At 44.8% G+C, this 72,089-nt stretch overlaps 1 protein-coding gene across 1 annotated transcript; it reads right to left on the reverse strand.

Annotated features, from left to right (window-relative positions):
• Positions 1-41,308: 41,308 nt before the first annotated feature.
• Positions 41,309-56,936, reverse strand: MINAR1 (membrane integral NOTCH2 associated receptor 1). The gene is made up of 3 exons (XM_004452715.4): positions 54,631-56,936; positions 50,274-50,528; positions 41,309-45,264 (listed from the first exon to the last, which is right to left on the reverse strand). Exons 1-3 carry the CDS (start codon positions 56,893-56,895, stop codon positions 45,067-45,069), a joined length of 2,718 nt encoding a protein of 905 aa, XP_004452772.2. The 5' UTR covers positions 56,896-56,936; the 3' UTR covers positions 41,309-45,066.
• Positions 56,937-72,089: the final 15,153 nt, after the last annotated feature.

Consider the following 72,089-nt stretch of genomic DNA (forward strand, 5'->3'; position numbering starts at 1 on the left):
AAATTTTAAAAATTTAAAAAAGAAACAAGAAAAAGAAACAAACAAAAACAAAAACAAAAAAAACCACTGGGATTCATATTCTCTCCAGATGGGGGTACAGAGAGGATTCATGACTTTTGTGTTCAAGGTACACCACTGGTAAGAGAGAGAATTGATACTAGAACCCAAATTTACTAAAAGTCTTCCATCTTATTCGTGTCAACACTATGTTACTTCATCTCAAAACAATGTACAGGGAAGCGGACTTGGCCCAGTGGTTAGGGCGTCCGCCTACCACATGTGAGGTCCGCAGTTCAAACCCCGGGCCTCCTTGACCTGTGTGGAGCTGGCCCATGCGCAGTGCTGATGCGCGCAAGGAGTGCCGTGCCACGCAGGGGTGTCCCCCGTGTAGGTGAGCCACGCGTGCAAGGAGTGCATCCTGCAAGGAGACCGCCCAATGCAAAATAAAGTGCAGCCTGCCCAAGAATGGCGCCACACACAGAGAGAGCTGACACAGAAAGATGACGCAACAAAAAGAAACACGGATTCCCAGTGCCACTGATAAGGATAGAAACGGTCACAGAAGAACACACAGTGAATGGTCACAGAGAGCAGACAACTCGGGGGGGGGGGGGGAAGAGAAATAAATAAAAAATAAATCTTTAAAAAAAACAAAAACAATATACATAGTCAGGGCTGGCTGCTTAGCATGTGACCCGTGCACTCACATTTCAAGAAGTCATGCAACCATGCTTGGTTCGATGCTCTGCTACTGCCCTATTGAAAGTCTTAATGATTTTTGAATAAGGGATCCCACAATTTCATTTTGCACAGGGCTTCACAAATTATGTAACCAGTCCTCTAACTAAGAGCTTGTGTACAAGAAAACGTTTTACCTTTGACTAAAATTTTCTTGAACACTTTCTACATTCATGCCTGCCAAACATTGCATTCCTTTATCGGTGGATCTGTATACTGATACACTATGTAGATGCAGGCACACATTCACGGGCACAGAAGAGACAAAACAATCTAGGAGAGTCCATTTCTAAGTCAACCCAGAATAAGAAAATGAGCAAGAAATTCCCTGCTGGCAGGCTTGTGTGGGCTCTTTTCCAGTCCAGATGGGTCCTACCGGCCATTCTAGCAAAACAGTTATAGTCCATAAACATCAATTATTTAAAATACGTTATTGCATAAATATTAAGAGACTTTACAGTAAAGAATTCACGTGAGTAATTGCTTTCTGTCCTGTTTCCTTTCCACTCCACGTCCAGATGCATAAAAGAATTATATGTATTTGTAATCAGGGCATATCAGCAATGTTATATAGCCTTCTGACTTTTTTCCTTCCCCTGTACCTGGAAGGCAAACCCTCACCCACACTGCTATATTGTGTTCATAGTTGTTATTTTTAATGACAACATTCACTCCCATCAAGATGATCTTACATAGTTAATTTAAAACTTATCCATTTGTGGACATTTATTCTTTTAACAGGCTTTAAAGTGCCCACTCTGTGCCATGCCTTACGTAGATTATGTCAGAGACACAAAGACAAATAAAGCATGTGCTTGGCTCTCACAATTATTCAGTATAAATTAGGACTCAGTGAACATCTTTATTTCTCCTTCTTTTAGTTTAGGTCCTTAAGAGAAATTCCTTGAAGTGAGATTGCTGGATCAAAAAGCTAAACCCTTTAGTGGTTTTACATGCATATTGCCAAATCACCTCCCAATTTATAGTTCCTCTAGCAATGACCAAATGTACCTGTTACACTGAAACCTTGCAAAATTGGGTATTACTATTTGAAAAAAAAACTCTCCCTGATTTAGTAGGTGTAAAATGGTACAAAACTGTTTTAATTTTCATGCAAATTATTTTAAAGCCTTCCCCTCAAGTCTCACTAATTTCTTATTTTATCCCTAACTTTATCTCCACAAGCCTCCATTTTTTACCTCTGTAATGGGGTTAGAAGTCAACACCCTTACCTTTCATAGAAACTATCATGTGTGATCTAATGAAATTTTTATATGTAAAAACATTCCCTTAGAGAGGAGTTTGCACCCCTAAAACCTGAATCTTCCCCAAGTACTAGTTCCTTCTTGACCCTGTCGTGATGTGGGTGAGACCATTCTGACCAGAATCTACTGCTCGAACCGCCGTCAACCTTCAAGGTATTGTAAGTCAGAGCCACTTTGTGACAAACTCTACTGCATATCTAAACTGAGGCCAGGTGGACATTGTGTGTCCTCCCATGGCCCACAGGGTGGCCTGGGGGAGAGTGTAAACTTAAATGTGGACCATTGACCATGTGGTGCAGCAGTGTTCAGAGATGTGTTCGCCCAGTGCAGTGAGTGTCCCATGACGTTGGAGGATGTTGTTGTTGTGGGAGGAATGGGGTGAGGGGGTGGGGGGGGTGTATGGGGACCTCATTTTTTTAATATAACATTAAAAAATAAATAAATAAACTGAGGCCAGGTGTGAGCAGTATGTGCTTCAATTTCTTCCTCTTCAGTCACAAATACCCCCAGTGACCACCTCAGAGCTTCGCCACTTCTGTAGCAACAGAGCCCCACCCGTCCTCTCAGGGACAGGTGCATGGTCCAAGCTGAGCCAACCACATCCCCCTCTCCTTGGACAGAATGATGGTCCAATGGACGGGCCAATCACATCCTCCTCTGAATTTTTCACATTTGAGATGGAAGAAGGAAAGTCCCTTTTCTTCAGTAGCCTGGATCTGTTGGCATGTAAATACAGAGATTCCAGCTGCCAGGCTCTTCTCCTTGTTCCCATTCCCACTGTAACCCATTGGTCAGCAGGAGAGAGAGCCAGGCCAAAAGCGGAGAGAAAAGCAGAGAGGAGGAGCCAACGGATGGTTTCCGACCACACTCCCATAGCTGGTTCAGTGATCCCCCAGGACAACCCTGGCCCCATTCCCATCCCCACCCCCTTCTTATGTTTTAACTATATGATTTCTTAAATCTTTATTTTGTTTTCTTTGCTAATTATAGTTAGTTTTCTTCACTTGCAATCAAGTAGTGACATCTATTCACAGTTATGCGGACTTTGCCCACGCCCTGTGGGAAGGTTGATCTCAGACAATGTGGATATACTATGATAATGATAAAAACTCAAGTTGAATGGCTCAGGGCACAAAGTCATTCATTCAACATGTATTATGTGCCTCCCACATGCAAGACAAGTTCCATTCACAACTCCTGGACATGGAAACTCATGTTCCCAGTGAGGTCTTCAACCACAAAATGGCTTCTTAGATTGATGAAGGGTAGACCTGGAAGAGAGTGTTAAGCTTCATTTTATGCCCTCAACCTGTCATTTTACCAACTAAGTAAGTCAGGCATGATTAGTTAGTGGTGGAGCGGGGCCTGGAACAACGAGCTACTTCTGCAACGTGATGCTGAAAATTGAGATGCTGCTAGATGGAAAACATCTGGGCCAGTAGCCTGTGTGAAAGACAGATGTAAAATAGCGTTATTATCTACTCGGCTCTTGTATCAGGAATGAGCATTTGGTGCTGGGGAGATATTCTTAGCTGAGGTGTCAGGGTTCACATAAATAGTCTTCGTCAAAGGCCTCACTTCCCAGGCCTCTGGAGTCATCTGCCACAGTGTCTACACTCCCGCCTTCACACGTTATTCAGAATGTAAATAAAAAACAACAGCTGCCAGGTTGAAACAGCATCTCTCTTCCTCCAAGACAATGGGGGGGGGGCTTTGCTTCCCCCTCCTATGGGGGGAGCACCTGGCTGCACCCTGCTTCTACAAGAGTCAGGTGAGGAGGCAATGCCCAGGGGCGAGGTTTCCACATAGAACGACTGAGCAAGGAGGAAAAAACTATTCTTGGAAAGCAGAGTGCCTTAAGAGCAACAATCAGCCCCTTCTCAAAGCTGGACCTGACTCTCCATGTACCCAGGGGCTGGGGGATGGGACTGACCAGGGGGTGCTTTGTCTGCACGGACTTGACTTCCAGGCTGAGTTTCTGGAAGAGGGAGTCAGCTCCAGCCTCAGCTGCCCAGACAGCTCCCGGAAACAGCTCCGAGGACCCCGTGGCAATGCCAGGACCTTTGCTTCCTTCACAAGTTGCTCTTTGATTGCCCCTTGTTCCTCGAGGAAATGCTTGACATGAGAGGGGCCTGGGGCTTGCTTTGGAGGATGGCAAACAACAGCGGTTCAGGGAGGACCTCATTCCATCCCCAGGAAGGCTCTCCACCTTCGGAGGGTCCAGCAACAGGGAAATGGTTAAGCCTTGGCACATCCGCCTGCGGCAACAGGCAGAGTACTGGCTAGTGCTAAGGAAAAAGTCAGGCTATAATTTGCATGGAAACTTTGTAAAAGCACATGCTTATGAAAAAAGTCGAGAAAGGAAGGATGATAAACTGTTGTAGCTTACAGTGTCTTCACTTCATTTTGTTTATTCTATATCTTCCACACTATTTCCCTTTCTGTTTCCCAACCTTGGTAGGAGACTGCATGGCTTTTTTCACTGCCCAAAATGTTTGTCCCCCAGTGGGCTGTGCAGCTAGCTTCCCTAATCACCCCTGACCACCAACCAACATTAAATACTCTGCCTCTGTTTCCCACTTTAAATAGTCACAGAAAATTTGACTAAAATTAATTTTCAAATAGACTTTTAGGAGAGGAAGAATTCACTTTCAGATGGAGGCATCAGGAACACATGAGCCTACATCCAGCATTGGAACACAGGGTAAGCGTCAGGGCATTTATCCTTGGATTTTTTGTTTGTTTGTTTGCTTGCTTGCTTTTTTCCAAGTAGTGATCATTGTTAGGCTAAGGTGGTAAAAGGAGAGTGGATGTTAATTTTAGGTATGATTGAAATAAAACATTAAGATTCTGTAACATAAGGTGATTAATTATTGCCCAGATAATTGATTTGTTCTCATAATTTCACAACCTGTCATTGGTTTGGGCTAATTTATTTACCTATGTCATAACGGGAACTAGGAAACGAACCTGGCTTTCCATATGGCTGAAGCAAAGATGGGGACAAACAATAAGTTGTTCATAGACCGAATTCATTCATTCAGTAAATAATTATTGAATGTTTATCTTGAGTAAACATTATTGATCAGAGGGGAAATCTACTGTACTGGAAGAAAGGAAAGTGTACAGGTTAGTTAATAGAAAACTAAGATAGTAATTTTAGAAAAAAAATGTAGAGATTGATGGGATCCTAGAGAGAACACCAGTAGAACTAAAGAAAGGTTTTGTTCCCTGGATAACAGAGTAAGGGCACAGAATGGAGTGAAGGTTTCAGTAAAGGCTGAAATACGCACATCTTACTCCTGGTTGCCCTGGCAAAGGATCGCCCTTCCCGTGATGATAAGGAAAACGTGTAAATTAATTAATGAGTAATGTATGGTGGATTAACAGGTGGCCTATTTAACTCTGCCTCAAATGGGAAGACAGATTCCTACAGACTGGGAATTTTGGAGCACCCCAGTAAGTCAAGTACTTCACCTCTGTGTTGTCTTGCCTGTTCTAGTTGTTGGAATCACTGAGTGGAGAGAGCTTCACAGCAGAGCCCATTCTCCTGGTGGATAAACTGTAGCAGCCTATTGTTTGGATTGCTCTTCCCTTTACTTGCCATTACCCCAAAGGCTCAATTCTCCCCAGGGAAGAAGGAAGGGACTCCAACAGGAAGTCAACATTTACCATATGCAAGGTACTGGGGATTCATTGGTGAGTATAGTCCCTGCTAACTGGAAGTTTTAGCCCAGTAGGGAATACAGAGGAGAAAATGGCCAACTTCAGTACATTGTGATAAGTGGCTCATTCGAGTAGGTAGAGGAAAATGGAGCATCTCACAGGAAGCCCTCCACACACTCTGAAGTAGTAGGGAAAGCTTCACAAAAAGGTGTCATTTTGGCTAAGTCCAAAAGGACAGGTATGATTTGGGGGTGGAGAGGAATAGGATACTCCAGGGAAAGGGATTAACATTGGCAAAAGTCCAGATTTAAGACAAATATATGTGCTTTGGAGACTCTGATTTACATAGCTTAAGTGTGTTGTATAAGGAGAGAGTGAAGAAATGAGCCAGGATAATTGGGCAAAAGCCAGACAATAGAGGGAGTTATGTTATGTTATCCACATAACTGATGGGAAGGAACTGGTGGAGAGAGAGATTGGAATTATAAAAGAGTTAGAGGAGATAACAGAGCAAGGTCCATGAGGACGAGGTACAGAGGAACAGAGGTGCAGGGTTCAACCTTACTCAAGGAGAAAAAGTTCCCCATTGTGACAACAAAGAAGAGTAGGATGGGCCTGGAAAGGGGGCAGTACAGGAGAGATGATGGTGTAGCTGACACCTTACTCTATGAAGCTGAAAGCAACATGCTCCACTGAAAGCAAGGTTCTGAAGCAGATAGGAAGCTCTAGGAGAAACTGACGATGTGGCTAAGAATGGGAATCAGATCTCTTATGGAGTATGAATAAGGATTTCTGAGCAATTCTGAGACTCAGTTGTGGATCAAAATAACATAACTACAGGGGCACTGATCTGGGTGATGAAGGGTGCTCTCCAGCAGTAAAGGATAGCAGGAGTTAGGAAGGAAATGATTTAGGGTTGGTATTTTGATGGGCACATTCCATGGAATGTCAGAAGAAAGAATTTTGCATAAAGAGGCCCTCTTGAAGACATACATTTACTCTTTCTTCCTTGTGGGAAAAAAAAATTTTTTTTTAAAGTTAAAACCAAACAAAGAAAGGATATCCACAATAAAATTCTGAACACTGAAAATCAGATGAAAAGAGGATAACTGATTAAGCCCTTTATTGTTCCAGCAGAAGAGTAGGGGATTATTTTAAGACAATTGATCAGTGAAAATCATACCAATCTCCTAAATCAATTTAAAGAATTGAAAGAAAATATGACTAAAGAGATAAAGGATATTAAGAAGACAATGGGTGACCATAAAGAACAATTTGAAATTCTGCAAAGAAAAGTAACAGACTTTATGGAAATGAAAGATATGATGATTTTAAACATACATTAGAGGTACATAAGAGCAGATTTGGATTGCTTGAAGACAGAATTAGTGATTTTGAACACAGAACATCTGAACAGGAAAATACATGAGAAAAGAAAGAGAAGAGAATGGAAAAAGTGGAACAGGGTCTCAGGGTATTGAATGATAATGTGAACTGCACAAACATACACATTATCAGTATCCCAGAAGGAGAAGAGGATGGAAAAGGGGCAGAAAGAGTATTTGATGAAATAATACCAAAAACTTCCTAACCCTTATAAAAGATATAAATATCAATATCCAAGAAGGACAATGCATCCCAAATCAGAATAAATTTGAATAGCCCTACCTCAAGACATTTACTATCCAGAGGTAAAGAGAGGACTCTGAAAGCAGTAAGAGAAAAGCAAAGCATCACATACAAGGGAACATCAATAAGATTAAGTGCCAACATCTCATCAGAAACCATGGAGGAGAGAAAAAAGTGGTATGATCTATTAAAGGTATTGAAAGAGAAAAACTGCCATCCATGAATTCTCTATCCAGGAAAGCTGTTCTTCACAAATGAGGGTGAGTTCAAAGTCTTTACAGATAAACAAAAACTGAAAGCATATGTTACCAAAAGACCAGAATTACAAGAGCTACTAAGGGGAGTGCTGCAGCCTGAAAGGAAAAGACAAGGGTGAGAGACTGGGAGAAGATTATAGAAATGAAGATTATTAGGAAGGATAAATTAAAAGGTAAAAAGGCAGAAAATAGTACGGTGTGACAACAGAAAGCCAAAGGCCAAATGGATAAAGTAAGTAATGCCTTCACAGTAATAACATTGAATGTTAATGGCTTGAACTCCCCAATCAAAAGGCATAGACTGACAGAATGGATAAAAAATATGACCCATCTATATGCTGTCTGCAAGAGACTCACTTCAGATGTAAGGACACAACCAGGTTAAAAGTGAAAAGTTGAAAAAAGATATTCCATGCAAATACTAATAAAAAAAAAAGGCTGGAGTAATGATGCTAATATCAGACAAAATAGATTTTAAATGCAAAACTGTTATAAGAGATAAAGAAGGTCATTATATTTAATAAAAGGAGGAAATCAGCAAGAAAAAATAACTATACTAAATATGTATGCACCTAACCTCAGTGCCCTTAGATACACAAGACACACACTGGCAAAGCTGAAGGGAGAAATAGATGTTTCTACAATAATAGTAGGAGAATTCAGTATACCACTCTCAGTATTGGATAGAAATCTGGACAGAAGATAAATAAAGAAACAGAGAGCTTGAATAATAGGATAAATGGTGTAGACCTAACAGACATTGATAGAGCTTTGCACCCCAAAACAGCAGGTTAAACATTCTTTTCAAGTGCTCATGGATCCTTCTTGAAGATAGCTCATATGTTGGGTCACAGGAAAAGTCTCAATAAATTTAAAAAAGATTGAAATTATGCAATACACTTTCTCTGATCATAAAGGAGTAAAACTGGAAATCAATAATGAATGGAAAGAGAAAAAATTCTTAAGTATATGGAGATTAAACAATATACTCTTAAATTATCAGGGGGTCAAAGAAGAAATTGCAAGAGAATTCAGCAAATATCTTGAAATAAATGAAAATGAAAACACAACATATTAAAACCTATGGGACATTGCAAAGGCAGTGCTGAGAGGAAAATTTATAGCCCTCAATGCTTACACTAATAAAGAAGAAAGAGCTAAAATCAAAGATCTAACTGCAGACCTGGAGGAATTAGAAAAAGAGCAGCAAATTATCCCAAATGAAGCCAAAGGAAAGAAATAGAAATCAGAGCAGAAATAATGAAATCAAAAACAAAAAACAATAGAGAGAATCAACAAAACCAAAATTTGTTTCTTGGAGAAGATAAACAAAATCGACAAACCCTTAGCTAGACTGACACAGAAAAAAAGAAAGAAGATGCAAATAAATAAAATCAGAAAATAGAGGAGGGGCATTACCACTGACCCCACAGAAATAACAGACCATAAGAGGATACTGTGAACAACACTATGCCAAAATACTAGACAATGTAGACAAGAAGGACAAATTCCTAGAAACACATGAACTACCTACACCGACCCTAGAAGTCGCAAGTGAAGAGATTGAAAGGGTCATCAAAAACCTCCCAAAGTTGAAAAGCCCTGGACCAGATGCCTTCACTGGTGAATTCTACCAACCATTCAAAGACAACCTAATACCAATCTTCCTCAAGCTCTTCCAAAAAATTTAACAGAGAAGAAGCCTATCAAACTCATCATATGGAGCCAACATCACCCTAATACCAAAACCGGGTAAAGATACTACAGAAAAAAGGAAAGTTACAGACCAATATCTCTAATTAATATAGATGCAAAAATCCTCAACAAAATACTTGCAAACAGAATCCAAAAGCACATTAAAAGAATTATACACCATGATAAAGTGGGTTTTATCCAAGGTATACAAGGGTGGTAAAACACAAGAAAATCAGTTAGTGTAACAAACCATATTGATAAATGAAGAAAGTCATATGATCCTCTCAATTGATGCAGAAAAGCATTTGACCAAATACAGCACCTTTTCTTAATAAAAACATGCCATGAGATAGGAATAGAAGGAAGTTTGGTCAATATGGTAAAGTGCGTATATGAAAAACCTAAAACTAGCATTGTACTCAATGATGAAAGACTGAAATCCTTCCCACTGAGATCAGGAAAAAGACAAGGATGCCCACTGTCACCATTATTGTTCAATATTGTGCTCAAAGTCCTAGCTAGAGCAAGTACACTAGATAAAGAAATAAAAGGCATCCAAATATGAAAGAAAGAAGTATAACTTTCACCATTTACTGATAATATGATCCTATATCTAGAAAATCCTGAAAAATGTACAACAAAACTACTAGAATTAATAGAGGAGTTCTTCGAAGTGCCAGGATACAAGATTAATAAACAAAAATCAATAGTGTTTCTATACATTACTGATGTGCAATTAGAGGAGGAAATCAGAAAAAAAATTCCACTTACAATAGTGGCTAAAACAATCAAATATTTAGGAATAAATTTAACCAAGGACACAGAGGACCTGTATTCAGAAAACTACAAAACTTTGCTAATAGAAACCAAAGAAGACTTAAATAAATAGAAGGACATTCCATGTCCACAGATTGGAAGAATAAATATCATTAAGATGTCAGTTCTACCTAAACTGATTTACAGTCACTGTGGAGGACTATTTGGCAGTCCTAAGGAAGTCAAATGTAGACTTACCATGGGACCGAGCAATACCATGACCCAGCTAGGTATATACCCAGAGGAACTGAGAGCAGAGACATGAATAGACATCTGCACACTGATGTTCATAGCGGCACTATTTTTGCAATAGCCAAAAGTTTAGAACAACCTAGGTGTCCATTAACTGATGAATGAATAAACAAATTGTGGTTTTTATACACACTGTCGGAGTCGCTGGCCCGAAGGGTATCGGGAATGAAAGACAAAGAGAGATTGGGATCAGGGGATCTGAAAGCATAGAAGCCTCAAGCTCATCAGACAACTTTATTGATTACAAGGGGCTCTTCATATACCCCAGTGTACGGGCCTTCAAGCAGGACCACTGTAGCCTATGTGCCACTACGCACAAACACTAGCCTACGTGCCATTAAGGAGCAACATGTATTAACTATCAGCATTACCTATAGTCTAAGGAATTTTTAAAAAATCTTATCTCAAGGTACAAAGTCTAAGTGTTCTATACATAACAAAAGGTATGTGCTCATCTTTTCTTTCACCTTTAACAGTTTTATCCCATTTGCCTGGGAACTCCCAATCACTGCATTCCTTAGGTTGCAAGCGTAGTCATGGAGACAGCACCAGCATGGAGACAGCACGTCTCTCCTTGAGAGGCCACTGTGCCTCAGTTTCCAACAACACACAATGGAATATTATGCAGTGGTAAGAAGAAATGAAGTCATAAAGCATATGACAACATAGATGGACCTGGAGGATATTATGTTAAATGAAGCAAGCTAGACACAAAAGGACAAATACCATATGGTTGCACTATTATGAACTAAATATAGTATGTAAACTCATGGAATTAATAAATTAGAATACAGAAAATAGAATGAGTGTAGAGAATGGAAAGCTGATGGTTAATCTGTACAGAAATGGTTAAAAGCTTCTTTGTAAATCTTTGGAAATAAATAGAAATGATGAAAGTGAATCATGCTGTTTGTGATTAGCAGAGCTATTGTGTGGGTATGACAGGGGTTGAAAGGGAAAGTCTAAGGCCATTTACATTACAAGAAGGAAAGCTAAAAAATGTAACATGGATCTGCATAGTATAGTGAAACCTCATGTAAAATACAAATATGGGTGCTATTACATATATAGTTTACAAAATATATTTACAAATGTACTAGAGAGAAGGAAACAGAATAGCAGCTATGTACGGCAGGGGAAGCATAGAGAGATAGAAGGGTGACAAGTTTTGTCTGTTTGGTTGGTTTTTGTTTTTTAGTGTTATAATTATTATTACTGACATAATGAAAATGCTCTAAAAATGATTGAAGTGATGAGTGCAAAACTATCTGATTATACCAAATACCATAGATTGTACACTTTGGATGAATTTATGCTTTATTAATATGCATCAAAAAAATTGATTTTTTTAAAAAGGATCAGACTCATCAACAATGACAAAGGATGATAGAAGAATAGAGAAAGGCCTTCAAAATTCTAACAGAAAATTAACATTTAAATGAGAGGTAGATTACAGATGTAAGATAGCAAACTTTTATTTCCCATGTACATTTTTTCAGGAATCTACTTGTGGATGTGCACCTCTGCAGGAAATGAGAATACCAAGAAACAGTTCATGAACTTCAGGAGTTACATCGTGAAAATAAATAAAGGGATTCCTAAGATGATTTCACCATCCCATGACAATAGCTATACTCCAATGAGGAAGACAACCAAGGCTGAGACAAGATAGTAACAGATTTTTTTTTCAAGAACTTGAAATTGATAGACCTGAAATATCTGAATGCATTGAAAATTTTAAACAATTGGAATTGTTTTAGTGATAAATACTTAAAACTAAGCTAAGAAAAAGTCAACTTTGAAAAATTAAGAGCAAATAAGTATATTATTTAGAGACACAGAAATAAATACTGAAAGAATAAAGTATAGATTCAAAGTGTTTGCTCCAGGGAGTGGGAAATTGTGATAGACGGGCCCGGGACTTATGTTTTCATTACAAGTCATGCAACAATTGGAGTCTTCAACCTATTGCATATATAAGTAGAACAAAGCAACTAAAGAAAAAGACAAGAAAGACAAAAGAACATTGAACTATAAGTACTGGTAAGAGAGGGGTCAGAGTGACAGATGGTGGAGTCTAGGCAGAATGGAGGTGTTCAATAATATGAAAGAAGGAAGGAGCAGGGGAAAATCCTAGAGGAGAGAAAGAGCAATGACTCATGCCCATCCTCTCATTCCCCACTTCTCTTAGTTTGCCAGAGTTGCTGTTGACAAATACCGCACATTGGGTTGGCTTAAACAATAAGAATTTATTGTTTCACAGTCTCAGGAGCTACAAGTCCAACATCAAGGTCTCAACGGGCCATGCTTTCTCCCCAAAGTCTGGAGCATTCTGCTACTGGCTCGTCAAATCCTTGAGGTCCCTTGATTTGCATCTCTGCCTCCCATCACATGGTGATCTTCCTCTCCCTTGTGTTGGCTTTCCCAGTTTCCACTGACTTCTGGCTCTTTCCCTTGGTTTTCCCTGGCTTCTGGCTACTCACTTGAAGGCCTCCTGTGACAAGAATTAAGGCCCACCTTGATTTGGGTTGCCCACATCTAAATAGCACCTTAGAAGCTCCTAGTCGCAAAGGAGTCCACACCCTCACTGATGATGCATCTTCAAAGGGCCCTATTTACAGACGGGTTCACACCCACAGCAACACCGATTAAGACTGGGGGGTACATGGTGCAATCTACCATACCCCCCAATACCAGTATCATCCCTGTATTAACAGAAGAGGGCCCTCTCTCTCTTTTTCAACCTGGCTGCCTAAAATAGAGATAGAAATTCCTCTTCCTTTCGTTTTTCCTTTTTTAAGCTTTACTTTTAAAGAAATTTTAGATTACAGAAAAGTTACATTGAAAATGTAGGCAATTCCCATATACCCTGCCTCCTCCCCCTCCCACAATTTCCCCCTATTAGCAATGTCTTTCTTTAGTGTGGTACATTTGTTACAATTGAAGAACACATGTTGAAGTACTGCTACTAAGCATGGTCTATATTTTACATTATGGTTTATACATTGTACTGTACAATATCACAGGCTTTGACAAAATGCATAATGGCCCATATCTGTCACTGCAATGTCATGCAGGACACGTCCAGTGCCCAGAAGAGGATCTCTTGAACTAGGAATACTATCCACAAAATGTCTAGTAGTACAGAAAAAGATCTTATCAACTGTATACAAAGATACTGTAAGAAGAAAACATTTTTTTAAAATATGAATAATAATAATTTAGTTTGTTCTTCTCAAAAAACCATTAAAAAGTAAAACTATAACACAGTTCTCTAAACTGAATCAAGTATTCTCAAAGTAGCATTTGGAAAGATTAAAAAACACATAGATATAGAAACTTGAAGACTAAGAGGAGAAATGAAAGAAAGAAGGAAGAGAGGGAGAGAAGGAGAAAGAAAAAGAAAGAAGGGAGGAAGGAAGGGAGGGAGGGGGGAAGAAGGAATAAAGAGAGAGAAAAGCAATGAGAACTCAGGTAACGAACTGAATTTTTTAAAATCTCAGAAATAAAAAATAAATTATAAGATGCCTAAGGGGCTAGATTCAAATGAAATTTTCTAAGGGCACATGTGAAGAAAGTCAAGAAAACAGCCAAGAGAATGAAACTGAGTTAAAGAATGTAGTTGAAAGGAGTCAGAGGGAAAGTGGTTGAAATAGAAATCTGAACAATATACATATGAATTAAGGTCCTGAAGAAGAAAAATAAAACAATGAAACAGTGCTAATATTAGAAATATAATCCAAGAAAACTTTGTGGATATAAGAGAAAAGTTATACCTACACACCAAAAGGAACTATTGTACAGCTTGGAAAATTCACCTGGAATTTTGAACTACAAGACATGTATCTGTAAAACCATTAGACTTTAGTGACAAAGAAAAACACCCTTAGCATTTCAAGACAAAAGGAATAATTTTAAAGGGTAAGAAAATCAGGCTGGCAACAGTCTTCTCAAGGCAGATATCAAGAAAACAATAGTAGAGAAGTTCAAGAAACTCAAGGAAATACAGTTTGAGCCAAAGATTTTAAATCTAGCCAATCTGCCTTCCAAGTGCCAAGGCTGTAAGAAACAGTTTCGAATGTTCAAGATTCAGGGAATGCTGTACACCTAAGTCCTTCCTGAGGCATCTCTATCGAATCAAACATAACTGGGGAAATTTCAGCAAAAGGACTGATGAGTAGGGAATTCAAAAACAATATAAAACTGAGTGCAAATATAAAAAAGATGAATTCATTTGCATTTCAAGTGAGTAGAATAACCACACTGGGTGGGGGCATTGCTGTGGCTGTATGTCTTCAGTCTAGGGAAACAAAAGAATTGCAAACAAGTCCTGAACTCTTCTTAGTAGATTTTTTATACACAGCAGTATGGGTATAGCAATTCTGAAACCATTTTATGCCTATTGAGGCATTGAACAAATGAATCAATGTGTTGACTTTGTGGGGTTCTCTGAAAGAAGGGAGATAAGGGAAGGAGAAAGATAAAAATGAACCTGTTGGAAGAAGAGATATTATGTGGGGGCATTTTCAGGACTTGGAGTTGTCCTGGGTGGTGCTACAGGGACAGATGCTGGACATTATGTGTCCTGCCATGGCCCACTGGGTGGACTGGGGGAGAGTGTAAACTATAATGTAGACCACTGTCCATGTGGTGCAGCAGTGCTCCAAAATGTATTCACCAGGTGCAGTGAATGTGCCACCATGATGGAAGAGGTTGTTGATGTGGGAGGAGTGGCATAGGGGGTGGGGGGTATTTGGGGACCTCATATTTTTTTAATGTAACATTTATAAGAAAATAAAGAAAAGAAAATTTTTTTAATGAACCTGTTGGATCTGAATGGTATATATATATATATATATATATATATATATATATATATATATTTTTCCCCTCTAATTCTGTCCACTGAAGGGAGCCAGAGATAATGATACCCCAGCAACAGCGAACACGCCTAGAGTCTAGACCTTGACCTCTAAATATTATTCTCACTCTTAAAGAAATGACTGATGTATGGCCTAGGGAAGAGAAAGGACAAGATGAACGTTAAATAACCTGTTGTATCAGAAAGTAACAAAGTGGTCAAAATAAATAAACAAACAAATAAATGAAGGAGGTATATTAAAAGGACAAAGGAACAAGCTTTGAAGGGACTCCAACTAATCAAATCTGGGATAATTAGAGCATAGAAATCAACAAGGACAGTGAGGTAGGCTGAATAATGGCCCCCAAAAATGGCCAGGTCCCAATCTCCGTAACCTGTGAAAATTAACTTCTATGGCAAAGAGGACTTTGAAATTTGATTAAAGATTTTGAAAGGGAGAGATTATCCTGGATTATGCCACTGGCCCTAAATCTCAAATGTCTTCATAAGAGCAAAGCAGTGGAAGACTTGACACAGGAGAAGAAGACAATGTGACAACTGAAGCAAGATGCCACACCGCTGGCTTTGAAGATGGAGGAAGAAATGCAAGGAATGAAGCTCTAGAAGCCGGAAAAGGCAAGAAAACAGATTATCCTCCTGGGCTTCTGGAGGGAGCATAGCCCTGCCAATACCTTGATTTTGGTCTGACGAAACTGACTTCAGACTTGGAACCTCAAGAATAAATGTGTACTGTTTTTAGCCACCAAGTTTGTGGTAAGTTATTACAGCAGCCACAGGAAGATAATACATAAAGCCACCAAATAGAAAAGAAAACCACAAATTCATTTTAATAGTAGAAGATAGATAGATAGGTAGACAGACAGACAGACAGACAGATAGGTAATTGATGGATAGGTAGTATGGTAGATTGAATCGTGTGCCCCAAGGGAAGACGTATTTCATCTTAATCTGCCTTCCTGTAGGTGTGGACTCATCTGTCCTTTGAAGATGTGTTATCAGTTAAGGTGTGGACTCCTTTGTGAATAGGATCTTCTAGGATCTTATTTAGGTGTGGCCAAATGGGATCAGGTTGGTTCTTACCTGCGTACCTGGAGATCTCATAAAGAGAGAGCCACAGGAAGAAGCCAGAAGAGCAGATGTTAGGAGAGAGAGATCTCCATGTGACAAGAGGCAGCAATGCAAGCCAAGGAGCCCCAAGGATTGTGGCAAGTCGCACCAGGACACTGTAGATTTTGGGGAGAAAGTTGGCCTATAGAGACCTTGATGTTGGGATGCCAGCCTTCCAAAGCATGAGATAGTAAATGCTTGTTTAAGCCAATCCATTGTGTGGAATTTGTCATAGCACCTCAGGAAAGTGAATACCGATCATAAACAATCAATGTCAGGTGGCGGAGAAGGAAGGCTCTTCCTTATGGTAGAAAGCTAAAGAAGGGAGTGGTAGAAAATGACCATTTTGTAGCCATCATGGTGAAGATTGGTTTAGGCAAGAATCATCGATGGATGTTAAATCTGGTGGGGATAGTTTGATGTGAATCAGGGTTAAATAGTAACTACACTGTCTAATAATACCTTGACCAAGTCATCAAAATTAATATCAACATCAAGGGCAGATACACGTTGTATACTTCCAGAGGGGACACATGAGAAGAACACGGCATCACTTTTATAGTACTCTGCCTGGGTGTGCAAACCTGCAACTAATTGTGAGGAAACATCAGACAAAACCAACTAGGGGAACATTTTATAAAATAACTGACTTGAATTCTTCAAAAAAGCCAAAAGGACAACAGAAGGCTATAGAACTATTGCATATTAAAGGAGACTAAACAGAAATAATAAGTAAATGCAGTATGTAATTCTGGACTGGATCCTGTACTGGAGAGTTATTAGTAATATGAAATTCTATTAAGAATATTATTGGGAGAAGCAAGAATCGGAATATTGATGGCAGGTTAAGTAAAGTTATTGCATTAATATTAAATTTCCTGAGTTTAATATCTGTACTGTGGTTACATAAAAGAATATCCTTATTCATAGGAAACACACACTGAAGTATTAAAGAGTAAAGGGGCACAGTGTCTACCACCTGGAAGAAAGCATTTTGGACAAACAGAAAAAATTTAGTAATTCTAAAAAATCAGTGAGAAAAAACCACTCAATAGAAAAAGAATCATATGATATGCACCATAAGTAGAAAAATATAAATATATACAAAAACAAACTCAACTCCCTATTACTTAGAGAAATACAGATCAAACAATTAGATACCCATAGGCTGGCAAAACTGAAAGAGCTTGGCGATATAAAATGTTGGCAATTAAATGGTAAATGGTGGTACTATAAAATAATGTAGCCACCTTTGAGGAACTCATCTATGACACATGTGCACAGAGTCATGTCCAAGTATGTTCACTGCAGTAAAGTTTACATGGAAAACCTAGAAGCAGCATAAATATATGTAGCAATATGGATGGAAGCTCAAGCCATTTTGCTGAGTGAAAAAAACAGTTGTAGAACATTATATATGTACAGGTCAATAACAATAAATATACTACTAGATAATATAATAATTTATGGATCTATCATTCTGTACCTAAAGTTATGTAAAAGCACAGGAAGGGGACTTAAAGGACGCATATCTTTAGGAACTCAGGCTGGGGAGAGGATGAGGATTGCTCAGAAGTAACTTTAGCCTCATCTGTAGTTGTCTTAATTTTTGAAAGGGAAATTGCTGGTGTACTTAAGGACTACTTGTGTAATTAGGGATTTCATATTATAATTAAACATTAATTTTTAAATGTAGGCAGTAGTCTTGACCTCCCCAAGATCATTTATAAATCAATTATCTTTCCTGTCTGGTGAATCAACTGCTGTTCATATTGTGGATGAGAGCTACCCGCTGGACAATTGTCCCCTGCCACGCTGGCTTCTATCTTCACTCTTCCCTGGCTCCTCTGGGCATTTGATTTAAATCTATAATATCATAATTCGGACATTAAATCCACATGAGGATGAAGAAAGCTCTGAATTTAAGGAGGTTGGGTATATACCTTTTCAAGTGTGTACGCAAGAACTTCTTCTGTCTTACTATCTGTGCTTCTAAACATATTAGAGGAAATTGGCAAGAAACAAAATCAGTGCATCAGTGGTGGAGTTTGTATAATTACACACTTTGGCAACTGTTCCTAGGGACTCTGAAAAATTATAATATTTCTTTTCCTAAGCCTGATGATTAGAAAATCTGAGTTTCATAAGACCACACAGCTCCTTAAGAATGTGTGTGATGCCCCTTATATTACTAATTCTTCAGGGCCTTAAAGTGTCCCCAGAAATTCTATCCATCCTGGAAATGAGAACTCAAAGGGAACATGCTGATTCTCAGGTCAAATCCCCGTGAGATGTGTGTTTGTTTCCAGTGGAGAAACACATGTGAGCACACCTGAGGGCAGGGACCAAGCTCTTTTTATTCCCTTCCACAGGACTTCGGGCTTGTGTGGTTTTATGTTTGTGCGCTCACTCTGCCAATCAGGTGATGGAGCGAGTGGAGAAGGGAGAAGTTCCCAGCTCTGGTATAGCGGCCTGTGCAGGCCTCCCCACGGCAGCACAGCCTAGCGCAGTGGGCACAGCCCCGGACATTGCTGCTTAGGAAAATGCAGGCCAAGGCAGGGGCTAGAAGGCCAGTACTGGAGACGGGTATCAGCGTGACCAAATGGCCGGTGGCCCTCGTGAAAATGGCCAGGACAGAGCATCGCCTTCATTGTCAAGAATAAAAAAAAATTGTTTTGAGCTCTCCTGGTCATCGATTACTTCCACAATTCTCCTAAGCCATTGGGAAGCGTGTCCCTCCCCTTCGCCAGTGGGCAGGGGGAGCACGAAGGGGAGGAACTAATTCTATTCAGCATGAACGAGCTCATGCTGCACTGCCCTTCTGCTCATTCTGAATGACAGCAGTGTGTGTCAATGACAAAACTGTAACACCTGGGCTAAGTCCAATGTGTTGACTCTCACGAAACAAAGAAAATGGAAAGCCCTACATCCACGACCAAACAGTCACTGTCCAGGAATAGGTGTGGAGAAGTGCCACTGAGAGCAGGAGCTGCGAGCTGGCGCCGAGCACAGCTGGCACCTCTGGGTGGGGTCCATTCTCCAGGAGCGCAGAAAATGTGACGTGTAGGTCAGCTCCTGTTGCAACAAAACCATGACAATGAGAATCTTTGCCTGATGAAATGAGTGTCGAGCTTCCAGTTGTCACTAATTCCATACCCTAGACATCTCAGCAAGTACAAATAAAAGGACTGGGTCAGTTTATTGAAATTCACTGTGATCCTATTTGTCTCAGAATTAAAACTACATTAATTGGGTGTGTGTGACAATTCATTCTGGTTCCTTTGCACTGGCTTTCCATGCAAATTGGTAGTGGAAAATACTTAATACAAGTGGGAAATACTTAATCTAACAACATGAGTATATTCAAGCAATTTCTGGGTTCTTTTCAAACTGCTTTGTCAGCTGTGTTCTTGTGGGCAAGCAGTGAACCTGCAGATTACAAATAATTTCATCAGTGCTTTAAAACACTTGCCAGTTCTTACAGCACAACTGCTCGATATCCTATCTCCAATAGCAGAATCGTGACAATCAGTTATGTGAGATGGTTCCATTTTTACAGCTCTCTCCTGTTTTCTCCCTACCTCCAGGCAGGGGGAACGTGGGAGGCCCTGCAGCCTGTGGCCTCGGCCTCGGGGCGGCTGGATGGGGCCTCAGCAGCACAAGAGCGCGCATTTTAAAAGGCTTGCAGGCTGAAAGGAACCACGACGTTCCCACTCACAGGGACAAAGCCAAATGGCAGGGATTACGGCTGGGGGGTTCAGAGGCCACCGAAACATTTCCATGCCTTTGAGAACGCACACCTGGTGAGAGCGTGGGCCAGATCTACAGGAACTGGTTATCCTGTCACCCAGGATGCAGAACACTCACGGCGAAGCCCCCGATGACCGTGACACCCTGGGCTACAGACCCGCCTTGCTGCACCCCGTAAGATCACCTGGGAAAAGGAAGAAACCCCATCGCCTGCGGTCACCCCTCGGGCTGAAGTGTGGTTTGCTGGCCTGGCAGGGGAGCGGCCGCGGTAGGCCTAATTCCTAGCCGCTGCCCCCATAATAGGGTGGCTGGTCGGACTCACCGCCACCCCTGAAGGAAGCTCGGCATGGGCGCAGAGTGCCCTCGGGTCTCCCCTTCTCGGCAGCCGTGCTTCCGCGGCCGCCCCTCCTCCCGGATGGCGCCACCCGATGCCTTGTGGGGCGGCACCCTTCTTCTTCCTTCTCCCTGCGCAGGCGCAGGGCAGAAAATTCCAGTCTGCCCTTTTCCCCTCCCCCGACAGCAGCAACAGCCAGGCGTGGGCGGAAAAATCCAGTCTGCCCTTTTCCCCTCCCCCGACAGCAGCAACAGCCAGGCGTGGGCAGAAAAATCCAGTCTGCCCTCCACCCCAGCAACAGCAGCCACCAATCCCTAAACCCTGCCCCTTCCCCCAGCAACAGTGACAGCCAATCCCTAACCACCACCCCTCCCCCCATCCAGTACCGCCCACTGACCTTTCGCCAGCAACCAATCAGAACAGGGCGTGGCTTCGACCAATCAGCCTTCCCCAGCCCCTATAAAACTGTCGCCTCTCCCTCAGTAAAGTGGACTTGCGTGTTTACCTTGTCTCCGCGGTAGTTCTTCTGCCGTGCGCCCTCCAGTCCTGAGAGCCCCCGACAAGGGCCTGGCCTCCCTTGTCCCCAGTTCGTCGCCTGCTTCTCCGGGCGACCCCTTCGTCGCCTGCTTCTCCAGGCGACCCCTTCGTCGCCGGCTTTGCCGGGCGACCCCGTCAGCCGAACCGCGCAACCCCTTGTGAGACCGATCCCTCGTCTGCTGCCGGACCGACCCCTCGTCCCAAGTGGGACCGACCCTTCGTCCCAAGTGGGACTGACCCCTCGTCCAGAGCTGGACCGACCCCTCGTCCGCAGCCAGACCCCACCTCTACCTACCGAGCAAACCGTCGCAATCGCCCACACAGGGCTGTGAGCGAAGCTGCGCTAAGGCACCCCGAGTCACCCGCTTAGCTCACGACCGGGAGGTGCCTGGGAAAGGCGAGTCTCCTCCCGCCGAGGAGCAGCTGGGGATGCGCGTGTGCCCACGTGCGTGAGCACGAACCAGCAGTGCATTCCAGGACCCAGGAGACTCTAGAAGAGCCAGAGGAGGGACTGCTGGGCTCCCACCACCACCGTTCACCAGGAGGGAAGGTGTCACTGTGACAAATCGCCCAGCTTTCATTTCTGTCTCTGCAGGAACACATTTGCCAGCACAGGAGGAAGAGAGGAAAAGGAAACAAAAGAAGTTCTAGCGTCAAAGAGGACCTGGTACGCTGAGGTTCTGCACGCCATTCCCTTAAGAACGGGAAAAGAAGGTTCTGAATAAGACCGTGTGGGGACAGCGCCTCCCGGAGGCAGGAGAGCGGCCAGGCTGACCCAGGGGGCCACCCCAGGTGGCCTCCGGCCAGCCCGCAGGTTCTGTACTCTAACTTCCTTTCTTAAAGCAGGGGTGGCCAGTAGAGGAGAGAGGAGGGAAGGAATAATGAAAGCAATATTTCATTCTTTTGGCAATGACTTGAGGATGTGATAGTTAAAACTTGGGCTTCAGAGTTGGAGAGACCTGAGTTCAAATCCTGCTAACTGTGGAACCATACGTGTAGTTATTAATCTCTCTGAGCCTCAGTGTGTGCACCCCGAAAATGGGACTAACTACACCTACTCCTTGAAGATGGGGTGAGCGTCAAGTGAGACCAGTGCCACTGAGCCCTGCCTGATGTCACGTCGTTCATTCCTTGGTTCCTTTCTTTATCACGCGTCTCCCACCTTAACTGTAATTAGGATAGGAATATTGTGTGTTTTGTTCACACAGTCTTCTCAGTTCTAGAACTCTGTCTGGCAAAGGGCTGACACTCTATAAAAATTGGCTGAGAGGACGAATGCCTAAATGAGATGCACGAACGGCTTAGCACAGAGCCGGCACGTGGTAAGGTCTCAGGGTCTGAGCGTGTTCATACACCCACTGCAGGGGCGAAGGGGCCCTTGTTCCGCGGTCTGGGAAGCCGGGTTAGACTTTGCTTGGAAAGGCAGCACAGCAGAGTGGACACCTCTGCTGCCAGAGCACCTGGGTTTCATTCCCAGACCTGCCACCACATGACCTTGGGTAGAACGACCCTCTGCGCCTCTGTTTCCTCCACTGGGAAGTGGGGCTGGCGAGAGCGGGAGTCCCCGGTTCACGGAGAGCTAGTCATTAAATAACTGCAGTGCGATGCAGAGAGCAGCGCTGACGCTTTCTCAGGGCTGTTTGGTATTTAGTATTTGGTTATGGAGGGGGTGGGTTTGGCTTGAGGGGGGCACCTAACAGCTGAAATAATCAAACTCCAGGGGAGTAGAATGAAAGCCGAAGATCGCTGCCGGCCAGCTGGAGCTGTAAGAGCTGCGGCCTGCGGGTCCCACCCTGGAGCGGAGGCTCGCTGGAGCGCCACTCCTGCGTGGGGGGTGGCAGGCAGGTAAGGCCGCTCCCTGCGGGCCTGCCCCCCTAGACGCACAGTCTCTCACGGGGCTGGGTGCTGTGCAGAGCACAGAGGTGGCTCTCGCCCCCGGAAGGATTCTTCCTGGAAAGGGCCTTGTCGCCTGCATCACCGCCCCCAGCCAGGACCACGTCATGGCCTTTCGCACACGACGCCAGCACACCTTTCCTCTCCTACATACACACACCACGCAGCTAATGACTCGTCCCGGGCAGGTCTTTCCAGATAGACGGTAAGCGCCAGGAGGCGGGGCTCTAGCTGAATGTTCACTGCTCTGTCCTCGATATCTAGCAATGAAAAAGAAAAAAGGGGGGGAAGTGTAAACTATAATGTAAACCATTATCCATGTGGTGCAACAGTGCTCCAAGGTGTGTTCACCCAGTGCAGTGAATGTCCCATGATTATGAAAGAGGTTGTTGGCGTGGGAGGAGTTGGGGGGGGGGGGGGTGGTATATGGGAACCTCATATTTTTTTAATATAACATTAAAAAAATAACAGAGAAAAAAAATATATCTGGCCATGCCCCTGGTACATAACCAGAGAGCTCTTTAATACCACATAACCTGTTTGTCTGAAGCACACTTCCTGTGCATCCTCTCTCGCTCTTTCTGTCTCTAACAAAATTCCTGCCACTTGCATTTCAGTAACAGGAACTGAGAGGATGACTGCACCCCGGGATTTCCCCACGCAACCAAGTGTGCAGAGCACAGGTGTCTTTTGGCCCAGCCAGCCAGCTGGTGAGTCCTGGCCGGGATTGGCAGGCATTTGTGGGCTCCGCCAGAGGCCAGCTCCCACCCGCGGGTGCCTCTCAGGCCACCCCAGGACCTTCCCTGTGCCCAGGGGTCTGGGGCCACCCTAAGGGTGACATGAGCATGAAGCCATGGGCGCAAAAGCCCGGGAGCCTCCGGAAGGCTGTCACGTAGCTCGCGGCCCACCTGACGAGGGCAGCGTGCTCGGCAGACAGGGATTTATTTCAGAAGGAGGTGTTTGCCTTCCAGCCACCTCAGGGGAGCTTTTCTTCTCCCGTTCTCCAAGAACATGCATTCTCATACCTTACATATGGTGCTCTCATAGTAGCAGACACACATACACACAGACTCACATTCACATACACACTGTGTGTGACGCCTTGGCCGGGGAGAAGAGAGAAGCAAGGCTCCTTGACTTCTCAGGGAGACAGTGGCCCAGCCTCTCGCCTCTGCCTCCAGTCCAGGGGCTCTGAGCCTTTTCTCTTCCACGGACCCTTTTGCCAGTCGAGTGAAAACCACGGACCCCTTCTCAGAACCTGGCGGCAGCTAGTTTTAGGACCCTGAACATCAGCATGTCTTTAAATTAAATTTTAGGATTATTCAAAATTATGTTTTACAACTTTCCCATCATTTCAATGCCTGATAACCCAACACAGTTCAACATCTGTTCAAACGGTCATTTTCAGCAAACATTTAGAAATTTGGGTTTTCCTACTGCCTCATAAAACCTTCGCTACCACCCTTCCCAATCTTTTTGCGGGCAGTTATCTACTGCACTCAGAATACACTACATCAAAATAAAGGCCATACTAAGTCCACACGATACTGTGCATCATTTAATAAAGAGATCACACTCGCACCAACACATCCCCACAAGAACAATGTTTTAAATGCATTAGATAAAATTGCAAAGGAAATCAGTTATGTATATTGAAATACAGTTACTAAAATAAAAAACATATGCTATATGGGAAACCGACTTTGGCCCAGTGGTTAGGGCGTCGGTCTACCACATGGGAGGTCCGCGGTTCAAGCCCCGGGCCTCCTTGACCCGTGTGGAGCTGGCCATGTGCAGCGCTGATGCGCGCAAGGAGTGCCCTGCCACACAGGGGTGTTCCCCGCGTAGGGGAGCCCCACGCGCAAGGAGTGCACCCATAAGGAGAGCCGCCCAGCGCGAAGGAGGGAGCAGCCTGCCAAGGAATGGCGCCGCCCACACTTCCCGTGCCGCTGACGACAACAGAAGCGGACAAAGAAACAAGACGCAGCAAAAGACACAGAAAACAGACAACCGGGGGAGTGGAGGGGAATTAAATAAATGAAAATAAATCTTTAAAAAAAAAAAAAAAAAAAACATATGCTATAATACCATACGTATGTGCTTCTTTCTTAACACATTAAGTAATAATCTAATACATCAAAAATATGGGAAAGTTAAATTAAATTTTATTGTTAAAGGACATGTCACTGTGCAGACTGCTGTGGTGTATCTTGACTAAGAGCATTACCCTGCGGTGTAGTATTTGACAGGACAGCAAGCATGTCACGTTGGACAGCTCAGGGAGTGGATTGTTTTTCAATTCAAGCTCATGGACCCTCTGAAATCTTCTGAGGTCCCTGGTTAAGAACGCCTGTCTTAACAGATGTGGGATTTTCCTCCCGGGCCCACCTCCAACATCCTTGTGTCGATGTCCTCTCCCACCTTCCCTCCAGCCCCTCCGGGAAGGTCCAGCTGGTGCCAGGGGGAGAGAGCAGGCAGGCTTCGGCGTCCCCAGACGTGGCTCGGCTCCCAGCCTGGGCTCGTCCTGGCTGCGGGAATCGGGGCAGTCCACTCACCCTCTCCTGCCCCCAAAGTTCCTCCTCCATAACCTGAGGTCACTTAAGTCTCAGCTAAATGAACAAATGAGATAAGGAGCCTAAAAGTGCCAGGACTTGTAGCTGGACCCAGCTGGTGCTCAACACAGGCTCACTTCTCTCTCCTTTCTTCTCCCCACTTCCCCGGGCCTCCGTCCCGCTCCCTTTATCCTATCGCTCAACCTCTCCTACAAACCATTAGCTTTCCTCTCTGCTTTGGCTTCTGTCCCTTGACCAGTAACCATGTCAAAATCTTGGTTTCCTGAAGAACACCTTTCTCGGCAATGCCCCTTTCCACTGTCCAGCCCTTCTCTTCATAGACAACATGAATAATTAGTGCCATATTTACATTAGCCTTCGCTTCTCTCTCTTACTTCCTCCTTGCCTGCCCATGGCCATCAGGCTTCTATTCATCTACTTCATGGTGTATGGCTTCCATGGTGCCCTCATTCAACAATTCAACTGCATCCCCCCGTGCCCCACAGGCTGGCGCCATTGCCTGCTCCTTTCCTGTGGGACAGGGATGGAGTGCAAGGTGGCCAGAGCCAGCCTATCCCACGTCCAGTTCTGGTCCAGGCATGCGGTAGCTGAGCAACCTGGGGCCAGGCGCAGACCTCTGGATGCATCAGTTTCATCATCTAGAAAAGAGGAAGAGGAGTATCTGATCTCATGACTTGCCATCCTGGGGAGCATACAAGATAATGCATGTCAAATTGGCCACGGAGCAAGTGCTCAGGCATCATGAGCTCTCCCTTCGGCCCTTAGCCCTCAGCCTCTCTGGAACCCTCAACCTCCAGCCCCTCACACACAGAAGTTCCTCAGAGCTCTGTCTCGTCTTCAGTGTATGTGCTGGGAAATCTTACCACTTCCAGAGTGACCGCCATCCTCTCTTCCCAGAGGACTCCATACCGGTGGGTTCGTCACCCCTCCAGAGTCCCTCGACTGGACTGCTGTGAGCTTTCTGCACATCTCCACCCAACAGGGCCCCCACTGCCCAGGCTGAGACCGCCACCGCTGGTCTTTGAGTCGGGTAGCTAAATGGTCAGGTTGTCCTTTAGTAATAACACTCTGGAGGAAGTAAGGGTGGGAGACACGGACCCCGACCCACCAGCTGCTCAGGTGGGCTTCCCTGTCAGGAAGGGAGTCTAACTGTCCCCGAGCTATGACTTCCTCAGACCTACCGACAGTTCATCAAGGTAAGCACTCCTGACCCCATCTCCAAGACCAAGGAATGGAGGTGCCCCCGAAACCAAAGCCCACCCTCAAGCCACCCTGTCACTCTCCACCTCAAACAATATGCATTTCAAATGTACTTTACCCAGACTCTGTACCAGTTACTTTGCAATTTTAATCCTTCCAGTGACTCTAAGGAGTCATCCTCATTTACAATGAGCAAACCAGACGTCAGAGTCTTCCCCGAGGCGGAGCTGATTTTGAGTTCAGTTCTCCTGCTGATATGACAGCTAAGCAGCCTCCTGGAGGCCCCATCCTCCCTCCTCCCACCCCCACCTGCCACACTGGCTATGTACACACGTAGATAACTGAGTTCTCAAGAGAGGTGGTTTCTCAAAAGAGGATGAGGCAAAGAAGTCCTTCCACAGGTGCCTTCCCAGAAGGCTCGGAGTCAACCCCAGAGTGTGTGCAGAAGTGGCTTTTAATAGCTGCCCTTGAGAAGAAAAGCAGATGTTCAGCCTCTGTTAGGTCTTACCAGGCCTATTATTACAAGAGCCCTTCAAACGAAAGGGTGGCTCTATATTTCATAATCCAGCAAGATCCCATTGTGTAGTATAGTCCTCCACAGATAAAGTATGAACACAAGAAAACTGTGCTTTGCTTATGAATCCATATTACTTTGCCTTTCTCTGGGGTAAGAGACATTTAGTTCCATAAACAGAATGTAAGGGGAGGCAACTGTTAAGTGAGCCTAGGTTTGTTCTGAGAAGCATGAGTGTCTTCCAATATATGACACTGTGCCTGGAAATTTCAGATTTAGGGAAAGTTGCAGCAACTTGTAAAAAGAGCACCGTACCAGGAATGGGAAACCCCTGGTTAAAATCCCATCTCTATTACTTAATAACTCTGTCACCCTTTGTAAAATGAGAATGACAATACATATTTCTCACTGTATTCCTGAGGATACACGTGAAACACTGAAATTTTTCTATTAACAATGTTTTTTATTTGAATAGTTAATACATTCACAAAGTTTAAACTTCAAAAATTAAAAAGATAGTGAAATCTCCCCCTGCTTCTCTATCCCTCATCCTCCAAACTCCCATCCTTCTGCAAAGGGTAATCACTGTTATCAGTTATCCTTCTATGGAGAAAAGTACAGAGCTCCCATATATCCTCCTCACATGCACAGTTTTCCCTATTCAGACTTTGATTAATGTGGTAACTATGTTACAATTGATGAAACAATATTATTGTAATCACACTATTAACTATAGTCCATAGTTTGTCTTAAGATTCACAGTTTGTGTTGTAGAGTTCTACGGTTTTTTGTTTTTTTACTTTTTTTAGGAGGTATCAGGGAATGAACCTGGGACCTCGTACACATGAAGCAGGTGCTCAGTCACTGAGCTACACCCATTCCAGTCCTATGGCTTTTAAAATTTCTTATTCTGTGAACATACACCTATTATTTCCCACTTTAACCACACTGACATAATTCAGCGTTGCTAATATTCTCACCATATTGTGCTACCATCATCAACTTACCAAAAACTTTTCCAGCGCCCTAAACAGAAACTCTTTACCAATTAAACATTAACTCTCCATTCTCTACTCCCACCCCAGCCCCTGGAAACCTGTATTCTAGTTTCTGACTCTATGAATTTGCTTCTTCCAATTATTTCATATGAGTGATAAATACAATATTTGTCCTTTCATGCCTAGCTTACTTCACTCAACATGATGCCTTAAGATTCATCTATATTGTCACATGTATCAGAACTTCATTCCTTTTTGGTGCTAACTAATACTCCATTGTATGTATAGACCACAATTTGTTAATCCATTCCTCGGTTGATGGACACTTGGATTGCTTTTGGCAATTGTGAATAATGCCACTAAGAACACTGGTGTGCAAATATCTGTTTGAGTCCCTACTGTCAATTCTTTTGAAATTCTAGAAATGAGATTTCTGGTTTATATGATAATTCTACACTTAATTTTCTGAGTAAATACCAAACCATTTTCTACAATGGCTGAACCATTTTACGTTCCCTCTATCAGTGAATGAGTGTTATTTCTCCACAGCCTCTCCAACACTTGCTATTTTTTGGTTTTTAATAGTAGCCATTCTAAGAGTGTGAAATGTATCCCATTGTCGGTTTGATTTGCATTACTTTAATGGCCAATGATGTTGCACATCTTTCCATGACTTTATTGGCCATTTGTATATCTTCTTTGGAGAAATGTCTATTCAAATCTTTTGCCCATTTTTCTGCAGTTTCTGAAAAGGTTTTATTATGCACTGCAAAGGGGACACAGTCTTTCTTGGCAGCTGCTTTCCTCATGGCAGCCAGGACATTGCTCAACTCCTCTTTCCTTTGCTTCGCACAGAATTGGGATTCCACACTTTTCTTGAACTTGAGGGCTCACTTCTTTCCTCATTGAGTAGATTTGGCACCCTTGTCAAAAATCAATTGACTATAGATGTGAGAGTTTATTTCTGAATTCTTAATCCAGTTCCATTGGTCTATATGTCATTATGCCAGTACCATGCTGTTTTGATTACTATAGTTTTGTCATACATTTTTTAAGTGCAAAGTATGAATCCTCCAACTTTGTTCTTCTTTTAAAAGGTATTGGTGCTCCTAAGGGATACAGAGACACCCAGGTCATATGGTCATGGCAGATGGCTCTGGAGTTCAGTGCCTTGTCAGTGGGCCCTACTTTGGAATTTGTGCTCCTGAGTGTGATGGAGTTGGACTCAGATGTGGCCTTGCTACACATGCCTCTTCTGTCACTTTTACTGAACCTGTGGTTGGCACTGGGGTTGGTGTATATTCAAGAGACCTGAATCTTTGGACTGGCCATGTGCCAGCTGGACCCTGAGCCTCAGCAGAGCTGCAACTCCTATACTCCAGCTCATTGGTTATACCCAGGTCAGCTAAGAGGGAGGTGAGGATGGTCAACCACCACAAGAGGGAACTGAGAATGCCTACAACTACAAGCAGGAGAACCACATCCATCAACCATGTGTGATCTAAGTCCCCTCTCAATTTAGATGTGGAGTGGACATCACCATCCCAGTGTCCACAGGATGGAGGAATAAAATATGGATTAGAATGGACTTACAGGTATTCTACCATAGAAGTATTGTGACTAGTAAGGGAAGAAATTGCAGCATTGATATGGAGAAAGTGTCCACGGTAATTGCTGAGGAGAGGGAGAAGGAAGAAGAGATGTGATGTGGGGGCATTTTTGGGACTTGGAGTTGTCCTAAATGATATTGCAGGGACAGGTGCTGGACATTATATATCCTACCATAACCCATTGAATGGACTGGGGGAAAGTGTAAACTACAACGTAAATTATTATCCATACGGGGCAGCAGTGCTCCAAAATAAATTCCCCAAATGCAATGAAAATGCTGCAATGATGAAAGAGGTTGTTGATGTTGGAGGAGTGGGGTGGGGTGGGTATGGGGTATATGGGAACCTCTTATATTTTTTAATGTAACATTTTTTGTGATCTATGTATCTTCAAAAAAATACAATTAAAAAATTAATTAATTGATTGATTGATTTTTAAAAAGCATTTTGGTTATTTGCGTCCTTTGCCCTTTCACATAAATTTGATGATTGACTTTTTCATTTCTGCAATGAAGGTTATTGAAATTTTTATTTGGATTGCATTGAATCTTTAAATCAGTTTGGGTGGAATCTATATATTTACTCCTCCGGTCCATGAACTTGGGATGTCATTCCATTTATTTAGGCCTTCTTTGATTTCTGTTAGCAACATTTTATATTTTTTGAATACAGATCCTTCAAATTCTTGGTTAAATTGACTACTGGGTATTTGATTCTTTTAGTTGCTATTGTAAATGGAATTTTTATCTTGATTTTCTCTTCAGATTATTTCATTACTAGTAAATAGAAACACCTCTGATGTTTGTGTGTTGACTTTGTTTCCTGCCACTTTGCTGAATTTATTTATTAATTCTAGGATCTTTTTTGTGGCTTTTTCAGGTTTTCCGATATAAAAGGATCAGGTCACCTGCAAATAAGGAAAGCTTTACTTCTTCCTTTCTGATTTCTGTTCTTCCCTAGTTGTTTTGGCTAGAAATTCCAGTACAAAGCTGAATAACAGCAGTGATAGTGGGCATCCTTGTCTTGTTCCTGATCTTAGAGGAAAAGTTTTCAGTCTTTCACCATTAAGTATGATGTTAGCTGTGGATTTCCTATATACCCTTAATCATATTGAAAAAAATTTCCTTCTATTCCTAGTTATCTAAATGTTTTTATCAAGAAGGGGTGCTGGATTCTGCCAATGCTTTTTCTCTATCAAATAAGATGATCAAGTGTTCTTTTTTTTTTTTTTAATACCTGGGATAAAGCCCACTTGATCATGGTGTGGTATATAATGCTCTTCATGAGTCAGTGTAGGTAGTTTGTGTGTTTCTAGGAATTCGTCCATTTCATCTAGGATATCTAACTTGTTGGTGTACAGTTGTTTATAGTATTCTCTTATAAACCTTTTTATTTCTGTGGGGGTTAGTAATATTTTCCCCTTTCATTTTGGATTTTACTTATTTGCATTTTCTCTTTCTTTGTCAGTCTGGCTAAAAGTTTATTGATCTTTTCAAAGAAATAACTTGTGGCTTTTCTGAGTCTATTGTTCTTTATTCTCTATTTAATGTATCTCCACTTTAATCTTTGTCATTTCCTTCCTTCTGCTCACTTTGGATTTAGTTTGATCTCCTTTTTCTAGTTCCTTCAGTTGTGAGGTTAGGTCTCTAATTTGAGGTCTTTCTTCTTTTTTAACATAAGCATTTAGAGCTATAAGTTTCCCTCTCAGCACTGCCTTTGCTGCATCCCATAAGTTTTGATATGTTGTGTTTTCATTTTCTTTCACCTCAAAGTATTTCCTAACTTCCCTTGTGATTTCTTCTGTGACCCATTGTTTAAGAGTGTGCTAGTTTCCACGTATTTTTTAATTTTCCAGGTCCCACTCTGTTACTGATTTTTAGCTTAAGTTTATTGTGGTTTGAGAAGATGCACTGTATGATTTCAATATTTTTAAATAATTGATACTGTTTTGTGATGTAACATATGGTCTATCCTGGAGAAAGACTCCTGTGGATTAGAGAAGAATATGTATTCTGTTGCTGCTGGGCAAAGTGTTCTACATATGTCTACTGGATCTAGTTGGTTTAAAGTATCATCCAAGTCTTCTTTTTTCTTATTGTTCGTCTGTCTGGATGTTCTATCCATTATTGAAGGTGATATATTGAAATCTCTTACTATTAATGTAGAAATATCTATCTGTCCCTTAAAATCTGTCAATATTTGCTTCACATATGTTGGTGCTATGCAGATAGGTGCATATATATTTATAATTGCTATGTCTTGTTGTTGAATCAAACTCTTTATCAATGTATAGTTCCCTTCTTTGTTCCTTGCAACAGTCTTTGACTTAAAGTCTATTTTATCTGATAGTATAGCTACCCCAGTTCCCTTTTGTTGCTACTTTCATGGTATATTTTTCCAACTTTTAACTTTCAACCTACTTATATCTTTGAATTTTTGGTGAATCTCTTGTAATCAGTACATAGTTGAGTTATTCTTTTTCATCCATTATACCAATCTTTGCTTTTTGACTGGAGAGTTTAATCCATTTGCATTTAAAGTAAGTATTGATGATGCAGGACTTTTTCTACCATTTTGCTATTTGGTCTTTGTAAGGCTTATATATTTTTTCCCTCCATTCTTCCATTAATGGCTACTTTCCTGATTATTTGATTTTTTTGTAGTATACCCTTTGGAGTCCTTCTCATTTCTTCTGTGTATATTTTTCTACATGTTTTCTTTGTGGATACCATGAAGGTGAATTTCAACAAATCTGTACCAAGCACATTTGATTCGAAACTAACGACATCAATAGCATATACATACACTGTTCCTATGCCTCTCCTTCCCCCACCTTTTTGTTGTACTTACTACAAATTGTATCTTTATATATTGTATTCCAAAAGCATGGGTTTATCATTACTTTTTTATGAATTTGCATTTTAGAATCTGAAAGGTGTGAAAAATACAATACAATAGTATGGCTATACCACTTATATTTTTGTACATTGTCTGTTGACAAAGCTAGATTTACCATTATTTTTATACATTTGCATTTTAGCACCTGTAGGAAGTAAGAAGTGGAGTGACATAGCAAACAACACAATACAATCATACTGGCATTTATAATTACCTGCACAGTTACCTTTACCAGAGATCTTTATTTCTTTATGCTATTGATCAACTGTCTGGTGTCCTTTACTTTCAGTCTGGAGAACTCCCCTTAGCTTTGCTTGTAGGGCATGTCTAGTGGCAACAAACTTTCTCAGCTTTTATTTATCTGGGAATATCTTCATCTTTCCCTTATATTTGAAAGACAATCTTGTCAGATATAAAATTCTTGCTTGACAAAGTTTTCTTTCAGAACTTCAAATATTTTGCCCCACTGCCTTCTTGCCTCCATGGTTTCTGATAAGAAATCTGCAGTTAATCTTAATGGGATTCCCTTGTATATATTATGTTGTTTTTTCTCTTACAACTTTCAGAATATTTTCTTGACCTTGGCATTTGACAGTTTGACTACTATGTGTCTGTGCATGTTTCTCTTGGTATTTATTCTGTTTGAGGTTTATTGAGATTCTGAAATATGCATATTCATGTCTCTTGTTAAGTTTTAGAAGTTTAGAAGTTTTTTATCATTTTTTTAAATTTCTCTCCCCTTACCCCCCTCCCCCCAGTAGTCTGCTCTCTGTGTCCATTCACTGTGTGTTCTTCTGTGACCATTTCTATCCTTATCAGCAGCACTGGGAATCTGTGTTTCTTTTTATTGCGTCATCTTGTTGCGTTAGCTCTCCATGTGTGCAGCACCATTCTTGGGCAGGCTGCACTTTCTTTCGCATTGGGTGGCTCTCCCCACAGGGCGCACTCCTTGCACATGGGGCTCCCTAAGTGGGGGGCACCCCTGCATGGCACAGCACTCCTTGCGCACATCAGCATTGCACACAGGCCAGCTCTTCATGGGTGAAGGAGGCCCGGGGTTTGAACTGCAGACCTCCCATGTTGTAGGCGGATGCCCTATCCATTAGGCCAAGTCCACTTCCCAAGGCCCATTATTTTTTAAATATCCCTTCTGCTCTTTTCTTTCTTCTCCTTCTAGAACTCCCATAATGCATATATTGGTATGCATCATGGTGGCCCATAGGCACTTAGGTCTGTTCACTTTTTTCCATTCTTTTTTCTTTCTGCTTCTTAGCTCAAATCATTTCAATCTTTCTGTCTTTGAATTCACCAATTCTTTCTTCTGTTGGCTCTACTCTGCTGCTGAGATCCTCTAGGGAATTTTTTATTTCAGTTTATGTGAACTTCAACACCAGTGTTTCTGTTTCTTTCTTTTTAAAAGTTTCTCTTTATTGAAATTCTCTTATTGTTCGTTCATTGTTTTCCTGGCATACTTTAGTTCTTTCTCTGTGGTTGCCTTTTATTTCCTTGAACATATTGAGAATCATGTTTTTAAAAGTCTTGTCTAGTATATCTGAAGTCTGGTCTTCTTCACTGATGGCTTCTGAATTTTTATCTTGCTCCTTTGGATGGGCCATTGTTTCCTGTTTCCTTGTTTGCCCTGTATTCTTTTGTTGCACACTGTACATCATAATATTTTAATGTGCTAACTCTGGGATTTAGTCCCTGAACTGTCACTTAAGTTTTGATCCAGCTAGTGATATAACATATATTTCCTTGAGTGTCAAAAGCTAACAAAAATAAACAAACTAATGCAAATATATCTTTCACAGAGTATGTAAATTGGTTTGGTGTTGGCTGGTCCTCTCCTTCAGAGTTTAGCTTTCCTATGAAGGTGATCAGCCTAAGACAAAAGGGTGGGCTCCTCTCCATCTTTTCTGAGACTATTTCTTATCCTGTGCTTGTGCTCCCTTATGGCCTTAGGAATTCCTTTATATACAGGAATCTTCTTGTCACCTCTACTTTCTATGAAATAATTTTTTTCTCTACCATGCTCTATTGTGTGTTTTTAAAGCTGGTAATCCTTTGCCCCAGGCTGCTTTGATTTGTTTCTTTTCTTTAATTTTAATGACACTTTAGATTCTATAAATGATATATTGAAAATATAAGGAGATTTCCATATACCCCACCCCTCCCCCACTTTTCCCCATTAACATCTTTCATTAGTATGGTACATTTGTTACAATTGAAGAATACATATTGAATCATTGCTACTAACCTTGGTCAATAGTTTACATTATTATTTTATACTTTGCACCACACATTTTTATAGGTTTTGAAAAATGTATAATAGCCTGTATCCATCATTGTAATGTCATTCAGAACAATTTCAATGTCCCAAAAATATCCCCATATTCCACCTATTCTTCCCTCACCCTCTCATCAGAACCTCTGGTGACCACCACCTTTATATCAATGCTACAAGATATTCCATTAATGGTGGAATAATAATAATAATAAGTCTGTTTTAGCCCACAGTTGCATTTCCCCCTTATGTTTGTTCATTCCTCAATCCTGAGGATTTTAGAATGGTGATGCCCACTCTGCTTCCAATTGAGAGGAGGCTTAGATTTCATGGGGTAAATGGATGGAACTGTCTCGCTTGCAGTTATAGATACTTTGTTTTTTTGGATGGGCATTATCCATCACCATCCTTTTGTTAGTTATCCTGGGTGAGTCTGATGAACTGAAGAGTAGGTATTGTAACACTGCTGAGATTGAGGGCTCAACTGGCATATGAAGAGACAGAAGATTTAAGTCTCTGGTATATACATTTAATGAGTATAGTGCTAATTATAGGTTCAAATAAAAGTGGCAGAAGAGGCATGCATAAGGAAATTATACATGAGTCTAACTCTGTTACATTAGGGTACATACATTCCAAGGTAAGGCCCACTGACAGGGTGACAAATTCCTGCTTATAGTGTCTAGATGTCTCTAGAGTCCTTAGGAGTCCCCCTGTTTCAGGCACTGTATACATGGCAGTCAACGAGATCCTCCTGAGCCACACATAAATGTAACCTCTGGAATGACCTCCCAACTCACTTTGAAATCTTTTAGCCATAAAAACTTATTTATATTTAATATTTTCCCCTTTTGGTGAAGGTCTTTTTCCAAATGCATCACTAGTTGGAGCTTGGTAATAATCCCTTAGTACCAGGGAGGCTCATCCCCAGGAGTCATGTCCAATGCCAGAGGAAAGATAGGGAGTTTATATGCTGAGTTTGGCTTAAAGAGAGGCCACATTTGAGCAAAAAGTGGGCTTTCAGATGGTAAATCTTAGATAATATATAATACGCAGCTAGGTTTCAAATTCACAAGAACAAAGTTCATAAGTACAACCATCAATGTCAAGGGCCTGGCATATTGGTCTATCCTCCTTCACTAGGCACTGCCTATGTATTCTAGGGATTCTTGGCACTCTAGTAGAGAATGTAGCAGGACTTTAATTGTTTCTTACACTGCTTTAGCTGTCCACAAGCTGCTTCTGCCTTCAGGGCAAGTTTTGGGAGCTAGAGACAAGTGTCCTGGTTCAGTCTTTCAGGCTGCCATCCAGTAGATTGGCACAGACATAAAGGCACCCCAATATGCACGTAGGTGTTATTCTGACCCTCTGGAACAAGGCCAGGGGCCCTCAAGGGGAGGACAGGCCAGCTCGACACCATGCTGGGGAAGGTGCTGGGGAGTGGCTAACAAGGGTGCTACATGCTTCTCCTACAGTTTCTAAAGGTATGTTTCTTGATTTGGCACTCACCCAGTTACTGCAATCCTTTAACTGTTTTCCCAAGTTTTGAGGACATTGGCTTTGCCAGTGCTAGGTGTTCAGTGATCCTATGTGGGAACAGAAACCTGGAGCATTTTACACCACCATCTGGTTCGACCAGATTTCCTGTTTTTATATAAATAATAGCACACTAGACAACATTTGTATACTTTGCTTTCTTCACTTCACTGTTAACATGTTCAAGCAGCATGCAAGTGAAAGAATTACTATTTTAGTTTTTATAACTATAATACATTTATAATTCAATAATGTAAATGGTAAATTTGAAGATAAATTTTTCTTAGAACTTGGAGAGAAAAAAGAGGACAATACTTAAACTCAATGTGGCACAGCTTAGATTTTTAAATGAAAAAAATAGTGTACTGAAACCACATGCAACATATTTCAGATTTCCCTAAATTTAATTGAAGCACTACCTAAGTTATGAATTGGTTAGTAAGTACCCTTTACATACAAAAGGTTGCTTTTCCACTCCACTATGACTCTGGACAATAACAATGATGTTTTGGCTTCACAGTGCCACTTAGAGATGGAAGGGAGTTTCCTCCGCAGCGTCTTCATTCTTCTCTTACACCTCAGGAAACCCATTTCCTATACATATATGCATTTATATCTCTCCTTTCGACCTCCTTTCTTATTTCTCCATCTTGGACAATGGTTAGGTGCTGGGAAAATCAATGCATTTCCTTCATTTTATGGTTTAATTTCTGTGTTATGACTTGACCCTAAGTATGGCAGAGGAGCTCAAGAGCAAAGCTGGAGTCATACCTGGGTCCATGGAAGGGCAATTCTTCAGTTTGGTAAGGGCACCCTACATGATGAGAAGCCCTATTCAGAACCTACAGTCTAGTGGTTCTTAAATTTTAGTGTGCATCCGCATCACTTAAGTAGCTTGTTAAAATACAAATTATTGTTCCCCATTCCAAGAGTTTCCAATACTTGGGGCAGGGTCCAAGAATTTGTATTCCTGACAAATTTCCCTGTGAATCTGATGCAGCCTCCTAAAACTGATGCTGTAAACTGCTGCTCAGAATCTCTCTTCAGCACCCAAATAGTCAATCCCTCACCTGCTAGGAGTGATGGTGGTTGGTAGTTCTCAGGTAAAATGATCTCTGGGAATCACCCTCAATGACTCAAGAGATCCTCTTCCCCAGGTTAAATCTCTCTCCAGAGTCAAACAGCTTCAGAAGACTAATCCATACAGAAATATAAAGACCCAACTCCTTGCTTACAGGAGGGACTAGAGCTCCAGGGATCCCCTTGAGATCAGCTGAGACCTCTGCTGCAACCGCATTGTGGTTCAATTCCTGCTGCTCAAAACAACTTCTTCAGCTCTCCACGGTGCTGACGCTGAGAGTGCTGCCCAGTACATTTCCATAAACAAATCCTTGTCTCAATGTCTGTTCCCAAGAGAACCCAACTTCAGACACTTCCTTGGAACAACAATCTTAGCCTTGAAAATACAGAACAAACTATTGCTTAATCCTCTTCTCTGGGTTTCTGAGGACCTTGGTACCACCAATGTGGAAGTGTTTTGTCAATTTTGTATTGCTGTGGTGGAAGAAGTAGACAGGAAGCAAACTATTGAGTCTTATATACAAAACTTCACCCTATAGGGGCCGGATGAAGTAAAACTCCATTGTAACACGTCCAAAACAGAGCCCGAGATCCAGCCCCAAAACTGTTCTCCCAATGTCATCTCCAGGAAGTTAAAAAGCACCATCACCTACCTTGTTTCTCAAGCCAAAAATCTGAAACTCATCCTTAATTGACTTGTCTCATTGACTCACTGCCTTCATCAGCAACTCCAGTTGGCTGTAATATTTTTAAAAATTCAATTTTCTCTGACTCTCCTGCCTCTCTCTAGTCCAAGCTGCTGCCATCACTACCTCCTGCCTGGTCTCCCTGTTTCTATCCTTCTTTATATTCTACACGTTGTAGCCAGAGAGATCTGTTAAAAATGTAAATCATCCTTCCCTTTCCTCTCCTGCCCATTTTCCTGTTCTTGTCCTTCAACATTTCTGTTGCTTCCCCCTCCTGTTTTGTTCTCCCAGCAGACCTCATTGTGTGCAGAAACTACAGGGAGGGCAGTGCTCTCTCCCTGCCTCCCGCTTCCATTGCGTGTTGAATTTGGGAAAAGAGTCATTGCTCTTGGGTCTTCTTTTTGGCCCAAAGGCTTGTGGTGTGTAGACCTACAGAGTTGGATCACTTTTTTCTTTCTGGTGAAATGAAAGGTTTTTCAACTTAAAGAAATATATATATATATCATATTATGGATTATGTCATCTCCCTGCTTGGAACCTTCCAAAGGCTTCCAATTATATTTAAAATAAAATATAACCTCCTTACTGTAGCCTGCAAGACTGTGCATAATTCAGGGTCTGCCCACCCCTCTCATCTCTTCTCATACTTTCCATCTAACTCACTAAGTTCAAGCCATGTTCACCCTATTTCTAGTATTTATTTCCAGCTGAAGACCTTTGCACTATAAATTCCCCCTGCCAGATATGCTCTCCCTCAGTTATCCACATGCCACCTCCTCCAGAAAGCCTTCTCTGGCTACTCTAACCAAAGCAGTGCCTCTGCTGCTCTCCAAGTCAATTTTCTGATGGCTTTTCCTTTCCTTTCCTTATTGTATCTATTGATGTTTGAGATTAGGTTATTCATTTAATTGGCCATCTGCATCCTTATTAGAATGAAAGTTCCAAGACAACAGATCTAAGACTTCCATTCATTTGTTTGTTCAGTCATTTATTTATCAAGAATTTACTGAGCAGGTATGTACAAGATATTGGACTTGGTTCTGGGAACAAGCAAGGAACAGTATCTTCAGCATCAAGCCACAGCCTTCCTTGCACATTCTAGTTGCTCAGTAAGGATCAGTTGACAAAATAAATAATTGAATATACCTCAGTGTAGGAAAAGTGTGGGCCAGAAAGAAGTATATAGATTACATATACATTGCTAAGGGCAAAACTGAACTTGAATTAAGCAACAAAATGCTAAAGGAGACTGCCAGAGACATCTAGATAAAACAGAATTGGTCCCAGAGAACATTATCAAGGAAAGCCTCCTTCATCGGAACTTCTGAAATTATGTAAGAATCATTAAAATGTAGAACTTGACTCTGAGTAACCAGCATGAAAACACCATGTACGTTTCTTCTATTAGCAGAGCAACTACTCAGTATTTGGCATAATTTATTAAGCGCATTCCTTGACAAACGAAAGGAAACTGCATTTGTAACTAACCACACTCGCACTGCTGATTTTTAACATTAATTTTATGTCCAGGATTTAATGACTCGTTCAGGAATTTTCAAAAACTGTTACTAGTTGAAGCCAATTTGGAGACAGCAAACAGGCAGTACTTGCAAGGAGCAGTATTCCAAGATTTGAAATAAAGCACCAGGAACTAGCCAGAAACTCAAAAGTTCTCTCTACTTTCAGATATGAGGGTAATTTTTATGGAATATAGTATCACTTTTGGGTAAAATCACATCTATCTTCTGCTTCTCGTCCTTTCCATCACAAGGATGAATCAAGATATAAACCAAATCCAAATGCAGTAAAATCTCAATAATTCAGAGAAGGCCAGTGAGAGCTATTGCAAAGTTTCAATTCTAGAGCTTTGGGAAATAGTGTATGTTTTTTAAAAAAACACTTTCAATAATGTAAAATAAATTAAGCATTGACTCTTGCTAGTAGTTGGGGGGGAGGAAGCTAAATTATGACAGACTAAAATGCCTACAATAGGGTATTGCATATTGATTTATCCTCGTAGGAAAGATAAACATTTTTCCCTGTAAGATTATCTATATATTATTTTCTTAATTCACTTTTTCCAGAGCACTAAGGCATAATCCTGTTAAATATAAACTTTGGGTTTGTGGACTTGAATTAATATTTTATTATAAAACTAAAAGGCATGCTTAGAGACACTGCAGTATGGTTACCCTAACATTCTCCAAGATGTCGTTACCGACTTCTTTTTATGTATGTGTGTCAAGATATTAATTGCTTTTTGCAATGTACTGTGACTCATGTTTAAATTAACCACCATTCTTTAATGCCACAAGCAGGGAGTTTGGTGCACATCTGTGAACGGTAGCAAAGGAATAAAAGGAGCTGGTTGCATTCTCTCTTCACCATCTTCCACCACATCCTCTTCAACATCCTTTGCAATTGAGAAATGTGCCAAGGTTTCTGTTCAAGTCAGCTATTACTCATTTACCTCATCGCAAGAAACAGCTTAATGCTCCTGGGATGAAGAAAATTAGAAAACTGGTGTTGTGCTTAGTCAAGAACAAAGAGACCAATGGAACAGAATAGAAAGTTCAGAAACCCATGGATCCATTCAAAAGATTTAAGTCAACAGGGAAAAAATGGTCTTTTTAATAAATGATCCCGATCAATGAATATCTAAATGAGAGAAAGAGATATCCAAATGCTAAATAAACATAAAAGATAGCAAATCTCATTTGTCATCAGGAAAATGTAAATTAAAAACACAATAAGATACTACTATATGTCCACCAGAATGGCTAAGATGAGAAAAACAGACACTACCAAGTATTGACTATGATGTGGAGTTACTGGTACTTCCATATATACTATTCATGGGAATATAAAGTGATAGATGCATGTTGGAAAACTTTCTGGCAGTATATTCTTAAACAGAACATATGCTTATCTCATGACCCAGCAATTTTACTCCTAGGTATATGTATTACAGAAACATAGACGTATGTCCACCAAAAGGAGGCTTCTGGTGTGCTAGGAATATGCTGATTTTTTATCTGGGTGCTGATTATATTGGTATCTTCACTTTGTGCATAAAACTGAGCCACACAATTTGTGCATACAATAAAATTTGTTGCAAGGTTATCTTAGAATTTTTCACTTTATTTTCGATTACATTTGGAAAGCCCAATTTTACATGATAGCTTCAAACCAACCATTGTACATTAACCAAATTTTACACAAGCCATTTGAAAAAAGATCTAAAAATGTGCTTAGTTATTGGTGTTATATAACATTTATCAAGCACCAAGAGTGTGCTGAGAGCTTTACAGAACAAACATAGAAAAGACACAGTCCCTGCCTTTAAGGATACACAATCCTTTAGAGTCTCTCACAATAAACTTCACCTTACATTTCACACCCTTTTATTCATAAGGCATAAATAAGGAAATTTGTTGCATTTCTCATTGTTACTTAATAAATACCTAATACCCTTTTCCCCAATTATACCAACAATTACTAATATCTTTGCCTTTAAATATAAATTTCCATAGTACAATATATATTATATACTGATTTTATATTCACATAATTGACCACAATATTCTTGCAGGCTGGTTATTAAATGAAGCCTGCTGAATTTCAACATTTACAAATTTTTATACCACTTAATAGAATCACTTACTGTTGGGCAGAGCATTTTTTCTTTGAAAAAAATGAGGTGCCACTGTTCTTGTCTTGATAAACTGTAAACAAAAACAGCACTGCCTTGATTTCAATAAGGGTATCAAAACTTATGGCACAGATATTCAGATCAATGTTTTTTAGCACATCTATTAAACTAACCTTGCAGGTATCAATCACATAGCCACATGCCCTAAAATACTAACAATTTATGATCACTAGTAATGGCGATGAAAGCCTAATTTGCTTTACTATACTTGTAGACTAAAGAAAGGAGTACTAGTATAAAATGTCCCAAAACTGGGAGCTGGGGAACTTTTTTGCTTTGCTGCAAGGCTGTGTTCAAAAGAAATTCAGATTAGAAAAGAAGATGAAATTACTCTGAATTGAATCGTTGCCAAAGGACATGATCTCAAAATAATCCTGTAAATCATAATGTCTGTTTATTTTTTTAAAAGGCAAGAACATTAAGTGAATTTTGATAATGAAATGATTTTAGACTCAGGCCCAACAAATTATACTTGACCTAAAAATGCCAGGGTGCTTAGGAATATGGCTCCCAGCATAGCAAAGAAGCCAATCCATGTGTCACCTGCAGGGAGCTCATCCCAGCAGAAGGGGACAAATTTTAAAGGGGCTGGTAATGTCTACCTCAAGACAGACTATGTCCTGCCCCACTCTGTAAATAGCAGCATGGAGGAGCTAGCGTGGGGCTGGGGTGTAGGAAAAGAGGGTTGTAGTAAGCTTGGGGTCAGTAGAGAGACAAGATCTAACTGTGGACATCATTTTCTCCAGATCCCAAGACTCCAGGTAGCTGATGGTCAACTTCAGGCCATGGAGAAGTCAACAGCCTCAAGACCAGCCTCGGTGCCCCATCAGGCTGAGGATGACCCTCTTCTACAAGATGAAACCATCTTGCCTTTGGGCCGCCGTTGTCTGATTTCCCTGGGGTGTCACCTGGTCTGGAGGTTTCCATTATGTGGCAATCATGTTGAGGTGAACTTTAAAGCTACACTGGACTTAGAGCAAGACGGAATTTCTCGAGCTTCCTTCCCAGATCTGAGAAAGGTAGAAGAGACGTCTAGCTTGCCCTTCCACTTCCATGCACGGGGTGGGGCTTAGAATCATGCCATCCCCAGGTTAGCCGGGCACAAGGTCCAATGGGGTCCATGAGGGGTAGAGTCACCCAAGGGCAGTGGAAAAAGTGGTTTGGTCCAGCCCTCATGCTCCTGCCCATCATGTGGAGGAGTCAGGTCAGGATTTGACGAGGCTTTTCTCATTCTGGGTAAGTCCATCTCCACTTTTCTACTAATCTTAACACAAGAGGTTGGGAATGACCTCTCCCTGATGCTCTGGCAGCTTAATCTGTGATGCAGGGGAGAGAGGGCCAGTAAGTGGGATAGAGAACCTGCTAGCTGGGGTTTTTCACGGCACCCCCTTTAGGGTGAAAGAAACCACCTTATTAATGTGCCCAACCCAAAACAGAGCACCAAAAGGCTAAAATTTGGACAATAGACAGTAATATTTTTTCATCTTCAATTACAAATCCTCAGTTTTCCATACTGAGGCTTAAGTTTCAAACATCTAATTGAAAATCCATACATAAACATTATGATAATAGAAATACATGAAGTTCTCTAAGAATAAAGGTTCGCTGCAGATGAAAGCATCCATCCCTCATCTGTTAACATCATAAAATTTACTGACTACCCCTTAATGATGAACAGTAGAATGAGACACAGCAAGCTAAGCATTATTTGAGTTTTCAGGATGGATGCTGGACTCCTATTGCTTTAAAAAATGAGATGCTTCCCAAACCTCTCTTGCAGGAATTTATTATAATGTAGAGTGATTATTCTTATTTCCAATGTTGATTTACATCCTACCTTGTTTTCAAAAGAATTTAAAGGTAGCTGGTTTCTGTTCATCTTTATTTCTTTAGCCTCTAACGAGGCATTAGAATCATATGCTCAAAAGCATTCCTTCTGTGCGATTATTGACAAAGCACCATTCAGCAGGTGGAAATTGAGTTCAAATTCTGATGAAATTACAACTGCTTCCTGTACACTGGAAAAACCTTGCTTTCAAGTTATTTAACAGAGAAGACAACGAAAATCAGATACTTAGACATATAGATAGATAAACGGTTAACTAGATAATTTTTTTGCACTGCTGACGAGTATTCAAAACTCTGGAGTATCTTTTTGGGGATAGGCAAGAACACCTCAGTGCCTTTATCATCCTATTGGACAAGCTTTCAAACTCTGTTTAAAGCCATTGGAAATGGCTGGCGTCCATGGTGCGCGAAAACCACAGCTTATAGTTAAAATGCCAGAGTTAGCTGTTGTGGCAACTCTGCAAGGCACAAGGACAAGTTCTAAACGCTTCGACTCATGTATGAGAAGCAGAGCATCTGGTACCACCAGGAGACAGAAAATCAAGGAGTGGTATCACACGCCAAAGCAAGAGCAGGAAATCCTTTGGGATAGCCATGGTTTTCACATAGTGAGTCTACATCGTTGGCCAGCCGCCCCCACAGCTCAGGTAGGGAAGGGAAGGTCTCTGGACCTGAATGCCTTGGCCCATTAAGCAGAGAGAACACACTGCATGCCATCCCTGGCATGGCAGTCCAGCTCCTTCTTACTCTGTGCACAAAGAAGGATCCAGAGTGTCCCCATGAGGCTCCGCAATGAGGACCATAACGGTCACCGAAGGGCAGGAAGGAAGTCAGTAGCCCTTGCCACAAGTCAGCAGGGGAGTGACCTCACCAGCCATGGCCTAAGGACATTCAACAGAACACTTCCTGTTTTCTTTTCAACTTTCCCACAGAGGCGTGTGTTACCTGTCTTCTGTATGGCATATTCTCTACCAAGAAACTTGGTCAAAATGGAAAGAATCCAATTAATTTTTTTTTTCATGGAATTCCATTTGTATCTACGGGTAGTCCATTACATTCTTGTGGTAGGAAAGGATATTGCACTTCTAAAAATGGTTCAACGTGTAGCTAAGCCCAAGCTGACAGGTAGGTAGATTCTCCCCAGAAGGGACACCTTCTGAAGATCATCTTCAGCGTCTGAAGAAGTGCCTCTGTGATTTCATCTCTACCTTGACAAACAGTTAAGCACTTGGCCGCCAGGTTTCAAAACAAGGAGACGGCCGTCGGCAGCCGTCGGCTCCCCACGCGTCGCCCTGCGTCCACGGGCTCACGACTTCATCGTGCAGATGGGCACGACGATGACCAGGATGACGGTGCACGCGGCAGCAGCGATCAGGGCTGCGATCTTGCAGACCTTGGCTCGTCTGAACTCGGCTTCTTTGCGTTTTAGTAGCGAGTCATAGCCTGGGGTGTAAATATCTTCCATCCAGTATTCTAAGTTGTTGGGGTTTAAAGATTCTTGCGTCTAAAAGTGGAAAACGTTAGACATAGGGTGAATGCGAGGAACCATATCAAAGACCCCTGACGACCACAGCCTGCAGCCTTTGGGGGTGTCTACAGATGGGGTACTCACGAGCGTGTGGCCCCACCCTGCCCAGCACAGGCAGCGAAGGAGTCTGGCTTCAGGGACCACACCTGCGCTGACCCTCCCCGTGACAAATGCCACGATGCTGTTAACACAGGGACCCCCACAGATCCTCTACCAACGAGCAAAAACGGGCCAGCTCGAGCAGGGGCTGACGATCCACAAGGGGTTTGCACTTAGAGTAGAAAACACTCGTACTTGGAGGCAAGCTGGCCCCATTGGTAGGGAAGCAGCGAAAAGCATTGAAAAATATCCTCTACCAACAGGCTTGAGTCACAGACGTGCCTGAAGCAAGGCTACCATATCGCCGTGATTCCGTTCCCAGCTCCTCCGAAAAGCTTCTACTGAAAATCAAAGACACCTCCACGATGAGCAGTTCAAACAAAACATAAAATATTTCCATTTCAAACCTTTGCCTGAGCAGCTCAAGGTCAAGGTCTACACATCCGCCGCGGGCCATCCCTCCTGCACCAGGCTTGCCTTGGCAAACCTGGCGCAGCTTCCCCAGAAAAAGCCTCCCCTGGCACGCCTCCCGGGCTCCCTGAGGTTAATGGACTGGCTGCCGGAGAAACGGCATCTTTAACCTGCGTTGCCCGTGAATTCCGTTCCAATTGATGCTCTAATCTATTTCCACAAAGAAAGTGTTCTCATTTTATGGCAAGCGTTTAATAATATAAGGATCGCATAAAAGCAACAATATGTTGCAGTTTTAAGGGAGGTCGTCTAAAGTTTTAAAACCGAAAGAGATCCATTTTGCAAGTTTTCTTGGATCATGTATGCCCTTAAACATGGGCACATTAAAAATCACACACACATGCAGAAAGGATTAAAAAAACCTTCAAAACTTAAAAAGCTCAATGATACCAGGTTGGTGAAACACAGATTACTCTGATGCACGGTGGCTCTTCCAGCCTCGGCGCTTTCCAGCCTCACTGTCCCCGCGTGCGCTGCTCTGGGCGGCTCCCCGGCCCTCAGCCCCCAGCTGGTCCACAAGTGGGGCTAGGTGCCGAGCTGAGCTGTGTGCTGACCGCCCCAGCTCCCTCCCGCCTGGGCTGCCGGTTGGCAGCGGCTCAGCACCCATCCGCGGCCACCCACTCAGCTCTGGGTCTTAGGGGACTCAGAAGCAGCCCCTTCCCTGGCCCTTCACATCTAAAGGTGGCAACAGCTTCTCCCTGCAGGGCTCCCTGGGTGCTCCATGGGCTCTGTGGCCCCTCAGCCCTGCCCGCGTCCCTGGGCACCGTCCTCCTGTCCCTGCGGCGACCCTGCCCGCCCGTGCTCCCCACTCCCCTGGCTTCCGAAACTCTTGCTCTCCTGTGGCTAATGGTCTTCTAGCATCAGGGTGGGCAGGCTGAGCCAGCCACAGCCCTGCTCCCCATCTCTTTACAACCGTGAACTAAAGATGGGTTTGCTTGTCCAAGGGCTGGAAAAAATCAAAAGAAGCATACCATTTCATGATGTGAAAATTATATGAACTTCGAGTTGCAGCACCCATAAATACAGTTTTGCTGGCACACAGCCACGCCTGTTCATTTTACACATTTTCTGTGCCTGCTTTTGCACCACAGTGTTAGAGTTGAGTAGTTGCCACAGACACCCCAAGGCTCACAAAGCCTAAGGTGTTTACTCTCTGGCCCTTAACAGAAAAATATTGCCAAGCCCTGTTTCAGTGCATACTGCACAACATAGTACAATGGAAAGAAATAAGACTTAGGGGTCGCTGAAATTCTCTTGGGCCCCTTCCTCACTAAGGCATAATATTTAAAGACAGTTGTCAGGAAGTGGATGTGGCTCACTGATAGAGCATCCACCTACCATAGGGGAGGTCCAGGGTTCAAACCCAGGGTCTCCTGACCCGTGTAGTGAGCTGGCCCACACGCAACGCTGCCACACACAAGGAGTGCCGTGCCACACACAAGGAGTCCCCTGCATAGGGGAGCCCCACACGCAAGGAGTGTACCCTGCAAGGAGAGCTGCCCCACGCAAAAAAAGTGCAGCCCACCCAGGAGTGGCACCGCACACACACGGAGAGCTAATGCAGCAAGATGACACAACAAAAAGAGACACGGATTCCCGGTGCCACCATGAATGCAAGCAGACACAGAAGAACACACAGCAAATGGACACAAGAGAGCAGACAACAGTGGGGGAAAGGGGAGAGAAATAAATAAAAAATAAATCTTTAAAAAAAGTAAAGACAGTTGTCAAATATGGCATAATATCTCGAGAAGTGGAAGGGGGGCTGCCACCCAAGATGCCCATAATGGGCACCGCCCACTCCAAAGCTGGGCAGGACCTTAACGAGCAGGGCATCTGTGCACCCCTTAGATGTTTCAGGAAGCTCCCACCACATCACCCTCTCCTCGAGCAGCCGGGAGCGCTGCTGCCAGGACGTTCGTGTGTTCTTAGGTGGGAGCTGCAGCCCCCACCCATCCCCTCTGCTCCCCTTGCAGAAAACTCGCTAGTTTGATGGGCACTCTAGAAGGGAGAGAGGGCCCCAGAGGGCACCTCCTGGGCGCCTGGGCAGGGCACACACCGGGCTGGGCAGAGCTGGGCAGGCAGCCGGCACCTTGAAGCTGGGCTCTGGCCATTGGGGTGAAAAGAACCTCCACTTCTCCGCCGTCTTCCCAGGACCGACCCAGAAGGTGAACAGCATAGGAATGACCCATCAGATTTTGTGTCTTTTTCCCTCTGGCTCAGACAGAGGGAAATTGGCTTCCTTCCCTAGCTACAGACACTTTATGGGCTGGGGATTCAGCCTGCGAAGTAAACTATTTCTAATTAGTTTTTTTCAATAACTGCAAACTCTGATGACACCAAGTAGCAGAGAGGTAATGCCGAAGCTTCAGGGGACACGGACCGGCGTGCACGGCTGTCCATTAGGCCTGCCCGACGCTCGAAATCAAGCCCGGGCCCATGCTTCTGCCGACACCACAGCCGGGCACAAAGCTAAAGAGCCTGGATCTCAGCACCAAGCAGCCCAGGTACCGAAGCTGCACCTGTGCCTGCAGAAGAGCCACAGCTAAGACGGCTGTGGCATTCTTACCACGCTCGCCACGCTTGGTCGGTTTTGCTGCAAACACCCTCACAAGGCTACCGGACTCCCTGTTTCCCCATATTTTGTACAACTGGAGACACTATTCTTTACATTTTTAAGTGATGTCACCAAAGGCTCTGTAACCCAAATATCCACTTGCATTTGTTTTTATAATTTTGCTTTTATCCTCACCAACACCGGTATATTAAAATCACGTTAGGCCTAGGGGCAAAATGTCGCAAGCCTTCCCCTTCCCCCAGCCTTTATAAGATGTTCCTCCACCAATGACTCGTTAGATGTATCTGAAACTTTCGAGGTCACCCCACAATGCTCATGAGATCCTGGCTCCTTCCCAGGGGGACATCTGCACCCCCACCTCCTTTCTGACTTGCCTGATACCCACAGGGGCTAAGGTAGAGCCCACGGAAAGGCCACCGGGACCCACTGGGGAGAATCAGGTCCTCATACGCCTGCTTGCCCGCAGGCAGCCGACAGGAGAGGTGGGGACAGGAGGTGCCCAAGGAGAAGGGGCTCGGAGAACTTCCTGTTGCCCCCGTCAGCCTCACTCCCAGCTTCTGGCCAGAGCTGCTGTCGTTTAGACTCCAGTGTACACAAATGTCATTTTAATCATCTTTGTAATGGCACGAAGCTCCCCTACAGTCCATCAAGAGAAATAGGAAATGGGGTAGTGGTAAGAAGAGAAAGAATGTAAGACGTGGCCGATGGCCCAGCATGAGTGTAGACTCCTCTGAGCTCAGGCAGGTTGCTAAGCTTCTCGGGGCCTCAGTTTCCTCAACCGTAAAAGGGAGGGAACCACGGCAAGCCCTGCCTGCGGGCCGCTGCGACTTGGCCGGAGAGACTGTTGTCAAAAGCACCGTACGAGCTGTTCTGGTTCCAGCATCCTTTAGCAGCCGCCAAATGCCTTCTTTCCCAGCGCCTGCTCAGTGCCAGGTACTTCAAATGTGTTATTTTCAAGTCTCGCAACGGCTCTGCCTTCCTGCCCACCAAACAAGTGCGGGCGCCCCTCCTGCGGCTGGCACGGCGCCTGCGCCGGGCACAGCTAAGGGGCGGAATGCCAAGTGCTGACCTCCCCGCCGCACCTCCTGCAGCCCTCCTGATGTGACAGCCAGGCCGCTGCGGGCCCCTGGCCACACCGACCCCCACGGGCAGCTCCCTCTGGCCGCGCTCTCGGTGGCGTGGCCCTTCTGAGGCGCCCTTGGGGACACGGCCTCACTGCCCCACAGGACCGAGCCCTCCCCCTGCTCCCGCTGCGAGTGGACACACAGATGGGCACCGGCGTGAGCGGACAGAGGCGGAGCTGCCCCCCAGGATAGAAGAGCGGCCGCAACCCAGCCCTGCTGCCAGCGGGCGGAAAGCACGCCCTGCCGCCACACTGCGCTCCCAGCTCCTGCGATGGCGCTTACCTGCGGCTGCTCCGAATGGAAGCACATCCAAAGCTGGGCTCCCACAACATGCTTATCCCTCGTGCTACATGTGGAAGGAGAAAGCAGCTGGTATGTCATTAGACGGTTCCGCTCGAGTCTTGTGAGCTAAGATGAGAACCCGCACAGCCTACGGAGTCTTAAACGCATCTTTAGCAAATCAGACATTTTGTTTTTCCTTTAAAAAGCAACCAAACACAGTCCCACGGCTAAACGCTTCTAAGCAAATAAGCAAACGATCCCCTTGTGAAAAACAAAAAGACAACAAAAAGCCCTCGGCTCTACGGTGCGTTCAAGCCCAGAACCCGCGGTGGGGACCCAGGGGGCCGCGGGCGGTGGCGGGGCGAGGCCGGTGCACCACCCACCGCCCCTCGCCGCCGCAGCCGGGGCACCGCGCGGGAAGGGGGGCTCACCTGCAGGTCCAGGGCCGCCAGCTGGCCCTTGTCCCCCGCGCTCCGGGCGTACTCCTCCAGCGTCCAGGAGGGCGGGCCCCGCTTCACGGCGGCCAGCTCCGTCAGCCGCATGTCCGTGTACAGGGGGCTGCTCTTCGCGTGGGCCTTGAGGGAGGCGGGGTAGGGGTGCGGGCTGAACACCTGCTCCACGAGGAAGCCGTCCTTGGGCTGCTTGGGCAGGCGGGGCTGCGGTGGCAGGTCGTACTGCCTGTCTCCCTGCAGGGGCAGAGCAAAGACCAGACGCCGGCTGACATCACCGCGTGTCGTTCCCCGAGGCATCCAGGGGGCAAAATAGTTTAGGACACCTAGAGAGGAGGACTGAATCTGGGGCAAATTCTCCAGGTAAAGTTTACAGTGATACCAGTGCTAATGAGAGCTCAGGGTTCTGCAGCAGGAAAAGAGGATTTCATCTAGCCCTCGCACCATCACTGCCGTTCTCAAGCCCAGGACACACTGCTGGGAAGGGGTGACACTGGAGCTTACCCCTGATCATCTGGCTCAGAGAGGCTTTGCTTCGCCAGTGCACGTCGCTGCCCCCTCGTCCTTCCACCTGTTTGTATCTGGTGCACTTAAGGAGAAGAACAAGCGTCCCCAAGCCACTTCTCTGGAAGGGAGAAGCCAAGCCAGAAATTCACGGGGGGAGCCTCGAGTCATTGTCTCCTTCCAGAGACATCCACATGGCCTTTAAAGTAAGGGAATGGACTGAGCAGGGGTGGAGGCTGGACTGTGCCTGAGCCGGCTGGCCATCGTTCACGGCCTCAGCCCTCGGCTGGCAGACCAGGGGACGCTGTCCCCAGCGAAGCCGGCTCTCCTGCTGCTTCCCAATTCTTACTCGTAGCTGATCTCCGAGCACGGTAAAGATGTCCCTCCCTCCAGGAAGCCCTCTCTGACCACCGAGAGTGGGCCGGCGCTCATCTGTGTCACCCTTTAGGCCTGTGCGTTTGTCACAGGGAACTGCAGCTGTCTGTTCATCTGTCCGTGTCTTCCTCGGGCCTGTGAGTTTCTTGGTAGTAGGGGAAATACTATCTTTTTGTTCACCTTTTAATCCACCACCACAGCAGAAGAGCACCAACCGAGAGGAGGCAGTCCAGGCATGGCTGTCAAGGGGGGGTACCCATGGCATGAAGGCGTGTATATGAGACGGAGCAAAAGCAGGTTGTGTATGTGAGCGAGGAAAAAGGAAAACTAGGGAAGTGAGCAGAGGGGTCTACATGCAAGCAACAGAAGGAGAATTATCTACAGTGCCATCAGAGCGAGCGCTGACGCGGGAGCACCTGTGATGAGCAGGTGGCGTGTCTGTGCCTGAGCCTGTGGGACCCTCCCCGTGGCCTGGGACCAGCAGCACCCACCCACCATCAGCAGGAGGGAGCCCTGGACCCTGGCCCAAACAGAGCATCGGATACAGCCGTCCCAAACCATCAAGGTGGCTGACACCGAAAAAAAAACAGGATACACTTGGCCAAGCCCAAGCAAGAAAATGAGCTTCTCTCTTATTTTCTAACTCATCTTCTAAGAGGCTTTGCTGATGTTACATGTTCTGCTCATCTCCTGCCCGGCCCTCACAGCCCTCCTAAGGCACTCAGGGCCCCAGGCCCTGCTCGGGTGGGGGAGGCCCTAACTACAACAGCAGCTGCTGCAGGCCCCTAATTACCACCCATCGAGGGCTGGCTCCACCACGACGCTCAGGTGCGCGGTGCTAAAGGCATGACCTCAGTTACTCTTCTCAATGACATTCTGAGGTGGTGGCCAGTATTATCCCCATGTTATGGATGAGGAAACAGATCAGAGAGGGTAAGAGACTGACCCAATGCCACACAGTAAGCACGGGTAGAGCCAGGATTTGAACCCGCCCTCACTTTCGAGACAGAGAGCTTAATTGCTGCCCACCATCCGGGAGTGTGTGCTCTAATTTGGCAGGCAGTGCAGGCATGTGCTAGGTCTATGCATGTGCATTCAGTGTATACATATGTACACACACACAGTGTTTAACAGGTTACACTTCCGCAACTGAACAAAGAGGACTAAAGGCTAGAGATCAGAGAGCAGCAAGAATCCCTAAGAGAGCTTTTAGAGACAGAGGATTTAAACGGCCTTGAGGGGAACACAGGACTTAGGTCAGCAGAGAAGGGGTAAGGCGTTCTTGGTGGAGGATCGTGTGGAGAAAGGTTCGGGGGTGGGTGGGACCCGGCCATAATAGATGCTCATTTAGCGTTCAGTGAAGGAGTGAGCACAGCATCTGTGGAGGAAAAACAAGTAGACCTGTCCAGGACTGCAGGGTTCAGGCTGGTACCCCAGAGCCTTAACGCTGGGGGAAAGTATGTGCGATTCCCAGGTGCCGGGGAATGGGCGGCCTGGCAGATGCCAGGGACATTTCCCTGAAGCAGAGGGGAGCGGAGGAAGAGCAGGATACACCACGCGCCCACAGAGAGCGGGCTTTCGGGAGACGAGGGCGCAGCAGCGGTCTTAGGAGCCAGGAGGAGGGCGGGAAGACGGGCGAGGAGACCAGTTTGAAAGGCACAGATACGCATGCCTGTTTCTAATGTTCACAGCTTTTCCTGTACCCTTATTGTTTATGTATGTTCATGTATGAATGCTATACTTCAGTAAAAATTTGTAATGGGGAAAAAAAAAATGAAATGCCCAGAGAAGGTGGGTGGCGTACAGCCAGGTCTCAGTGCTGGGGAGGGGGCTGCTGAACGGAAAGGAAGGCAGAAACGAAGGGGCTTCGGGAAACGCACATCCACAGCCCCGAGGGGCTGCACTGCACGTGGGAGAGCCGAGAAGGAAGCCACCGGCAAAGGGGTCTCTTCGGGGATTGCCAGAACGGTGGTCCCCGATGGAGACAGGAAAAAGGAAAAGTCTGGTTTGGGGCCTGCAGATTTGGGCCCGTGGACAAGACTTCTGGGGGGACCCGGGACATGGGCGGCCAAGGCTGGACAGGGGGGTGTGGGAAGACTTCCGGACCAGCAGGTCCCGGGCCGGGCCGGGCGTGGAGGGACTCACCCCAAAGGCCAGCAGCCGTGCTGGGCGCTTCCGGTGGCTCTTGCTCCAGCGCCCGGCTGCTCCCACGGCCCTTGGGGGCTTGTGCACCTGGCAGGTGCCTTCAGGGCTGGCTGAGCTCTCCTTGAAGCTTCTGTGGACGCCCCTACCTGGGCCGGGCCTCTAGACGGCCACTTCTCAGCGATACCTAAGTTCCGGGCTCCAGACCCTGGCCGCACCCTGGCAGCTAAGGGGCAGGAGGCCGGAGGAGAGCGGCACACGGCTGGGGGGCCTGGTCCCCAACACCACATGGCGTGAGCAGCTGCAGGGAAGCAGCGCGGCGGCCAGCATGGATGCCGCGAGTTTCTTTGGGATCAGGAAAAAAAAAAGAGTCTCCTTTTATTTACCTTTTCTCCACTGTGGACCCTGGAAACTGCTCTGTGACCCTGTTTCAGAAGTTTTTCCTGGGGGCCCTATTTGAGGCCCCGGGTCCCCTTCTCTGGCTCTGAGCACCTGCAGCCCACACCACCATCACCCCCTCTTCCTGATGACCAGGGCCTCGTGACCACAGGAGGCCACGGGCCTCCCCGACGACAAGCAGCAAATCGAAATCGCCTCACTGTGGCCCATTTAGAATGAAGAAGGGGCGCACGGGTCCCCCGGAAACAGACCATCTTCTCAGCAGGGGACGAGAAGAAGGAAGACTGAGCGCGCGCCCTGCCCTTCCTCAAGAACAGATGGAAAAAGTCGGCCGCAAGTGTGCAAAAATCTCACGTGCATGTAAAAGGAGCCGAACGTGCACCTGAGCAGGGAAACAAAACCGAAAAGGAAAGGAAGACCCCGTCTTGGGAGGTACTGTCACCGGGGAAAACGGCGATGAGTAATTCCTTTGTCTTCTATTAACCTTAGAATGGAGAAACCTCCTCCTTTTAAGAAGGCACAGCACCCACGCCAACAGGACACATAAGGGACATACCAGGTGGCATGCTTTCAAGTCCTCTCCCCGGGCACCTTGACCGCGGCCTGCCAGCTCAGAAAGGACAGGGACACCTCCTTGGCGAGGCCGGCGGCCCCTGACACTCTCCCCGTTTTATGAAAATCTGTTCTCACACCACCTGCCCAACACCCAAGCCACACTCTCTCCCGCGGCACGGTCACAGCCTGTGTCCCCCTCAGCTGACCGACCGCCTGGCGGGACGGACCACCTGCCCACGTCGTCCCCTCTGTTCTAACTCGAGAAGCCCACGGGGCTGGGGGCACAACAAGCGCCCAGGAAGAGGCCTCCGTCTCTGGACCCCGGGGGCCCCCGCCCGGGTGAAAGACCCTGACGGCGAGTTACCTCCTTGGACTTTCGATGCCAGTCCTCGCCATCGCCCAGGGCGCGGTCGGCCAGCTCGCCCTCGTCGAGGCCCACGCGGTTGGCGTAGGTGATGGTGCGCCAGTCTCGGGGCGAGTTGGAGATGCTGGCGATCTTGGACTCTGTGGCGCTGTTCTCCTCGGTCAGCGACCTGGAGGACGGCCGGGGGAAGAGGCTCTTCTTCAGGGCCTGGACGCGCAGGCTCTCGCTGTTGCTTCCGCTGGCGTCCGAACAGCACCAGTCCCCGCCGTTGTCCAGCTTGGGCCCGCGGGAGCCGCTGTGCGCACGGAACATCCGAGGGGAGGCACTGTCGTCGGACGGAGGCTCGCTGGTCAGGGAATTCGAGTCTATCCGCACGCTCGCCTTCTCGGGTTGCTGCATTTTCTGATCCAGTTTATTCAGCTTGCCCAAGACCTGGGAAATCTCCTCCCGGACACCCGACAGTGACTCAAGCTTCCGCTCGATCTCGCCGATCCGCAGCACCAGCTTGCACACACTCGTCTTCAGCTCTTCTTCCGAGGGGCGGCCGTGTTCCAGCCGCTTGCCCTTGTCTCCCTGGCTACCGGGAACCCCATTGGCGATCTTCGAGAGGCCGTGCTCCGGGGAACTGTCACAGTCTGACTTCTGAAGCTGAGACAAGGACCCCGTGCTGTTGTAGCAGGAGGACTGGATTACTCCCGTCGAGCCGCTGAGGCTCATGTCGTCGAGGAACCGGAAAATGTCACTGATGTCATCGCTGACGATTTCCGAGTCGTCGTCGGACTGCTTCGGGGCGCGCCGGTCGCCGTACCTGCCGTGCCCGCACGGGTCCTTGCACGCCTTGGGCTCCAGCGCGTGCTGCTCGGTCTGGGTGCCCACGCTGCTCGTGTCCGAGCTGAGCTGCGCGCCGGTGCAGCCGATGCCCTTGTCTTTAAACTTCGTGGCCGGCTCGTGCTCCTCCAGGTCGACCGGGGACGAGATCCCTTCGGGCTGGAGCCCGTTGGCTTTCGCCGCGTAGCCGCCGGGGATCACGGGCTGCTGCTCCTGCAGCGAGAGGTAAGCCTGGCGCCTGTCCGGGGTGGGAAAGCCGGGCGTCTGGCCGCCGGGGCTCGGATAGCGCAGCTTCTCCTCGGAAGGATTCCTGCTGAAAAAGGAGCGCTCGAAGTCGGGCACCTCCTCGGCGTTCAGGCTCCAGCTTTTGGCCGGCCAGGGGGTCTGCTTGCTGGGCCTCCCCGGGCACCGCCGGGCCTCCGGGGCCCCCAGCGGGCTGCTGGGCCCGAAGTACGTGGAGGCCTGCAGGTCGTCCAGGCTCTCGTGCTTCGCCCGCCTCTTGTCGGGGACGGGCGAGTACCCCGGGTTCAGGTACTGGCTGCTGTAGGGCATCTCAAAGCTGTGATTGAAGAAGGGCTTGGGGCCTGGCTGCCCACGCTCGCCCTCCGCCTTGCCAGCGGGGCCCCCCAGCCCGGGGGACACGGCCATCAGATTGTGGAAGTCCTCCTTGAACAAGCTCCTCTTCTGGGCGCAGGACGGGACCCCGAACGGCTCGGCGCCGGCCAGGAAGGCCTCCTTGAGGCCCTGCTCGGCGGGCAGGGAGTCTTGGTCGGACGCGGGCTCGTTCTCCAGGTTCATGGGGAAGTAGGTCCTCTGCATCTCGCAGGGCCGGGGGCTGGCCACCGAGTAGGGGGCCAGCACCTGCAGCCTGTCCAGCGAGGCCGCCCGGGCCTTGCCGCCCTTGCCCACCCCCAGCAAGAAGGCGGGCTCGGAGGCGGGCAGGAAGGGCGGGCAGCCCTTGCGGTCGGGCTTGCGGCCCGCGGGGGGCTCCCTGGCGGCGTAGCCGCGGCCGAAGGGCCGCTCGGCCAGCCCGCGCTCCAGCGGCGGGCACAGCCCCGCGTCCGGCCCGCACGCGTCGAAGGACGGCGCCTTCTTGTGGCCCGGCGGGCGGCCCGCGGGCGGCTTCTCCTTGGCGGCGCCCCCGCTCATCTGCAGCAGGTTGAAAATCGTCACGACGTCGGCCGCCACCATGATTTTCTTGGACTGCTGGTTGCTGGCCGTGCATTTCATCTTGTCCTTGAACAGCGTGGCCGGGAAGCTGGGGTCGAGGCAGGCGGTGTAGAAGAGCAGGCTACGCAGCCTGGCCAGCTGCGGCAGGTCGAAGCGGGTGCACAGAGACTTGCACAGGTCCTGGTAGGACACCGAGCTCTGCTTGCTGTCCAGCTCCTCCAGGATCTTCACCAAGAAGAGAGAAGCGTCCTGGCTGGCCTCCATCATCTGGAATTCCAAGGGCTTGCCGGGGATTCGGGCACCTCCGGGCAGTTCTGCAGGGACCACGGGGGAAAAGGAGGAGGGTGGAAAAAGAGGGTTAGAAACAGCCGCGGAGCAGTGCGGTCAGCAGCTTTACGAACTAAGGAGATCCGGGGAAAAACTCTTTAGCACACCACCACACATGAAGGGCCTTAAAAACATCCCCAGCTGTCGACTCAGGAGTTCCCTTCCCTGGATCTACCCTAAGGAAATTATCAAAGGCAATGGCAACAATTTAAGGCACAGAGATAATCACGGTGATGGTATTTATAATAGGGAAAAAATAAAACAGCAAGAGAGAAATACATAAATAAACCATGGTGTGGTAAACGACGAACTGTCACCAACATGAAAATGATATTAGGGAACATTAATATGACAGAATGCTACTCAGCAATAAAAAGGGACAAATGGCCAAGACATGCAAAAAACATGGAGGAACCACCAGTGGATTGGGCTGGAGGGAAAAAAGGCAGACTTAAAAGGCTACATGCTGTAAGATGTCATTGCAATGTCGTTCTGGAAAACAGACCAGCGGTGGCCAGGACCGGGATGGGAAGGGAGGGGAGGACTACAGAGGGCGGCGGCGAAACGTCCCAGGATGAAGGACGGCAATGTTCTCTCTGTCCTTGGTGGTGCTGACATGACTCTAGGCATTACTGAAACTCACAGAACTGGAGGCTAAAAAGTATTAATTTAACTGTATGCAAATCATGCCTTAATTTTAAAAGTATAATAAGGAAGACTTTTTATGAAAATACTATGACACAATATTGCATGAAAATCTGAGTATCAATTCGTATAGGTAGTATCTTCATTACATAACATGATATGTTCTTAGAGATGAAAAAGCAAGAACTCACCATGCTCTAAAATGTTAGTAGTGGTTAAGCTTGGGTTACAAAATATAGATTTTTTTCCTGAATCAGAAATCTTCCCCCCTCTCCAATATTTTGTTATGCGAATTTTCAGACATACAGCAAAGTGAAAAAAAATTTATAGTGAACACCCACAAATCCACCACCTGGAGTCTACCATTAACATTTTACTTGCTTTATCGCATAACTAGCCATCTATCACCAGTCACCTTATTTTTTTAATGCACATCAAAGTAAATTGCAGACATCTGCACACTCTGCCAAACACTTCAGCATGCATATAATTAACAAAGGTTCAATAATTGTTTACAGCTCTTCTTTTAACACTAAATTACATACAGTGAAGTGCAAAGACCTTCAGGATACATTGGCTGATGTTTTTCGAATGCCTATGATGGTGTAAACCGACCCTGTAACATATAGGACACTTCCATTGTCCCAGAAAATCACCCCGTGCTTCTTCCCCGTCAGCCACTGTTCTTATTTTTAACAGGTGATTTTTAAATTTTTTCTTTATCGCTTCCTATCTTTTCTAAAATTTCTATAATGAGCATATATTATTTTACACTCACAAAACAATAAACCTCACTTTAAAATTAAAGAACTACATTATTTACTCTTAGATGGAAAAAGTAAAATCATCAAACCAAAATTAAACAAAGTCTCATGAGCAGGTCAAGCTCCTTACTGATAAATATGGATGCTGCTTCTGGAAATGACAGGGGTCACATCAAATTAAACACAGTGTGAGCTTCCCCAGGACAGCCTGCTTTAAAAAAAAAACAAAAAGAAACGCACTCTGACATTTGACTGGTTGGTTTAAAGTTGATTCAGTCCACACAGGTCCGGCCCATTTTCTAGGGGAATCACGTGTTTTCCTTGGATTAAATTTGAACAGCTCTAGGCAATGGACCTTCTCTCCAGCCCGTCTGCTGTCTCCCAGTGGGCTTCTGTAGGCATGAGCTTGGGCCCACAAATGCCTGGAGGGATATGCAGAGACCAGTGGTTTGCCTTTCACTGTAGGGGAAACGAGCTAAGAGATTTCCTGCTCTTGCCGGAGCAGGTGGCCCTGGGAAAGCAGCTTCTCCCCACGCAGAGCTCCTTGCCCCATCCCTGCCGTCTGATCTGTGTGATGAAAGCATTCTGTGTCAGAATGTTCTGGTTGGTTAAAGATGTGGGCAACCTGTCCTACTTGGGCTTTAAGTAAATAAACGAGTGGAGAACAGATGAATGTAATTTAGGGAACAGCGACTCCAATTCATGCAGCTTCCTGGCAAACAAAGCGCTTTCACAGGTAGCCTTTCCTCTCCTCCTTACAACAGCCTTCGTGACCCCTTCCTGTTTAGTGTCGCTCTCCTGCCGCCCAGGGAGTGGGATTGGCCGATCCAACACGCAGCCTTAAGGCTTGGGCAACCTAAGCAACTGGGCGCAAGGAGCATTAAAGCCAGGCCCACCAGCCCCAGGTGGCCTTGCCTCCTGGGTCCTCACACCCTTTCAGGGAATCCTGGGGCTTGCTTCCTTCGTGGCCGTCTCAATTTTCTATCCTACTTTGCGTGGTTAAGGAATTAATCCCAGGTCAAAAGAAATTACCTGGAAAACCAAGGCCCAGTGTCCCCTGAAGTAAATAAAAGAGACATAAATGATGTAAACACCAAATCATTTTTTATCAAAAGTATAATGAGGGGGTATGGATGTGCGTGGGGGGCAGGCATACGCCCCCGAAATGGGTGCACATACACGTGTGCCATGTGCGCAGATGATGATAAATCATCGCAGAGAAACCCTGCATGGGTTTGCTGTAATTCACCAGTGAAAACCATTGCGAATGTATGGGGCAAAAAGGGGACAGGTTGAGAAGCAGGTGTGCAAGCGGTACCAGCTGCCGACCCCACATGCAGCCCCAGGCCAGCAGCTACATCATTTGACCAACACAGAGGTAGAGGGAGCAGATGAGGAAACGGAGGCACCGTAACAGGAAGGAACTCCACAATCCAGCTGGGTTAGCGGTCAAGGTGCACTAAAACCCGGGTTTTCTGGTGCCGTGGAGGGAGCACCAGGCTCAGTCGCATGCCTGGAGGACAGACAGCCCCCATCTCCAAGAGACAGAAGTGAATCACCATGGCCTGACACCTACTAGGCGCAGGGCCTTCACACGAAATCTCAGCAACAGCCTCGAGAGGGAGGCATCGCCATTCCTCTCCCTACTCCAGAGAAATGAGGAAATGCGGCTGGAGAAACGACACCGAGAGTGACACGTGTGATCTGAAGCCAGGCTGGTTGAACCCAAAGCTCAGACTGCTCTCGACGACGAAAGAGCAAGAGAGAAATACCAGCCGGTAGTAAAACAGACTCGGACCGGGTGTGTACCTCAGGCACATGTGCTCTCTCTCACACACAGAGACTCACCAATAGACCCACGCTCACTCTCCTAGCACACTGTTTGTACTCACACACTGACATGCACTCACCCACCAATCCTTGTACACCCACAGGCGCACGAGCAAAAGCAGAGGTGCAGGCGTTCACACTCACGCGCGGACTCACGTACACACTCACACGTTACCCACACATTCATGCAGACCCATTTCCACACCCCCACACGTGCTCATACGCTCACACGGGCTCAGCCCCACTCCACACTCCCGGATGTACACACACATTCACACCCGCTCACCAGCAGGCCCGCACGCTCGCTTGACACATGCTCTCCACATCCACACCCCACACTCAGTCGCCCAGCCCCTTTCCCTCTTGGGTGTCTCTTGGGACACTCTTAAGCTCCTAACACAATTGGAGACATATTTTGGGCAAGGCCAAGGGGCCAGCAGACCCGTCCTCTTGGTGTCCCCACGCTGCCCGCAGCCTGTGTCTCTGTTGATCACAGTGCGTGGCGTCTCCCCTGGGGAGGAAGAGCTTTGCGAGGTGCTGAAAGGCGGATCTCACGGACGCCCACCCTCCTCACCCGCGGGAGCTCCTCGCTGGATTCCGCCTTGACCCTGGGGGCCTGGGGGGAGAGGGAGCAGCCAGGGATCTGGAGATCCAGAGGCCAGGGGGGTCGCCTTCAGGCATCAGGTCCACAGGCCCACAGGCCCCAAGCGACGGCCCAGCTCAGGCCCACAGCCCCAGCCCGCCCCTCGCTGCACCCCCTGGGACCACTCTGCCCTTCCCAAAGGGCAGCCCTCACGACCCACTCACTGCCCACACCCCTCCTGCTAGGAGCTTGCCCGCCTTCCCGGGGCCCACCTCCCACAGCCGCTCCTTCCCCAGCCCTCTCCAATCCCCAGGCGCACAGGCCTTCTGCCTGGGCCTTGGTGTAGCATTGATCACTCGGTATCTTTCACCAGGCAACAGTCACCCGGGAGGGTTTTAAAACAGGTTGACCAGCTAAATCAGAATTCCGAGGAGCTTCTGAAAGCCACCCCGACGCTTCCGAAGCGTGGCCTGAGAAGCCCTGTAGGAAGGAGGGGCCTGGGCTTGGTGGGAGGCAGTAAAGCCTAGTGGTCGAGGCCATGGGATGGACACACAGACGTGGGCTCAGATTCCAGCCCTGGCATTGCCAGCTGTGTGACCTTGGGTAGGTTCCTTCCAGCCCCCGAGCCTCCGTGCCCTCATTTATGACAAAGAGTAAGCAACAAGCACGTGCTGGACTGCCTCACCCCCGTCACAGCCATTCAACAAACGAGAGCTGTGACCCACGGTCAGAGCTGTAGAAATGGGAACACTGCTGGTGAGAGTCAGTCATGCCTCACAGCGCCTCCTGCAGGTGACGGCGTGGGACAGCACGCGTGGTTTTTGAAAATGGCTCCATTCTGTACCAAGAGGAAGGCATGCCTGCCTAAGGCAGGATTTCCATTTCTCTGTTTTCATGTTTGCGAGTTCTTTAAAGATTTTCAGTTTCCCACCGCCCTCCATCACATGCTTCCACGGACCCGCACGGGACTCCTCCCTCTAACTGGATTACACACCACCTCAGAAGGAAAGTAACACGCTGGCTGGGGGCTCATCACTTGTCTCTCTTTAAAAGAAGAGGCGAGTTCATAAACGGATTCCACCAGGAAGTTCCGAAGGCCATGTGTTGAAATTACTCAGAATGACGGGGGTGGGTTCCAGCCACCTTCCACGCAGCCCCCCAGCCCAGCACCTGCCCCCTCTGCACCTGCTGGGCGCCACACCATTCCCCCCCGCCCCCCCGGGAGCTGCCTCCTGCCTCTGTTAAGCTTCTGGAGGTGTCCAGCCCTTCGCCCTTCACCAACAGTCTGAAGACCCGTGTGTGCACGGCCCCACGCTAGGCACAGCAGGAAAAAGATAAAGGCCATGGCAGCAGCTCATCCATACAGATGTGAACACTGGGGCCCCGGGGTGGCAGGACTTCCCAAAGGCTCGTGGAGGGTCCCCCGGACTCCCGACACAAGGGCCATGCCAAAGTGTCAGACTTGACCGTCAAGCACTACGGGATGGCCCATCACAGGGCTGGGGACCCAGGCAAGCAGGAGAGGCCTTCCAGCCACAGGGGAGCGGGGAGAGCTGGCTTCACAAAGGAGGTGCCCTCTGCAATGGCCTCAAAAACGCAAGAGGAGGAGAATGTTTGACAGTCCAGGGGGAGGGGACAGGGAGAGCATTCCAGGCAGCCGGCAGCAGGTGCAAGGGTGCAGGGGGCACAGCATTTGGTCAGAATGCAGGGAGGGGTGGAGCCAGACACGCAGGTCAGCTCGAGATGGGCAGAAGGCTGAGTTCGGGGCTGCGGGCAGGACTCGAATCCACAGGCGGCAGGAGCTGTGCGCACTGCTGGGGCAGAGCTGGAGGGGCTCAGGCTGGAGCTGTGCTGCCTGGGACCCAGGCTGCCCTCCCTCCCTCAACACATCCTGCAGGGGAACAGCAGGAAGAGAACGGCCGGCTTGTCGAACGCCTCATCCACCGCTGTTCCCACTGCGACAGAGACCAGATGCCTGATTTTCGCCGAGGTCCCCCATGGCACCCTGCTCATTTCTCATGGCACGCTCTGTGCGTGGAGGAAGTGCTTGATATCCAGTCTATGATACTCGAATGTTCACCTTCCATAACCTTAACCATTTTTAGCTCTTTCTTTTTTTTGATATAGGCATTTAGGGCAATAAATTTCCCTATCAGCACTGCCTTCGCTGTATCCCATAAGTTTTGATAAATTGTGTTCTTGTTTTCATTCATCCCAATAGATTCACTCATTTCTCTGACAATTTCTTCTTTGACCCCCTGATTGTTCAGGAGTGTGTTGTTCAGCCTCCACATATCTGCAAATTTTCCCCTTTCCCATCTATTATTGATTTCCAGTTGCATTCCATTGTGATCTGAGAAGGCGTTTTGTATAACTTCACTCGTTTTATATCTATTAAGACCTGCCTTGTGACCTAAAATATGGTCTCTCCTGGAGAAAGAGCCATGAGCATTTGCGAAGAACGTATAACCTGCTGATTTGGGATGCGATGTTCTGTATATGCCTGTCAGGTCCCCCTCATTTATCATATTGTTCAAGTTCTCTGTTTCCTTGTTCATCTTCTGTCTAGTTGTTCTATCTAATGATGTGAGAGATGTGTTGAAGTCTCCAGCTATTATTGTGGCGATGTTTATTTCTCCCTTCAGTTGTGCCAGTTGATACATTTTTAACTGCTCAAAGCAATGACATCTGAACTCAGTCAAAACAGAACAAAAGAAGGAGATAAGAATTACAGATGGAATATTCAGGATTGCTGTTTGAATCTTTGGACAAAAGACGAGCCTTCTGACCTTCACTTCTACCAACTCCCTTAAAGGTTTAACCTGCCCATCAGCCACCAGCAACTGCAAAATATGATGAGAAGGAATGACGTAATCCTTTAATGGGATTAGCAAAACCCAGTTATAAAGTATTCTTGTTAAAGCTTTCCCATATGCCATAATACCATAATATATTGATCTAGCGAAACTTGGACTAATGCGCAGAATTGTAACATGGCCACGATGTTCTCACTATGTGCTCGTGAAGACTGCCCCTCCAGAGACGTTCTCGGCAGTATTTGTGCAGTTCCTGGCTTGTTTTTGGCCTGCTTGTTGTTTTGGACTCTGTTTTTCTCCAGGATGATGCATGCATTATGATTCAGTGAAAAATGTGGATTTAGTGAAACTATGAAAGGAAGGTATTAATCTGGGAATCTAAACTTTATGTCAGGAATTTCTACATTCCCTTGCATCATCACTAATAAAATTTCAAACTGAAGGGAAACCCTCTTCTCTCATAGAGGCATCTTTCCTCCACAAAATCTGCTGAAGAGAGCAGGAAGGAGTTAGGGGGGAGGTGAGGGACTACACTTCCATTTTCCAAGGTGTTTCTCTGCATAGCTCAACCCCAGAGCAAAGCTCTTGATTAAAAAGTCAAGAGATTATGAAGCAATTTTCAGTTCTGGCAAGAAAGCAAGCAAGAAAAACCTCCTGTTACAAACACTTATGAATGCTGGATAAAATAACACTTTTTTTCTTCATATGCATTGCTAAGCTTGCAAGAGAGCAAGGAAACACCCAACAGAGGACTGAAAATTACAGAAGTAAGCAGGGAAGGTGGTACTGTGGCTGGTGTGGGGGGGCTGCAGCTGGGAGGAATGTGTCCTACAAGGGGAAAGAAGAGGCCCTCCCTGAGATGGGGAGTGGAACAAAGACATCTGTATAAAGCTGCAACTCTTGAAGAACTAGTCTCTAACTCTTAGTGAGAGGATGGAACAGAAAAAAAATCTGTTTATCAGCACAGAACACAAGGGAACTGTTAGCCTCTACCTGGAGTCTAGGTTAAATAAAGTAAAAGGTCCTCCCTTATAAATGTAAAATGAGGCTTAGGCCTTAAATACTTTGGCCCCAAATGCATAATGCCACATGGATCAAGAACTCTTGAACTAGGAAATCAATGTAAAAATCAGTTCCATGCTAGAGATATCCCTGGGTATGAACCGAAAAAAGTGCAAAAGTGCTCCAGACAATCAAGAGTACATAAGAGACTCACAGAGAAAACAAGCTACATTAAAGTTGAATTAAATTTCAAAAATCACAATACATAAGAGGAAATATTCCATAATAAGTAAGAGTCAGCAACACAAAATAACCAGGGGATTAGAACTTTAAGAACATCACAAAACATAGCATCACTCTTTTATATATGTAGCATCAGTAAGAGTATTTAGAAATTATGAATTCCTAATGAAAGAAGACACTGTGGGGGAAAAAAGAACATACAGGTCTGGAATAGAACCAAATAATACTTCCATAAAGAAAAAAAATAGAATCATTGAAGTTAAAAAGAACTTAATGAACAGTTAAAAAAACAGACTAGACATAAGTGAAGAGAAAATTAGTGAACTGGAAACTAGGTCTAAGGAAATTTAGTAGAATGTAGCACAAAGAGATACAAAGATAAAAAAATATATGAAAGAGAGGGTAAGAAACATGGAGTGTAGAAAAAGAAGTTTCAACAAATGCTTAATAGCAGTTCCAGGAAAAGACATGAGAGAATGAAAGACAATAATTAAAATGGTAATAGGAATATTCTAGATTTAAAGATATGAATCCTCAAATTCAAGAAACAATGTAAGTCCCAAATAAGAAATATAAAAACAAATTCACCCAAAGACACCTGAACATATCATACTGAAACTGAAGAATATCAGAAGCAAAGACAAAAACCTTACAGTACATATTAGGTGGGGAATGATTTACCTAAAAAGGAGTAAAATTAAAAACAGATTTTTCAAGATTAAAACTAGAGACCAGAAGCTATGAGGAAAAATTCCTTAAAGTGCTAAGGAAAAATACCTTGTAATTTGAAATTCTTTTACAAAATAAACTATTATCCAGGAGAAAATATGAAAAAAAAAAAGTAATTTCACACAAAGAGTTTATCATTCACATTCCTCATTGTAAAAACTACTAAAGAAACTCAGAGAGGAGGAAAATGAGTTCAGATAAAAGAAATCAGTAAACACATAGCTAATTATAAACAAGAATCAATTCCATAAAACCATATTAATAATTAATACTGAGACAAAATAGGAGGGAAGTAATCAGAGTTAAAACATTCTAAGTATTATCTTGTACTCACCAGAGGAGGATAGAGTTGTTAAATAAATTTAGATGTTAATTCAAACATGTATGTTAACATTTTATGGGTAAACAGTAAAGGAACAGAATGAAATTGTAGAACTTAATGTGGGACTTCTAAACCAGTGTAGAGAAAACAAAAGAATAAAGGAAATTCAGTCAATTAATAAACAGAAAATAGTAAAGGAGATAAAGAAGCAAAGAAAGTACAGTACAAAACACAAGAACAAATAAGATGACAGAAAAACTTCTAAATACATCATACCACAATAATTAAAAATGACCTAAACTTTACAGTTAAAAACTATGACTCTCAAATTGATTTTTTTTTTTAAATTCACCCAAATGCTACTTATAAGAGATATGCCTAAAACTGTCACAGAAAGTTTGAAAATATAAGGATGGAATAAGATATAACAGTCAAAACAAATAAAAATATGGTCGGTATTCATTATAAGCAGAACGACATATTAGTTGAAGATCATAGACTCTAGTTCCTATTAAATTAAATCTAAGCTCTCCTACTTACTACCTGTGAGACTTGAGCAAGTTATTAGACTCTCACTTTCTTCGTCTGTAAAATGGGGATGATAATGTTATCTAGCTCATATTACTGCAGTTACAGGTAATTGTGAATGGCATACAGTAAGCACTATATAAGTGTTAGCTATAACTATTATCATCACTATTATTGTTACTATTATATTAACATAAATCAAAAAGACTTCAAGATAAAAGGCAAATCATTGCAAAAATGATAAAAGGAACAACTCACCAGGATGACATAACATATCTAAACATGTATGCACCCAATAATATAGCCTTAAAAATACATGAAGCAGGGAAGCGGCTGTGGCTCAATCAGTTGGGCTCCCGTCTACCACATGGGAGGCCCTGGGTTCGTGTCCCAGGGCCTCCTTGTGCAGGCAGACTCGCCCGCATGCCAGGGAGAGCCACCAGCCCATAAGCACCACGGAGAGCTGACTCAGCAAGGTGACGCAACAAAACGGAAGACAAGTGAAAACACAGAAGAGCACGCAGCAAATGGATACAGAGAGCAGACAACAAGCAAGCCGCAGGGGGGGAGGGGATAAATAAAAATAGAAAAAAAAATACACAAAGCAAAAACTGACAGAATTACTAGGAAACATATCAAACCCACAATCATACTGATTTTAATACATCTCTTTCAGAAAAAAATGGATCAAGCAAAGAAAAATTTGTTTCAAATCAAATATCAGAACAACACAATTAACAATCTTGATCTACAACTCAGTAGATCCCCAGAAGAAGAGTACACACTGTTTTAAAGTAAAACTGGTACGTATTATGCCACAAATATGTTTCAAAATATAACAATGAATTTATATCTTGCAGAGGAATTTTTTACAAAGCAATTAAATTAACAAATGTATAAGCAAAAAATTTAAACACATAGGTCTAAGCAATCCATATGTCAAAAAAAGAAATCATTTTGGAAATTAGAAAATAGTTACAATTAAATGAATGTAAACACTGCACATCAAAACTTGAGATCCATAGCTAAAGCTGTCCTTCAAGGAAATTTATAGAGATAACTGCATTTATTAGAATTAAAGTTTGAAAATTAACACACTAAGCATTGAGTTATAGAAAATAGAAAAAAAATCAGCATCATAAACACAAACAAAAGTAGAGACAAATACTGGTATGAGAAGAAAATTTGTGAAACAGGAAACAAAACTTTCTGTCAATAAAACCTAAAATTGTTTCTTTGAAGTGACAAATGAAATTAAGAAACTTTTTGCAAGAATGATAAAGAAAAATATAGAGATGTATAAAGAATAATAATGACACTGAAATAGATAATATTTAAGGAGAACTTACCATATGCCACATAGGGTTTTAAACATTTCATAGGTATTAGCTCATTTAATTCTCAAAACAACTTTATGAAATAGGAACTAACATAATTTTAACTCTATCGATGAGGTCTCTCCAACACAGAGCAGTATTGCCCAAGGCAACACTACTAGAGCATGGGCGAGCCGGGACCTGAGCCTTACCCACCACACTACACAGACCATCACAAAATTAAGAACGGAAAGGTGGGTAGAGCTGTGGATTCAACAGCTGGTACATGGAAATTTTTTTTTAATGTTTTTTTTGTTTTGGTTCATGGAAATTTTGATAGCACCAAGTGTTGCTGAGGATATAGGAAAACTGCTCCCATATTGTGTTGGTGGCAGTGGCTATTGGAAGAACCGCTTTGGAGGGTTGATAATATGGACAAAACGCAAGAGGAACAAATACACTGCCCTCCAACCCCATCTTCAGGCATCTACTCTAGAGAAACATAGGGTTCTCTAGGAGGAAGAACTATTTATTAAATCACTTTTTAATAATACTAGAGTATAGCAGGGAATGGATAAAAAGTGTATTCATAAGATTAATATTAGATAGCACTAATATAAGTCAATTTATTTACAATAAATTTGAGGATAAACCTCAAAAACATAAGAATACACGAGTTGAAAATTGCAAATGACTACATCATGATGTAATTGATACAAATTGAAAAAAAAAGAATAGGTTGTTTAAGGGTATAGACATAAAAGCAAAAGTACAAAAACATACATGGAGACAAAATATACCAGGTTCTGAATAGTGTTTTCCTTTGGAAACAGAGAGAGGAAAGAAAGGGGTATCAGGGGAACTTCTGCTATAACATATTCTTTCCTCGAAAGCAAAACTCCAAAAGACAAGCACTGAAGCAAAAAGGACAAAACATTAGCTCTTATTTAATGTCTGTGGTACATGGGCATCTGTTAGGTTTTCTGTACTTTTCTGCACATTTATGAATGCATTCTAATTGAAAAGAAAAGTAAATTTTTAGAAACTAGAAAAACAAGTACCCCCTTATATGCTACTTATATGCTTTTACTGGACCTGTCAAAAACACAGCCAAAAGAAAATGTTCATAAATAAGTCTCTAACAGGGCAGTATCCACAGAGAAAACTGACAGTTTTTTCCTGTTGCTTTTCATGTTTTACCATTTTGTATTTTTACAGTAGAGAGGCCCTGCACGTTAGAGAGAACACTAAATAGTTATTTGCTTTAAATTAATTAGTTTCAAGTTCGAGGTCAAAATGGCCATCTATTTGATAGCCAAATATTAAAACTTACTACAATGCTCTAATAGTTATAATTTGACAGACAAATCAATGGAACATAATAGAAAGACAAGAAGCTGACCCCAACATAAATAAGGACTTAATATATGATGAAGATGGCATTTCAAATTAATGAGAAAATAATGTTTTATTCAGCAAAAATAACTGAGCCAATTGGTTTACTAGTTAAGAATTACTGGAATAATTGCTTAACTATTTATAAATAAAAAATAAGTTCGCTATCATCCAATGCCATACAAAATAGTAAAGTACAGATTAATAAGAAGAAATAAATTTGGGTCAAGATCTAGATAATCTACGACTGTGAAAGGATTTTCTAGACCAGATTCCAAAAATTGAAATCATGAAGAAAAAGACTACTCAATCTGGTTTGATGAAAATGACCTTCCTGAGTCAAAAAAAATCACAAAACTTAAAGAAAAATAAATTAATTAAAATAAGACTTTTTGGAAAGGAGATGTGGATCAGGTAGTTGGGTGCCCACGTACCACATAGGAGGTCCCAGGAACGGTTCCCAGTGCCTCCTAAAGAAGATAAGCAAGACAGCGAACTGACACAACAGGTTGGCACGGCAATATGATGCAGGAAGATGACGCAACAAAGAGACAAAACAAGGAAACACAATGACAGACACAAAAAGCAGGGAGCAGAGGTGGCTCAAGTGATTGGGTACCTCCCTCCCACATTGGAGGTCCGGGTTCACTTCCCAGTGCCTCCTAAAAAAGGAAACAAGCACACAATGGACAGACAGAGAGAGCAGAGAGCAAGTGCAAACAACTGGGGGGTGGGAGAGGTAAAGGTAAACAAACCTAAAAAAAAAAAAAACTTTTTGTCCCCTATTGAAAGTTCTGAAAAATTAAGGATTAACAACACAAAAAGACAAATGGTCAACTTACAAGGAAGAAATGTAAAGAAAAATTATACAATATCATAATGTCTGATATTATAGTAAATAAAGCATATTAAAACAAATTTATTTGACTTTTATAATTTATAAATATAAAGAAAATAGTCATCATGTTTTCTTTTTCAGGTGGAAAAGCACTAAAATGCCGTGGGGTTTTTTTTGCCCACTGAATTGGGATGGGTTAAGTAGGAGGATCATACCACTGTTGAGAAATCAAGAAGGCAGGCACTTTCACGTATTGTTGGAGAGAAATAAATGTGTACAACGGTAACAGGAAGTAATCAGCAATATGTGTCAAAAACTTGAAAATGTGCATATTCTTTAAATGAAACAAAGCCACACTTCTAAAATCAGATATTTTAATAAATCATGAAGGAATATACTTATTGACATGCTTAAATTTTAATGATGTATTCTAGTGAGAACACAGGCTACGAAAGGTTATATTGTAATATGATATACATTTTTTACACAAACACACACCCTCTATATACCAAAATGTTAATAATAACTATCCCTTTTTCTTCCTTTTGTTTTAGGTCTGTATTACTCAAACGTTCTACCTGGGGAAGTAAATTTTTACCTCTGATCTTTGTTTTTCTTACCCATAAAAGGACTATATCAATTCCAATTCCTAGCATCATTCAGAGGGTCAAAGGACAGATCCATTTCTTCATTCAAAAATATTTATTTTATAATGTGCATGTTCCAGGTACTGGGTTAGCTAGTGGAAAAACAGCTGGGTGTAAGGTAGGCAAAAAACAACAAAAATCCCAAACATCAAAACCTCATGACTTATATTCTGGTGGTGGAGAAAGATAGGAAGCAAAATTTAGAAAGTAAAATGTATAGTACCTAAGAGGGTAGACAGTGTTAGGGAGAAAACATGGGGTGGGGTGTCCCAGGCAGAGGGACTACCAGGTGCCAAGGCCCTGGGGTGGAGGCAGAGCTGGCACCTCTGCCCACCGCGACTGTGAGTTATAAAATGCGGTGTGCAAAAAGTAATATTATTCATTATTACTTAATCTTTGGATACAATATTTTGCTCTCAACAGACTTTTCCCAAAAAAAAATGTCTCCCAAATAACTCCCTGTGCTCAGGCATCGCCCTCATTGCGTTTTAGAGTGAACTAGTAAGGAAAGCCACGAGCTCCCTCAAGTTCCTCTCTCCCTCCTAAAACCACCCCCACCTCCCAGGAAGGACGATCCTGGGGCCACAGAAGGGCTGATCACACTTTTTTCCGCCAGGGAAGTCAAAAGCTTGCGTCCCAACACCAAACACCCTGGTTCCTTTTTCACTTAGGAAACTTTTTCCCATCTTCTTTGCGTATATTCTCGGAGTCTGGCACTTTCTGGGAGACTTTAACTGTCCGTTTTCATTTCCGTGATAAATCTAAACGCATACGCCAGCTCCCGGCGCTGGCCGCCTTCCACAGCCGGGCAGCAGGACGCGGCTCCAGGGCTGGTGTCGACCTCTCATGGTTGCGTTGCCCACACGGGGGTCCACAGCTGACCGTCGTGAAGGGTGACGGGATTCTCCCCGGCTTCCCCGCCCCTGCAGGGGCTCGGCGGCGCCTCTCGGCCTCCAGTTCCGCAGTTCTGTTTCCCCCCAGCCCTCCCCACGGTCCAGGGGCGGCAGAGGCTCTGCTGCGTTAGGGGCCTTGCTGCTCTAACACACGTCCGCTGACCTAGCGAATTCGACAAGGAGTTTATCGCCCAATCCTGGAGGCCCCAAGTCCAAAACGGATCTGCCCGGACTGGGACCAGGTGCGCGCAGGGCTGCGCTCCTTCTAGAAATCTGGGGGAGAACCCGTTTCCCTGCCTTTCCCAGCTGGGGGGCCACCTGCCTTCCTTGCCCGGCCCCCGCCTCCAGCTCGAACCAGCAAGCGCGCAGCCCCCACCTCCACTCGGGGGTCTCGTCTCCACCCCTGATTTTTCTGCCCCCTCATACTGGATCCCCTCAAATCATCCAGGGGTCTCTCCCCATCTCTCAAGCCTTAATTTGCTCACACCTGCCAAGTCCCTTGTGCCACGTAAAGTGACGTATTCCCAGGCCCCCCGGATTGGGGCCGTTGTCCCGCTGACCCACGCGCGGCTGCCAGCAGGCC

The sequence above is a fragment of the Dasypus novemcinctus genome, chromosome 3 (genome assembly GCF_030445035.2).
Source record: "Dasypus novemcinctus isolate mDasNov1 chromosome 3, mDasNov1.1.hap2, whole genome shotgun sequence".
Classification (NCBI taxonomy): domain Eukaryota; kingdom Metazoa; phylum Chordata; class Mammalia; order Cingulata; family Dasypodidae; genus Dasypus; species Dasypus novemcinctus.

Excerpts from the sequence above, each read along its gene's own strand:
- MINAR1 (XM_004452715.4), bottom strand. The coding sequence starts at position 56,895 with ATGATGGAGGCCAGCCAGGACGCTTCTCTCTTCTTGGTGAAGATCCTG. Across the intron at positions 50,529-54,630 it reads GGCATCGAAAGTCCAAGGAG|GGAGACAGGCAGTACGACCT; the intron begins GTAACTCGCCGT and ends CTGCCCCTGCAG. Across the intron at positions 45,265-50,273 it reads TGGCGGCCCTGGACCTGCAG|ACGCAAGAATCTTTAAACCC; the intron begins GTGAGCCCCCCT and ends TTCCACTTTTAG.